At 38.2% G+C, this 56689-nt stretch overlaps 1 protein-coding gene across 3 annotated transcripts; it reads right to left on the reverse strand.

The window, feature by feature from the left end:
• Positions 1-716: 716 nt before the first annotated feature.
• SPPL2A (signal peptide peptidase like 2A) lies at positions 717-54216 on the reverse strand. Of its 3 annotated transcripts, XM_040226508.1 has the most exons (16): positions 53943-54179; positions 34467-34582; positions 33974-34156; positions 32963-33052; positions 32292-32425; positions 27896-28047; positions 23881-23977; positions 23345-23446; positions 21377-21458; positions 20768-20842; positions 16986-17042; positions 16739-16792; positions 16190-16292; positions 12176-12250; positions 10587-10747; positions 717-1024 (listed from the first exon to the last, which is right to left on the reverse strand). In XM_040226508.1, the coding sequence occupies exons 2-16, from the start codon at positions 34515-34517 to the stop codon at positions 950-952; spliced, it is 1491 nt and encodes a 496-aa protein (XP_040082442.1). In that variant the 5' UTR covers positions 34518-34582; positions 53943-54179; the 3' UTR covers positions 717-949. The 3 variants fall into 3 exon arrangements, with proteins under 3 accessions (XP_040082442.1, XP_040082441.1, XP_040082443.1); XM_040226507.1 differs by lacking the exon at positions 16739-16792 and having other exon boundaries at positions 34467-34586; positions 53943-54216; XM_040226509.1 differs by lacking the exon at positions 16739-16792.
• Between the last annotated feature and the right edge of the window lie 2473 nt (positions 54217-56689).

Genomic DNA, 56689 nt, shown 5'->3' on the forward strand with positions numbered 1-56689 from the left:
AAATTTTAAAAAGCTAACAGTGGTCTCCTATGGGGAAAGGAGTAGGAATTAGGGGAGGGAAGGTAGAGGAAGGGATTACTAGAGATGTTAATACTCAAACAATGAGTCATACGTATTAATATATAATTTGCTAAGAAAAATAGTTTTTATAACATATTAAGTCTTAATCTTAACATTAGCAGATCCAAACTTCAGAGATCAGAAATACCATAGTGGAATTACAGGTTAGTTTAGAAATTAAGCTACATCTTCAAGGAAACAGAAGACCACGGAAAAATGTGGATTTCAATTTTTGTTTCCTTTCAAATGACTAGTTTTATATGTCTCTCTATAAATGGAAAAATATTCTAATATAACACATATGCAATCTGAAGTAATTTAGGTTCTCAAGTTTAAAAAAGGATTGGGATTTTTTAAAATTCAGGCTATAAAAATACACTTTTATCTATATTCCTAAATCATATATTTCTAACCTCTGCAGTGATAAAAGGTTCAAAATTCCACTACTGAACTGCCTTCTTGAATGATCTTAAACAGTTAGTTCTATAGAGCATAAACTCTGCATAATTCTTTACAGTAAAATCTGCTCAGAAACTCACTTTGACAAATACTTTTATCTATCATTAGAGTTGAAAGAAACAGACTTCAGTAAGACAGATACAGGGGTAGGTGAAGAGTTTTTTTTTATAAAAATATACTATATATAATAGATCCTGAAAATTACACAGACCATATGCTTTTATTTAATCTGAAGGCACAACTTTAACATAGTTAAAAGCAATTGTATTTTAATTATTTATCATGTAATTGTCAGTACCAGCTCTTACAGATACATATTTGCAAGCATATCATTGAAGTTTCTTTCAGATTGTCAAATTCAAAAGTCAATTTAAAAAGCCAAACTCTATTTGTAGAAAATCAATCGACACATTATTGCATGTCCATGATATTATTGTTGGATGATCTGTTCACCAGCAGTCCCAGGGTTTTCTTCATTTGTTGCATAGTCCAGATGGTCCATCATCTAGGCATAAATAAAAGATGTTAGGAAACGTAAATTTTCAACTTGCCCCCAGTCACTAATTTGGCAAAAGGATTACAAGTTTTTTTTTTTTTTTAAAGACACAGAGTGTTCCACTGAACCAAGCACTCCTTTTGGAGCAATGTACTGTTTCCTCAGCCACATTCCTCAGGACATGCTCAGGGTGACAGCTCCTTTAGGAAGCCTAATCATTGGACTCAGGGCCAATCTGATAAGTGCTTGGATCTTCCAAGTGCCTGGATCTGGATCTTCCACTACTTCCATCTCCCAATATGAATATCGTCCTGTGTGGCAGTGGAGTCTCCACCACAAGGAGTTTCCACTTAGGAAACTATTTCAAGCAGTGTCCACTCCTGGAGGTGGAAAACTAAAACTGGTTCCCGTTGATGCCTTGAATATTGACCTTAGGATAATTTAAAAATAACGTGAAATTTTTAAAAGACTGTATGAAAAAAATTTCTACTAAGAATAAAGAAATTAAAAGTACTTAAAGGTCAAATGATATCTAAAAACAAAATCAATACATTTGCTATAGACTATTTTAGCAGAATTACCAGTTAAAACTTTTCTCAAATGATCACTTCAAATCTTCTCATATTCTCATAAAAACCTTATCATATTTGGGAATAAAGAAAGAAACTGCTTAAATATTTTCAGTGTTTTTACTCTGTTCTTCATATAAAACTACCTAAAAATAGAAAAAAAAAATACTTCATGTCTTTCTGAAGACTGTCAAAGATTTTTAGATCAGTGATTAAATTTAAATACTGGATTTAGAAAAGGCAGAGGAACCAGACAGAGATCAAATTGCCAACATTTGCTGGATCATCGAAAAAGCAAGCAAGTTCCAGAAAAACATCTACTTCTGCTTTATTGACTATGCCAAAGCCTTTGATTGTGTGGATCATATTAAACTGTGGGAGAGTCTTAAAGAGATGGGAATACCAGACCATCTGACCTGCCTCTTGAGAAATCCGTATGCAGGTCAAGAAGCAACAGTTAGAACTGGACACGGAATAAAAGACTGGTTCCAAACAGGGAAAGGAGTATGTCAAGGCTGTATATTGTCACCCTGCTTACTTAACCTATAAGCAGAGTATCATGAGATGCCAGGCTGGATGAAGCACAAGCTAGAATCAAGATTGCTGGGAGAAATATCAATAACCTCAGATATGCAGATGATACCACCCCTTATGGCAGAAAGCGAAGAACAACTAAAGAGTCTCTTGATGAAAGTGAAAGAGGAGAGTGAAAAAGTTGGCTTAAAACTCAACATTCAGAAAACTAAGATCATGACATCCAATCCCATCACTTCATAGCAAATAGATGGAGAAACAATGAAAACAGTGACAGATTTTATTTTCTTGGGCTCCAAAATCACTGCAGATGGTGACTGCAGTCGTAAAATTAAAAGACACTTGCTCCCTGTAAGAAAAGCTATGACCAACCTAGACAGCATATTAAAAACCAGAGACATTACTTTGCCGACAAATGTCCGTCTGGTCAAAGCTATGGTTTTTCCAGTAGTCATGTATGGATGTGAGGGTTGGACTATAAAGAAAGCTGAGCGCCGAAGAATTGATGCTTTTGAACTGTGGTGGTGGAGAAGACGCTTGAGAGTCCCCTGGACTGCAAGGAGATCCAACCAGTCAATCCTAAGGGAAATCAGCCCTGAATATTCATCAAAAGGACTGATGCTGAAACTGAAACTCCAATACTCTGGCCACCTGATACAAAGAACTCACTCATTGGAAAAGACCCTGATGCTAGGAAAGATTGAAGGCGGGAGGAGAAGGGGACAACAATGGATGAGATGGCTGGATGGCATCACCGACTCAATGGACATGAGTTTGAGTAAGCTCTGGGAGTTGGTGATGGACAGGGAAGCCTGGTGTGCTGCAGTCTATGGGGTTGCAAAGAGTTGGACACGACTGAGCAACTGAACTGAACTGATGCACTTTTTCCCTTCTCCTTCATCAAGAAGTAGAAGACAAGCAAGGTAACTATTCCTAATTTTAAAATCTGAGTCTAAAAGCTTTACTGTTTTTTAGAAGAGGAAGCAGAGAAAAGAATAATTCCAAATGGGGTCTCTGGAACTTGCCAGACAAAGAAGAATACAAACATGAGCTGAAGCTTTCAGTTGACAACTGTCTCAAGTGATGGAGTCAGCTTATACAACCCAAACCTGCTTATATTCCATGAGTCATTTCAAGCCCCTAAACAATCAGTTTTGTGGTCCTCTATTTGCCAAAGATATCCCTAAGATTATAGTAGTTGTATATTCATAGCACTTATGGAGTAAGGGATCAAATCCCAAACCAAGATAGGTAATAGAAAAGATGAAGTTGTTGAAGAGCTGATTTTAGTTACAATTTAAATGAGAGAGGAAAAGGAGAAGCATATAAGATATATTTAGGCCCCTTTTTTCTAGCAATTTAGATACTCTGGGTGTAAGAGGCTGGAGCTGTGGGGACAGAGAACTGAAGAATGGATGGTGGGGAAACACTTTCTTTTCCAAGACCTGCTGATCCTGATAACTGTCACCTAATGAAATAGTCTATACATAAGTTATATGCTTCTTCTTTCCTAATCCTTTGATACCTCATTGGCACTGTAATCTAATTCCTAAATAAAGAGATATATTTTAAAAAAACTTGTAAAACCAACTTACTGAGAGGTAATATCTCTACTCTGCATTTATTTTTCATCACTGACTTTTCAATAAAAACAGTACAGAAACAGAGAAGTGCAAACTTGAAACAGGTTTTTAAAAACACAACAAAAATTAATATAGGTAATAAAATTAACTGGCAAAATTCACGTAAATTGTTTTGTCATAATTAATTATTTTTCATAGTAAATAAGCAAGCTCAAGTTAGAAAGATGTCCTCTGAAATTGGGTCAGCTAACCCAGCATTTACTGATAGCTCTGACCCAATCTCCTGAAACAGTCTAATAAAAGTGCTCATGTTGCTGCAGTAACTGGAGAGTGGCTGATATTACAGCAGAGCTGTTTTAAGTATCTCTGTATTTTGATTTGTCAGTTACAGCTTGTGACTTCTAAAAATAATTAGAAGCACTAGTGACATTTAGCAGACACAAACCCACTGTTTACTGAATATTAACAAACTGAAAACTTACTTCCCACCCATTGGAGGTTGCTGACTCCACTGATTTAGGATTAGAAGCAAAAAAAAATTCTCCCCTAAAAAATTTCTATTAATTGTTCTATGGGCCAGAATAATTATGCCATGGCTTCAAGTTTCTCTCTAGAGAAAAAACACCTTAACTTTCTCTACACTCACTAGAAAATAAATGAAACTGAATACTGTAGCTCTTGAAGCAATCCAGAAAAAAAAGCTCATAAAAAATACAGGGTAAGTATATTTTAGCTATAGGAAAGAATATAAAATTAAGATACCCAAAGTAGTATTATATTAGTGAAATCCTACAGAAAAACATTACTTCTCTTAATCAGATAAATTCATGGAAGGGTTGAAAGACTTTAAGTAAAATACTAAAGTATTTCTATAAAGTCTCTAAGTTTCAGCAATGAAAGAGGTATAATTTGTCCTTTGAAAACAACATAAAAAGCTCATCAGGGCTACCCATGAATTAAAAATTTCCAGTGGAAGTCCTGCTTTCTGCTACTCTCACACTCAACTCTAATATCAGGGATTAGAATGTACCAAATGATAGCAGCATAAACAAATGTGCCATCACCTGAGATTCTGATTTTAATTTATATTACTTGCTTTACATTTGATTCTTTCAAACAGCAGCCAAAACTTTTGGCACTTGCAAAATGGTTATATATAAAGACTGTAGAGATATATAAGTCTCAGTTCAGTTCAGTCGCTCAGTAGTGTCCGACTCTTTGCGACCCCATGAATTGCAGCATGCCAGGCCTCCCTGTCCATCACCAACTCCCGGAGTTCACTCAAACTCATGTCCATTGAGTCGGTGATGCCATCCAGCCATCTCATCCTCTGTCATCCCCTTCTCTCCTGCCCCCAATCCCTCCCAGCATCAGAGTCTTTTCCAATGAGTCAACCCTTTGCATGAAGTGGCCAAAATACTGGAGTTTCAGCTTTAGCATCATTCCTTCCAAAGAACTCCAGGACTGATTTCCTTTAGAATGGACTGGTTGGATCTCCTTGCAGTCCAAGGGACTCTCAAGAGTCTTCTCCAACACCACAGTTCAAAACCATCAATTCTTCGGCACTCAGCCTTCTTCACAGTCCAACTCTCACAACCATACATGACCACTGGAAAAACCACAGCCTTGACTAGATGGACCTTTGTTGGCAAAGTAATGTCTCTGCTTTTGAATATGCTATCTAGGTTGGTCATAACTTTCCTTCCAAGGAGTAAGCGTCTTTTAATTTCATGACTGCAGTCACCATCTGCAGTGATTCTGGAGCCCAAAAAAATAAAGTCTGACACTGTTTCCACTGTTTCCCCATCTATTTCCCATGAAGTGATGGGACCAGATGCCATGATCTTTGTTTTCTGAATGTTGAGCTTTAAGCCAACTTTTTGACTCTCCTCTTTCACTGTCATCAAGAGGCTTTTTAATTCCTCTTCACTTTCTGCCAAAAAGGTACTGTCTAGTTTAGTATTTTAAAAGTGCCATACTTTTATAATACCTTATAACAATTCTGGTAATTTTTTGAAGGCTGCTAAAAGACAATCCAGAAATTTATACACACACACAAAAGTGATTAAAAAGGTCAATGGATTAAGGACTGAACAGTCTAATTGCTTTGCATGAATAATATCAATAAACATAGACTAAGAACTTACAGTGTATAAAACAGTGTTATCAGCACTGTGGGTTCCTAACACCCAGGAGCTAAATGGTGAGGGTGTGTGTGCTCAGTCATGTCTGACTCTTGTGACCCTATGGACTGTAGCACACTAGGCTCCTCTGTCCATGGGATTTTCCAGGCAAGAATACTGGAATTGGTTGCCATTTCCTACTCCAGGAAATCTTCCCGACCCAGGGATTGAACTCACGTCTCATGTCGTCATTAGCAGGCAGTTTCTTTACCACTAGTGCTACCTGGGGAGGCATTCCTTCATAAATATCTACACTACAAGGCAGATGTTAATAAATATTTAACATCAAAGTCTAAAGAAAGTATGGGGAAAGGTGAACCTAATTTCAAATGGAGAACTCTTGGGTATCTGCTTAGAGATGGCAGATTTTGAGCTGGGAGTTATATAAGAGATATTCTGGAAACAGACAATGGAGGTAGGAGAGAAGAGTAAACTGTTAGCCCAAGAGATGAACCAGTAACTTCCTGAGAGTTGTCTTCAGGTCTGACCCTCAGGTTTCTCCTACACCAAGTTCAGACATAGCCTCCCTTTATTTTACCAGACTTGTTGAGGTTCCCTGTTCTTCCATAGCCTCTGCCAGCCTTATCTGATTTCAACATCCACTTGCCTTTCAAAGCCTTGGGCTAATTTATCTCTTTAGATTAGATTCTCCTATCTGCCTGTAGATCCAACCTCACTTGATGAATGAGGGAGGAGTCTTTAGAGACTAACTTGTCAGAACTGATGCCAAAGTCTATAATAATACTGTCTCCTACAAATAACAATATTCAAGCTAAATTAACTTGGACCTTAAAGGTTAGACAAAAGGAATGAGAGATTTTTTTTTTTTCACATTAACAGAAGGCATTACATTCTATAACTTTTATAAATGCTGTGTGTGTGTGGTGTCTGACTCTTTATGACTTTATAGACAGTGGCCCACCAGGTTCCTCTGTCCATGGAATTCTCCAGGCAAGAATACTGGAGTGGGCAGCCATTCCCTCCTTCACATGACCTTCCCGACCCAAGGACCGAACCCGGGTCTCCTGCATTGCAGGCAGATTCTTTACCACCTGAGCCATGAGGGAAGCCCTAGTTGTAGGGAAAAACAGACAGTCTCCTGGCAGCAGTTTACAATATTCTGCAGCTAGCTCACCTAAAAGTTCAGCCAATGTCCATTCTTAATATTTTAAAATTTAGTGCACTGTGGGAAAATGACCATTTTAACAAAATCTTTTCTCTGAGGCTTATGATAGCCTTTCACAAATAAGTTAAGAAAGCAGATTTAACAAAGATCCAAAGTTTTAATATTCAAAACGGGAAAATGGAAATCAGCTAATGAAGTGAAAGATGATCACCAAAGCAACAAGTTAAACCAAAACAAAAAAACTCAATTCATACAAATAATACTAGCAAATACATTTACAGTGCTAATGATGTGCTACTGTGCTAAGCAGTTTGCATTTGTTACAACAACCCTGTGAGGTAGGCTGATTCCCATCCCATTGAAGGAAACTGAGGCACTGAGAAGTTAAGTAACTTGCCTAATGTCACATTACTAATAATTAACAAAACTTCAAACTTAGGTGGTCTGGCACCAGACTCCATGCTGTTACTATGTGGTATTTGCATTCTGAATGTCTTACCTAATGAAATTATCATGTGTGTGCGTGTGTGTGTGTGTTAGTCACTCAGTCGTGTCCATCTCTTTGGGACCTCGTGGACTGTAGCCCACCAGGCTCCTCTGTCCATGTGATTCTCCAGGCAAGAATACTAGAGTGGGATGCTATTTCCTTCTCCAGTGAAATTATGATACCACCCTACAAGTGAGAAGTGTATAACCGAAACTGTCCTAACTTTTCAGACTCTTTAAAATGGATTTTCCTACAATCAGTTATCTTAGTTAGTTTCACTTTACAGTGAAGGCCCTGGAGTCCACCCTTCCGGGGTGTTTACTACGGCTTTGGGTCTAGCTCCAATGATCTTAAACTTTACAGTAGCTGCTATGAAGGAGAATCATGATTTCAAAGTCACGATTTTTAAGAGTAAAATTCAGATGGTCCAGGGCAGAGCATTTATTCATAGGGAATATAAATGTATCCCTTGGTTGAAGTCCATTCTTATCTAGCATCTCCTTTCTCCTCAGTAAACAGCATAGAAAGAGAAAGGAGGAAAGGTGCTTATAATAAACCACCGCACCCTTAAAGCTGTACTAAAGGAGAAAGAAGAATTTACAAGTAAAAATGAAATACTGGTGATGAAAATAACAGCAAACATACTTAATTCCATATGCAGCACCATGTGCTCTCACTAGCTGTCCCAAATTTAAATTCTAACTTAAAAAAGACTTAATGCCAACCCGAAACAAAGTTTCCCTGTGTTGCTCATCCTCCTCCTCCTGATTTACCTCATGATCAGTTAATAAGATAAGTGCTGCTAAAAGTAGAAATCTCTTGGTCACAGTTCCGTCCTGAGTCTTTTCTTCTCCCTCCATATTCTCACTCACTCATAGAGTTTGCTAGTAACACTCCCAAATTTCTGTCTCTAGTTAGGCCTATCTCCTGCATATCAGGAGATGTTTATTCAACTGCTGATTTCTCTTTTCCTGGTAGTCCCCTAGGTATTTTGAAATTTCCAACACTGAATTCATCATCTTATCTCAAATCTGTTGCCCTTCTTAATCTCAGTGAATGGTATCCCTATCCACCCACTCAGTTACACAAGCCAAAAACCTTGGATTCTACTTTCTTCTCTTCTCCCTAACTGAATCTATCACTAGGTCACATTTATTGTGCTTCTAAATTTCTCCTGACTTTGTTCACTTCTCTCAGTCTCAGTACCATGCTAATTCTGACTACTACAGCTTTTCACTGTAACAGCTACCTCAAGTTTTGCCTTCTTTCAATCCATTTTCTAGATTTCTTAAAACTCTTAAATGTCTCCAAAGTTCTTAGGAGAGAGTCCAAGCTCTTTAATGTGGCTTATAAGTCCATACAGCCTCTTTCCCTTGCTTGCTTCTCCAGTTTTCATTTCCTGCACTCCCCTATTCTTACTCAATAGGAATGGCCAGTCTGTCATAAGGTTCCTAAATCTGTCAAAGCTCTTCCCTCTGAGCCTTTGAAGTCATGGTTCTTTCAACATGGAACACAAGGCTCAGTCTTAAAGTTTCAACATAAACGTAACATTCTTTTAAGAAGTCATCCTTGCCCACATCACCTTTGACTGTCTCAAAACCATAAGCACTGGTGTCCCCTTTCTAGTCTTCAAGGCACCCTGCCATAACTGATTCATTCATCACACTTTATTGTTAGTGACTCTATCTGTATCCTCCAAGAGACTCTAACTTTCAAGAGGCCATGAGAGTAGGCTTGTCTCTAACTTGTTCATCTTTTATCATCAGCACCTAAAATAGTATCTGGCTCATAGAACTGCTCAATAAACATTTGCTAAATGAAGAAACAGATAACTATTTTTAAAAAAATGATGACAAAGAGCACCTCTTAGGATATGACTTTCAAAACCAGTATTAGAGTTTGTGCTGTAGGACGTACTTTTACTTTGAAAAAAATCTATAAAACATTCCATATGAGTGTCATCTTCACGAAAGTTACAAGCTACCTTAGTAGTTGAGTCAAGGACCTTGTGGCCATAAACTAATTCTATGTGTATAAATACAAGTTGAGAAACTGGAATTGGGAGGTAGGAAGGGCAGGTATTCTATTTTAATCTCAAAGAAATTACAAGACTTACCCCAAAGAATTCTAGGCTGGTGCTTTTTTCAATTATGTTAATAGTAGTCTAACTTAATGTGCGAATCACCTCTTGTTAAATAAAGATGACACTAGAGCCAACCACAAGATGGATATGAACTTTAAACTGTTTATCTACTAACAGAATTACGACTATCTACCCAAAATATCTTTAGTTTTGTTCATGCGATCACTGAAACAAAAGCATGAGAGTGGATAGTGGAACACAGTTTGCTGTAATAGGGCAGAGCAGAGTTAACTGCCTCATGAAGGAATCAATGCCATGACCCTGACCTCAACAGGCTAGAGTTTCCCAACTCTCTTTAATTTCAATGCAAACAAACAAACTTTACAGGAATACCGATAACATTTAGGAAAAGAACAAAGGGCTTTAACTTCAATGAAGAAACAACTCAAACATGATAGATTCTGCTATCTGGATATTCTCTGTTGTAGGAATTTTACAGAAAAGGCAGTCTTGATCCATTTAAACCTGAAATGAGTGCCCACTTCCATTTGGTTAGGCCCAATTAGATGCTGGAGAGAGTATATACTTTTTATCTGCAAAACCTGAGGACTCTTACTATAAATAGCTAGTGGTGTCAGCATCAAAATTTAGTACTTAAATATGGCTCTTATCTTCCATGAAGTCGACTTTTGTGTGGATTCTGAAAACTCATGCTGAAATGCTGTTTTGATTTTCCCTGATGCCCTCCCACGCTTCTTGGTACTTTTATCTCGAGTCACCAGCATTTTGGCATCAGATTGCAGTGAGGATGAGAAGTGATGATGCAGCAGGTGACAAGTAAGGGGGCAGTGGTGGAAAGAAACTTAGGACATTCTGATAAATTCAAGGCAACTTTTAGGCATGTAAAAGCTTTGAGAATAAATACATAAAGCTTTGATATATACAAGCAGTTCCCAACCGAAGTTAGGCAATGTTATAACGTGGTAACCAAGATATAAGCACATACCTGATAGCTGCTACCTTTCCAGAACTTTTTCATTTCCTTACGTCTCCAGGCAAGAAGTGAGGCAGTAATAAGTGTGCAAGGTACTAAATAGAGGAGAGCAGGTTGCCCCTTTTTCATCAGCACCAGAACAACAAATGTAAGAATCATGCCAATGGCATAGGCTGCAAGACAAGTATCAGTCATTTTTATGCTATCAAAGGTGGATTTTAATTCCCTCACTGAAGTACTGGTTTTCAAATATTTCTCAGAATGTTTCTGCCCTATGACTTCTTTTCATAATTTCATTATTTTCCTAGAGAGTAGTCAGGAGAGACATTCTACAGAGCTTTTGAAAAATGTGGAAACTGTTTAGTATTTCCACTATAATTAATCATTAATAACATAATTAATCCTTAATCACTGATAAAGATAATGATTCAAGAAAGTCTCAGTTATCTGCCACTATTAAGGATGTTAAATTGTTCCACATTTTAGATAACTAAAATCTGTGCCTACAGGTACCAACGGTTGTTTTAAAAAATCTTTCTGATATTGATTATATACTTCCTGGTCATCATCAACAATTGCATATCAAACTTCATTTTATCTTTTATTAATGACTCTGGGTCTCATTATGAACACCGGATCTCAGAAAACTGGAACTAGTAGGGCTTTTACGGACAAGGCAGTCCACCTTCTTGTTTTATAGATGCTGCAATGGAGGACCAATGAAGTGAGTTGCCCAAAGTTACAATAGAGGAATAGTAAAGTGAAGTGAGGCAATGGAGGACCAGTGAGGTTAAGTGAGTTGTCCTAATTTACAGTCTTTTCTGTCTTTTCACTGAATGTTTCTTTATTCTATCACACTGACTAGTGCTGCATGTTAACATGTTAATGCCTTTAGGGAGTATCATACTTAATGGCCTCAGACTGTTTTTATTATTTCTTTATAATTTCCCCCCTTTCTTCATCCTTTCACTCATTTAGATGTTCTTTCTTGCTGTCAGAGTAACCACTTCTAGAAAAACCCTTTTCTAACTGTTGATGTACACTTTTAATTTATAAGATTTAATTCCATTGTGGAATTAAAAACCTTTTTAGAACAGTATCTAAATTGCTCTGGTGCAGGCCATTTACCTAAGAATAAAGAATTTTGGTGTATGGATTTTGAGATATATATTTGATATGTTCAGAAGTAGAAAAGTATTTTTTGGCTTATTGCTGTTCTTGTCTGTTTTCAAGAAAAGAAGTAAGACAAGTAACAACTACCTCTGCTGTCCAAGGTATTATTGTGCCCATAAGTTTATTTATATTAATATGCAAATATTATACAGTACTTTTTAAAAACTTAGTATTATACTAGTATCAACTACCTATGTGCCATAGGCTCTAGTAAGCTTTTTATGTGTAGAATCTTCTTTCATATACAATTTCCTTTTTGATCCTCAAAAACCTTGCGATATAGGTAGTAAACTATAATTATCTCTTTTTGATGGAAAAAGCATCTTATTAATTAATAGTGAAGAATTAGAATCCAGGACTCCTTACTTTTAGACCTTTTCCTACAGATGATACAACTCAATATAACAAAAGAAAAAACAAAAATTTACCAATTGTGGAGGAAACATAGTATATAGAAGAGCCAATCTCAACATCAAATCTTCTACAGTATGCAATCAACAGGCCTAAAAAAAATTTCACATTACATTCTTAAAATAACAATAGCAATAAAAATTCAGTTGTTAACTATGGTAAAAGTACATGTTGCGTTGTATTTAACATTCATTTTTGCATCATTAGAACATTAAAGTACCTCAAATTCCAGACAAAATTTTATATGCTGATTTCTTAAACTTAATACCATATATTACACATTTTCCTAAGCCATTCAGTTCAGTTTAGTTGCTCAGTCGTGTCCGACTCTTTGTGACCCCATGAATCGCAGCATGCCAGGCCTCCCTGTCCATCACCATCTCCCGGAGTTCACTCAGACTCACGACCATCAAGTCCATGATGCATAATTTTTATTAGCTAGCACATTGTTTTTACCAATTCTATGCTATGTGCTTTTAATAGCACATGGTGTGGGACTGGTAAAAAGAGGGGTAAGTTTAAAGATATTCAAGAACTTTAAGGTTACTTAATAGAAAGCATTCCCTACTTTATCAATTACATGAAAGGAGACTCACTGGCCTAAGAGAGCTGCTACACTGGACTTTGCCATCCAGTTCACATAGCAACAATATTTGTTTCTCTATCTAGCTTTACTATGTCAATGACAGGGCTTTTTCAGAAGAGCCAGTACTCTTTACCTAGGCACAGCCCATTAGAACACAAGGAGACAGTAGGAAAAGTGAGAAAGGACACACTACCAGCTGACTGAGGAACATTATTAATTACTTCTATATTATGCTGCTGCTGCTGCTAAGTCGCTTCAGTTGTGTCCAGCTCTGTGAGACCCCAGAGACAGCAGCCCACCAGGCTCCCCCATCCCTGAGATTCTCCAGGCAAGAACATTGGAGTGGGTTGCCATTTCCTTCTCCAGTGCATGAAAGTGAAAAGTGAAAGTGAAGTCACTCAGTCGTGTCCAACTCTTAGCGACCCCATAGACTGCAGCCCACCAGGCTCCTCCATCCATGGGATTTTCCAGGCAAGTGTACTGGAGTGGGGTGCCACTGCCAGAATGCAAAAGTAGGAAGTCAAGAAACACCTGGAGTAACAGGCAAATTTGGCCTTGGAGTACAGAATGAAGCAGGGCAAAGACTATTAATAGAGTTCTGCCAAGAGAACACACTGGTCATAGCAAACACCTTTTTCCAGCAACAGAAGAGAAGACTCTACACATGGACATCACCAGATGGTCAACACTGAAATCAGACTGATTATATTCTTTGCAGCCAAAGATGGAGAAGCTCTATAAAGTTAGCAAAAATAAGAGCGGGAGCTGACTGTGGCTCAGATGATGAACTCCTCATTGCCAAATTCAGACTGAAATTGAAGAAAGTGGAGAAAACCACTAGACCATTCAGGTATGACCTAAATCAAATCCCTTATGACTGTACAGTGGAAGTGAGAAATAGATTTAAGGCACTAGATATGATAGACAGAGTGCCTCATGAACTATGGACGGAGGTTCGTGACATTGTTCAGGAGACAGGGATCAAGACCATCCCCAAGAAAAACAAATGCAAAAAAGCAAAATGGTTGTCTGAGGAGACCTTACAAATAGCTGTAAAAAGAAGGGACATGAAAAGCAAACGAGATAAGGAAAGATATACCCATTTGAATGCAGAGTTCTAAAGAATAGCAAGGAGAGATAAGAAAGCCTTCCTCAGCGATCAATGCAAAGAAATAGAAGAAATCAACAGAATGGGAAAGACTAGAGATCTCTTCAAGAAAATCAGAGCTACCAAGGGAACGTTTCATGCAAAGATGGGCACAATAAAGGACACAAATGGTAGGGACCTAACAGAAGCAGAAGATATTAAGAAGAGGTGGCAAGAATACACAGAAGAATTGTACATAAAAGATCTTCACGACCCAGATAATCACGATGGTGTGATCATTCACCTAGAGCCAGACATCCTGAAATGTGAAGTCAAGTGGGCCTTAGGAAGCATCACTACGAACAAAGCTAGTGGAGGTGATGGAATTCCAGTTGAGCTATTTCAAATTCTGAAAGACAATGCTGTGAAAGTACTGTACTCAATATGCCAGCAAATTTGGAAAACAGCAGTGGCCACAGGACTGGAAAAGGTCAGTTTTCATTCCAATCCCAAAGAAAGGCAATGCCAAAGAATGCTCAAACTAACGAACAACTGCACTCATCTCACACAATAGTAAAGTAATGCTCAAAATTCTCCAAGCCAGGCTTCAGCAGTACATAAACCATGAACTTCCAGATGTTCAAGCTGGTTTTAGAAAAGGCAGACGAACCAGAGATCAAATTGCCAACATCTGCTGGATCATCAAAAACTCAAGAGAGTTCTAGAAAAACATCTATTTCTGCTTTATTGACTATGCCAAAGCCTTTGACTGTGGGGATCACAATAAACTGTGGAAAATTCTGAAAGAAATAGGCATACCAGACCACCTGACCTGCCTCCTGAGAAACCAGTATGCAGGTCAGGAAGCAACAGTTAGAACTGGACATGGAACAACAGACTGGTTCCAAATAGGAAAAGCAGTATGTCAAGGCTGTATATTGTCACCCTGCTTATTTAACTTATATGCACAGTACATTATGAGAAACGCTGGGCTAGATGAAGCACAAGATGGAATCAAGATCTCCGGGAGAAATATCAATCACCTCAGATATGCAGATGACACCACCCTTATGGCAGAAAGTGAAGAAGAACTAAAGAGCCTCTTGATGAAAGTGAAAGAGGAGAGTGAAAAAGTTGGCTTAAAGCACAACATTCAGAAAATGAAGATCATGGCATCTGGTCCCATCACTTCATGGCAAATAGATGGGGAAACAGTGGACACAGTGGCTGACTTTATTTTTCTTGGCTCCAAAATCACTGCAGACGGTGACTGCAGCCATGAAATTAAAAGACACTTGCTCCTTGGAAGGAAGTTATGACCAACCTAGACAGCATATTAAAAAGTAGAGACATTACTTGCCAACAAAGGTCTGTCTAGTCAAGGATATGGTTTGTTCAATGGTCATGTATGGATGTGAGAGTTGGACTATTTAAGAAGGCTGAGCTCTGAAGAATTGATGGTTTTGAACTGTGGTGTTGGAGAAGACTCTTGAGAGTCCCTTGGATTGCAAGGAGATCCAACCAGTCCATTCTAAAGGAAATCAATCCTGGGTGTTCGTTGGAGGGACTGACGCTGAAGCTGAAACTCCAATACTTTGGCCACCTGATGAGAAGAGTTGACTCATTTGAAGAGACCCTGATGCTGGGAAGGATTGAGGGCAGGAGGAGAAGGGGATGACAGAGAATGAGATGGTTGCATGGCATCACCGACTTGATGAACATAGGTTTGGGTGGACTCCAGGAATTGATAATGGACAAGGAGGCCTTGGCGAGCTGTAGTTCATGGGGTCGCAAAGAGTCGGACATGACTGAGTGATGGACTGAACTGAATACTATGTTATTCCTGGGCTGGGATTAAGTTTATTCTATAGGCCAAACTGCAGTAACTGTCAGAGCAGACATTCTAGTAGAAGGCAATCAAGTCCACCACACACTGTATTTTTTTTTGGTATTATAGTGCCCTACACGACATTGCTTAGTTCAAATAACTTAGTTTGAACAAATAACTATTGTTTTAAAACATAAGTAACAGAAATTATAATATATTTGGCATTATTAAACTCAACTTTTAATGGGGATTTATTATATACTTTCATGGGGAAGAGGTCAAATTGATCCTAGTTACTTCTTCTAAGGCATTTTTTGAGCCATGGGAGATATACTTTGGTTGTTACTATTTGGGCTTTATCTTCTACCCATCAGAACACTTTTTCTCCATTCCTGTCACTGATCCCAGCTCTAGCATTAGCCAGAAATAAAGATCAGGTAACTTTTAACATCTGATATATGATACTGCACATCTGACAATTTTAAATCATCAGTCTATTTTCACTCAAATTGTTACAAACAATTGCTTACCTGGTACAATGATGTCTCCAAAACCCAATATTGAAACTGGCATGAGACAGACACTCATTACTGAGAAATAGGCCAGTTTGGGTACCCTGATGACTACTGGTAACTGTAATTACAAAACAAAAGAGAGAGAGAGACCACCAATAAACCTCTTAGGAATCTTTACCCACATCTTCAGAAAGGAAAGGATTGATGTTAGAATAACTTAATGTTTAAAATTAACATTTTAGAAATATGAGGGGAAAAAAGCTTGAAATCAGAGAACATAAATTAATCATATATATACTCTGAATGTATAGAAAGCTTGAAAGACATAGATATGTAGTTATGGAAAAACAAAACCCAACACACATGTAGGGTTAAGAGGATTAATCCAGTATCCCCATATCTAACGTTTTTTCTTTCCTTTTTTACCAAAATTAGAGGACTCAGGCCTTGAAAGAGATTTTTTTTTTTTTTTTAACAATCTGGGTTTTTTTCCCCCAAAGAAGAGTCTTGTCTGAGAGGGTATGATTTAAAGTCCAATGAACATATCTGAAATACAATCCTTACTTTCTCATGGGGAGCTGATGGTTGAGCAGTGGCTTCCACCAAGTTTCCATCATTCTAGGATGAAACCCAAGTCAATAGGTATTTAATAATTTAGAATAACTAACAAAAGGGCTATATTTTGTGAGAAACAAAGCTTTACAATACCTTAACATGCACTACATGACCAATGAATTACACAGGAAGGCAAAATTATTAACTGGACACACAAATACACTGGCAGCCATCTGTACTTAACTGCCACCCCTACCTTTTCATTATTTCCAAAAGGTCCAGCTGCAAGTTCAACCATGATACTCTCACCATTCTAAAAGCAAGAAAGGTAAAAGAAACTGTTCAATCACTTAAAGTGAACAACCTCCTAGTATTCACAACCTAGGGCTTCCCAGGTGGCACTAGTGGTAAAGAGCCTGACTGCCAATGCAGCTGACTCGAGAGACACAGGTTTGATCCCTGGGTCAGGAAGATCCCCTGGAGAAGGAAATGGCAACCCGGTCCAGTATTCTTGCCTGGGAAATCCCATGGACAGAGGAGCCTGGTGGGCCCCAATCCTGGGGTCGAAAACAGTCGGACACACACGCACGTTCATGATCTACTGCCACAGCTATGGCCTACTGTAGGTTGATGGAAAGTCATCTGAAGACTGATTTTTTCCTAAAATGGTCTCTGTAGATGGCAAAAATTGGAGTTACCTAAAACAAATTTCACCTAGCACACTATCCACTTTATTAGAGCTCAACAAATAATAGAAACTTACAGATAAACCACACAAAAATTATTCAACTGAAGGTTTGAGCACTGATTTATACTGACAACTAATATCTAGCATTTCTTCTATGGGCTACACACTTTAGGTCCTTTTACTTATATTATGCCATATACTATGTGTCATTAATCATTTTTAGCAATAACAACGAACAGAGACAGAAGAAATATTGAAATTTTTTATATACAGATTTGTAATAAATCAATGACTTTATTTAAATATATATTTAACCTTCTGTCTACTCACCACAATAACAATGAAGCCAAACTTGAAAAGATCAAGCCCTAAAGAACTTGAGAACATTTCTCTATCCTGACTCTTGTCCAATTTCAGCTCTGCCTGCTCTTAATGCACCAATCAAAACATTAACCTTAGCAGAATTTTTCCCTTGCGCATGTCTAAGGTCTTTTTATGTGGGCTGTGTGAGAAATCATTAAAAAGTTATTTCCTGGACAGTAAAGTCTGCTGGGGAGAGGGGAAACATTTAGATGTAGCAAGCTAAGACTGCATGAGCACCCACCTTACACTTAAAATAATGCCCCAAACAGGTCATGGGAAGATAAATAAATGCTGAATTTTTAGGAGAATTTGATTGATTAGCTATACTATTCTCCATGTGGGTGGGGAGCATAGAATAAATTACTTGAGTTTATTTTTAAGAGGATTTCACTGATACCTGAGTTGAGTAGAAAAAAGAATAAATTCCTTGGCTACAGAAATCTTTTTCTCATGTTAAGCTTTGGGTTACAGAGGGGTTAAATCACAGAAGTTTATGAAAATAAATTATTAAATACAGTTGCTTACAGGAAACTCACATGATGTGATTCAATTTCCAGATAAAGAGTTTATTTTGGTTCATTTTCAAATTGTTATTTAAAACATTTAATTGAAGACCATTACTGACATCCTCTCATACATTCAAAGATATCTACCTGAGAAACTACTATTTGCAAGACACTATATGAAGTATGGTGTGATAGAAAAAAGTATGGTGATAGAAAAAAAAAGACAGGCTCTTACTACCTGTACTCCTATGGCTACCCATCCTGCCAACTCATTAAAAATCTACTAATACCAGGGTCAAGAAGTTATTTAGAATGCCTAAGATTTAATTCTTGAAATTTTCAGTGAAAACAACAAAAATCAGAAATCATGTATCTGATTTTCATATTGATTTGCCTGACAAACCAGACTGAGAAGACAGTGTTAAGGTAAATCTACAAGAGTGAACTCCAAAGAGCACGTCAATCTTTTCCATTGGATTAGATGACTAGAAGTCACATTTCCAGTCAGTGGGATCAAAGATGGAAAAAAAAGAAGAAAAATTCTCTAACCACAGAAGAAAGAAGACTCAAAGACATCTTTACTATTACCATATATACTTTTAAAATCCTGACATTTTTATGTGTACAGAATGGACATAGTTTGCTGGCAGACAAGTTTGGCATTTATAAAGTGACACTAGTGTTAAAACATAATGGAAAATTTACTTTTAGAAAAGAGTTTAGTTATAGCTTTTATGTTCACTGTGCAATATAAGTGTCATATGGTATGAAAGTGTTAATCACTTAGTCGTGTCCAACTCTTTGCAACGCAATGAACTGTAACCCGTCAGGCTCCTCTCGCCCATGGAATTCTCCAGGCAAGAATACTGGAGTGGGTTGCCATTTCCTTCTCTAGGGGATCTTCCCAACCCAGGAATCAAACCTTGGGCTCCTGCAACTGCAGGCAGATTCTTTACCGTGTGAGCCACCAGGGAAGCCTAAATGGGTAGTCATATGGTATGACCACCCATTATTAACCTATGGGAATGGTTTTGTAAAGAGAGTGCTTTACTTTTGTTATGAGTTCTATGATGGAGTGACTTATAGAAACATTTTTAAACCAAATAAATTGACACAAGCTAGAACAAGTTTAGACCGAACTTCAAAATATGCTTTAGTAAATTAACAGCTTTTGCTATAATTCCTAATACTAGTTCTATGCTTTTTTAGGTTACCATTGCAAATTAAGTCAATGAGCCAGATAGCTCACCATTAAAGCATGGAAAGGTACTAGTATTTGGGGACAGTTAACTACACTTGTTACCTAGTTGCAATTTTAGCTCCCCAATGGGGTATATGTTTGTCTTATGCCATCATAGCCAGTACCAGAAATGCAGATATTTCACAGATAGCAGAGGTTAAAGAATAAAGAACTACTAGGGGAAAAATAGTCATTATAAAATACTAAATATATGAAAGTGACAAAGGATAAAAAAATGATATAAAGTTAGAAAGTGAGACTCAAAATGGGAAAAGTAGAAGAATTAAGCAATAATTAGTAATATATTCATGAGATAAGAATAGGGACAAGGTAGAAGAATTAAGCAATAATTAATAACACATTCATGAGATAGGAATAGGGACAAGGTAGAAAAACTGGGCCAATAATGAAGGACTACCACACTTACCCAACACCTCTCCCTTATTCTAAGGACAGCACCATGATTTTATTGAGGAGCTAGTGGTATAGCTGGGAACAGATGGCCTAGGAGTTTCAAGTTGCTACAATTCTAACCTCATGGAAAAAGCCAGTCTGAGACAATGAAAAGGTGGACAGAAGCAGGAAGGAAGAGTATGTGCCCTTGGGTCTAGTTTCTCCTGAGGACAGGCCCTCCCTGGCCTTTGCACATATTCTGAATAGATGGGACCTCTTTCATATAGAAAAGTTAGGTTGGATTTTTTGCAGAAGCAACCGAAAGAATTCTACTGATGGAAACAGAGGATAGATTGCTAGCAATACTCCCTCACTCAAATGATTAGGAAACTGAGGGCTAAGTGACTAGCAGCTCAGGGTTATAAAGTTACAGATCTACACTTTAGGTCTCTAGACTTCCAGCGTTGGGCTCTTTCTTACTCTCATGCTAGGGTTACAGAAATGAAAGAAGCAATGACATCTTTTCATTCTTTTTTGCTGTCTGTATTATCTACAGCAAATATTTATTGTTTTATAATAGGAAGAAAAGTTACTTTAAAAAGTGTAGGAAGAAAATTTATAGACATTCTCATGTTTACATCCATCAGGAAGCATTTTTTTTTTTTTTTTAAGCAAAATGGTGTAAAGCCTTAAAAATATCCTCTATTAAAAGGCCAATTTCAATGACAATTCTCTTAAGAGAATTAGAACCCAGTCAATGGTAAACATCTGGAAAATCAATACTCTAAGAGCATATTTAAGATTCTAATCATTTAGTATGTCTCCTATGCATTAAAAAAATATCATACCTTTGTGATGAATGGTGTTATGAAAACAAAAAATACATCATAGAGGAGGAGAAGGCCTAGAAGTATCACACATGACTGTTGAAGAAAGAAACAAATTTAAAGGTCAAACTTCTCAAATTTAAATTAAGAGATATTATTTTGCAAATACAAATAAACATGTAACATACATTTAAACACTATTTTTAAGGCATTTAATGTTTATTACTATTTGTAGTTTTATTCTATAAATCACATTAAAATTTTATCTGCTTCAACCCACTCTTTTAAAAAAGAATCACTGAAGCAAAGAAATGTTCTTCCTTATTTTAGTCTTGTACAGATTATATTAATTTGGCATACTATGTGAATGATTAAAAATATTTTATGTAGAAAATCAGTGGTTTCCTGGGTTGGGGATTAGGACTAATTGATAAAGGGCATGATAGAGCTTTTGATGAGGTAAGAAATATTTTATAATCGATTGGATAGTGGTTACAAAGTTACATATTTGTAAAGTTTTGATAATCTGTACACTTAAAATAGGTGCATTTAATTATATGTAAATTATACCTTAATAAAGTTGTTTTAAAAAGAAAACAATACTTTAGCTAGCAAAGTAGTCTACTTTACCTTGAAGTTGGGTAACTTCAGTGTTTTAATTAAATTCAGACAGAAAGCAATCCCCAAGATATCCTGTAAAATCCAAGCCCACCTAAAATCAAAAGAAATTCCTCTATTGTTTTACTCAGTTATTTTTAAGCGGAATGTTTCAAAAGAAAAATATCATTAAAGCAATACTGTTCAATTGCTATGATTTGACCATGAAGTAGCTGTTATAACAACAGAAAAACCTCTGACAGTCTCCATATTTTATTGTTCTAGTAGAATAGTCAAGGCTGTATATTGTCACCCTGCTTTTTTAACTTATATGCAGAGTACATCATGAGAAACACTGGGCTGGAGGAAGCACAAGCTGGAATCCTCCAGCACAAGCGGGAATCAAGATTGCCGGGAAAAATATCAATAACCTCAGATATGCAGATGACACCACCCTTATGGCAGAAAGTGAAGAAGAAATAAAGAGCCTCTTGATGAAAGTGAAAGAGGAGAGTAAAAAAGTTGGCTTAAAGCTCAACATTCAGAAAACTAACATCATGGCATCCGGTCCCATCACTTCCTGGCAGATAGATGGGGAAACAGCGGAAACAGTGGCTGACTTTAATTTTTCTGGGCTCCAAAATCACTGCAGATGGTGACTGCAGCAATGAAATTAAAAGATGCTTGCTCCTTGGAAGGAAAGTTATGACCAGCCTAGACAGCATATTAAAAAGCAGAGACATTACTTTGCCGACTAGTCAAAGCTATTATTTTTCTCAGTAGTCAAGTATGGATGTGAGAGTTGGACCATAAAGAAAGCTGAGGGCTGAAGAATTGATGTTTTTGAACTGTGGTGTTGGAGAAGACTCTTGAGAGTCCCTTGGATTGCAAGGTTGGACTGCAACTCCAATCAGTCCGTCCTAAAGGAGATCAGCCCTGGGTATTCATTGGAAGGACTGATGTTGAAGCTGAAACTCCAATACTTTGGCCACCTGATTGTGAAGAGCTGACTCATTGGAAAAGACCCTGATGCTGGGAAAGATTGAGGGCAGGAGGAAAAGGGGACGACAGAGGATGAGACGGTTGGATGGCATCATCGATTCGGTGGATGTGGGTTTGGGTGGACTCTGGGAGTTGGTTATGGACAGGGAGGCCTGGTGTGCTGCTGTTCATGCGGTCGCAAAGAGTCGGACACAACTGAGCAACTGAACTGAGAATAACGAGTACTACTGCACTAAGAAAAAGTTGAAAGCCTGCTTCAGAAGAAAGTATATCAGACAAAAGTGCATATTTATCCTTAATCTTTGAATTTTACATGTCTCTTTTTAGAAAGATAGCTCATAACAAAGGATATGATGTTAATATACTTCCAGATAGCTAAAGCATAAAGGAAATGAGAGCTATACATCAAACTCTACCAGAAACTGACAACTAGCATGAATAATTATCAACTGATTATCATACTTAGAGCTGCCTACAATTGTATCAACTCTCCTCCCAAATTTTGGGCCATTAAATCCCTTGGGGTTTTAATAATTTTATTAATAAACTGTTAAAATTATTTTCTGGTTTTCTTCCTGCAAATAGAAACCTATGTATTTTCTTATATTTCTTTCTTTCTCACATGAAAGGTAGCATATGCTAGATATTCTTGCATATTTGGCCTATTTCAGTTAAAAATAAATCCTGGAAATCACTGCATATCAATTCACAGAAATCTTCATTTTTGACAGCTGCATTGCACTTCACTATGTGGCTACACCATAAATAAGTGTATTTTTGGAGACTATTTCAGTTTAGATGTTTAAAGCCTAGTTTATATTTCCTTCTCTAGACAACCTCAAATCCATTAGCACAAGATTTCTTTATTCAAGTATTTAGCATGTTTCAAGACTAGGGTGTTCTGGGGGAAAAAAATCCATAACGAACAATTATCAAGGCTAGATGTGAAACAACCTATCCTTAGTCTAACCTAAAAGGAAATACAATGAGTATTCATACCTATCTTCATTTCGAAACACAGCCCAAACAACAGCTACTGCTATGCACAGTCCAGAGAGAAAAATAAGTCTCACTTCAATGCTCTTGCCACGACAGGTAATCCTAAAAGACAGTTTGAAATACATTAATTTACCCTAAAAATGAAATACAGTGTTCACTTAATGTAACAAATGAATGTCTGCCACAGTGAGAAGAAAGTTTTTGAAACCTCAATTTTAAAGCCTTGACTTTAATTTCTATGAATGACACATAATAAAATATTCACCAGTTCAACAGAACTGTGTTGATGAAAATGCCTATATCTGTGCTGTCCAATACCACAGCCATTAGCCACATGTGGTTATTTAGCACTTGAAACGTGGCTAATGGGACTGGGCAAGTGAATTTTTAATTTTATTTAATTTTAATTATTTTTAATTAAAATAGCAACATGTATATTAGACTTCACAGGTTTACAAAAAAAGGTCCTATTTTTCCTCGTATTGTTTTAAATTACAAAAACCAGTATTATGGGCTTCCTCACAAGAGATACATACGTGCATTGTCCACATTGTATCTTACGAACTAGTGCAGCAAGACAGTTGTACAGACTCATCGCTGATGCTATGCAGAAAATTGCTATCATAACATAAACTAGAAAAAAAGACACCAAATTATATGAGAATAGAGGAAACACGATAAGGAAACATGGTAAGAAAACTTTTATACAATTAATATTCTTTAGCTTTCTTATTGGATCATAATACTTTCAATTCAGTGACCATATCATAATCTGAATTGGTTACTAAACTGAACACACTTAGATCTTGAGCTTTAAGGATGGTATTTCATTTGTTGTTTCAGTTCCACTACATACTACTAGGATTTCTTTACGGGCTGAGGCTGGCTCTGCAATTTGTTTTCTTTTTTTAAAAAATTTTACTATTACAGTTGATTTACAATACTGTATTAGTTTCAGGTGTACAGCTTCAGATTCTTTTCCATTATAGGCTATTACAAGATAATAAATATTGTTCCCTGTGCTATATAATACTCATTGTTTATAATAGATAGTGGGATATATGTTAATCCTATACTGCTACTTTATCCCTTTCCCCTTTAATTGTAAATTTCTTTTATATGTCTGTCTTTCTAATTTGTAAATAAACTGATCTGTATTATTTTTTAGATTCCACATACATGATATCATATTATATTTGTCTTTCTGTCTCAGTTAACTTAGCATAATAATCTTTAGGTTCACCCACGTTACTGCAAATAGCATTATTTCATTGTTTTTTAATGACTGAGTAATATTCCATTATATATATATCTCATACCTTCTTTACCCATTCAGCTACTGTTGGGCATTTAGGTTACTTCCATAATTTGGCTATTGTAAATAGCACCACAATGAACATAGAAGTAGAAAGTATTAGCTGCTCAGTCGTGTCCAACTCTTTGTGACCCTGTGGACTGTAGCCCACCAGCCTACTCCGTCCATGGAATTCTCCAGGCAAGAATACTGGAGTGGGTTGCCAATTCCTACTCCAGGGAATTTTCCCAACTCAGGGATTGAACCTGGGTCTCCTGCAACACAGGCAGATTCTTTACTGTCTGAGCTGCCAGGGAAGCTCCTAATGAACATAAGGATGCATATATGTTCTATTTAGTTTTTTGTTTTCTGAGAATAAATACACAGAAGTGGAATTGCTGGATCATATGTTAGCTCCATTTTTAGTTTTTAAGGAACCTCCATACTGTTTTCCATAGTGGCCACCCCAATCTATATTCCCATCAACAGTGACAGGAGAGTTCCCTTTTCTCCACACCCTCTCAAAAATATTATTTGTAGACTTTTTGAAGTTGGCCATTCTGACAGGTATGAGATGAAATCTCATGTAGTTTTGATCTGCATTTCTCTAATAATCAGTGATGCTGAGCATCTTCTCATGTGCCTATAGGCCATTTGTATATTGTCTTTGGAGAAATGTCTATTTAGGTCTTCTGCCCTTTTTCTGATTGGGTTGTTTGATATTGAATTATATGAGCCATTTGTGTATTTTAGATACTAACCCCTGCTGGTTGCATCTTTTGCAAATATTTTCTCCCAGTTCATACACTGTCTTTCAGTTTTGTTTATGGTTTCCTTTGCTATGTAAAAGCTTTGAGTTTTATTAGGTCCCATTTGTTTATTTTTGCTTTTATTTCTTTTGCCTTCAGAGACTGACCTAAAAAAACATTGCTAGGATTTATGTTAGTAGCTATGCATTTTATCATTCAATGATTCAAAGTCACATGTTCGTTAAAGATGTCTATGAAGTGAGTTGGAGACATTTGTATTTAAATGGAAGAATTAATAAACCACTTAAAATACTTTTTGTTTATTTTTTTAGTGGAAATGTTTTACTTTTCAAAAATTTATTTATTTTAATTGAAGGACAATTATTTTACAATATTGTGGTGGCTTTTGCCATACATCAACATGAATCGGCCATAGGTATACATGTGTCCCTAAAATATTTTTAAAAAGCTTAAAGACGAGAACTTCCACCTACTTTAGACATTAATCATGATGTCTATATTTTCCTATGGGGAATTCATCTCTAATAACTTTACATGTGGTAAAACCAAATCCACTTAAACAGACCTCATTGTCTGGATATGATATTAATGTATTAAAATTCACAAATGTTTTTCTATATTAGCTATGCTTGGTTGAAAATTACTTAAAATTAAAAACATTTGATCTTGCTGTTGTTAAAAACAGGAAGAAATTATCATGCTCTAAAAGTATTACTTTGTGAGATTTCTCGAAATTTTACAATGGAAATACACATTTTAACTGAATTTTGAAAATTCCACTAGATTTCAGAAAACTATAACTTTGTTTTGTATGTCAGAAAAGACAGCAAACTAGAGACAGTAAATAAGGGGCAGTAAATTAACCACTTTCTAATTGGTGATCTTGGACAAATTATTTTTTCATTGGCTTATTATTTGTTATTATTGCATATATATGACAATCTAAGTAGTAAGATTGACAATCAAAGATTGCCAAGTTTGTTTAGTCATCCACCAAAGGTCTCCAAACCAAGATTTTAAACTCTAGTGGAAGTCATGCTGTGGAAGCCATACCAGAGTTTTAGTGTCCTACTATACCTAAGAAAATGATTTGGCATGAGAGAGCATTTGGCAAATATAACTATCTTTAGTTATTTTCTTGAACATGACTTAACATAAGACGGCATGGAGAATCTTAGCAATTTAATACATTGAACAGATTAAGAAATGGCATCAATTTTAGCCATAAGGAACCATTTGAAAGTGTATTAAATTTCACAATATCACACAAAATTGTCAGAGTCATAAGTAGACCCCATGTCATGGGATAACCATGAGGTTTAATGATCTTCCTCCTCCTACACTGAACATTACAGTTACAAACAGGGTCAATGTTTAAATAGTGATGAGTTTAAGGAAATCCCTTACCAAAAACTAAAACATGCTTTTAGGGTAAAGTAGAGAAATCTCTTTGTTCTATCAAAGACCACTAAATATATCAATTGAGGGTCAGACACACAATTGAAGGCTGAGAATTTAAAACAGAAAAATTAGCTGTGCAATGACAACATAATATAAATACCACACTGGTATCCACTCTCCCAACCACATATCGAAATGAGTGATATTCCAAGAATAATTTTTCTAATTGGAAATATATATAAGTATAGTTTTAAAACTGCTACCATAGGAGAGGAGAAATTGAAAACTAAGGTGAAACTAACCTGAGGCCTCAGTTTTCTACTCCAGAAACTTATACTATTATTCTCTAAATAAACATTTTGTAGCTGGTGGTGGTTTTCATAAAGGGTTTTTGCTAATTCTCATTAGGCACACTCTCTTTTTCCCTGTGCTCCCTTCTCCTTCTGCTACGTGTTGGCCACAAATGGCAAATTTCCATCTTATCAGAACACTAAGTAGAGTGTTCAGGGGATGGGCAAACCATGACCCCTTCCTTCCTCAAGGAAAAAGTATCATTTACTCTCTAGACTAAAAGCAAGCACCTGTGTGTTTTTAGATGTAGTATGATCTTAAATGTTCACACAAGTAAAACAAAATTTAAGCAATACTATATTTTGCTTTGCAAACTGAAAAAAAGGACCAATCACACTTTAGGAGTAAGTAGAAGCAATAAATTCATAATTTGAATAATCTTCTATTAGATTTCATGTAACTGTAGCTACCAAGAAATCCTTAGTCTGCTGCTTAGATACCAGTCTATTATGCTTTATCTGCAAAGAGGAAAACTTAGGGACCATAGCAATTCTTTCAGGTTGTCCATGAAGAAGTGTTCTTATTTTGAGTCACAGTATATTTTAAATCAGAATTTTTTTTTTTAATCCCAGAGTAACAGGGACTTAACATTTTTGACAGTTTAAAAAGTTAATATCACTTTTTAATTATTCACTTAAGTTTTCCAGTTGAATGCCTTAAAGGAAAAGATAAATCTGGCAAAGTAAATGAAAAGATTGTATGCTAAAAAGTAGCAAATATAAAATGATTTCTTACCCAACCATTTGTAGAAGAAGTAAAGTAAGACCATCATAATACAGCAGATGACCACAAATATTATAACTGTTAGAGGACTAAAAGTAAAGTATTCTTCCTTCTTTTTCCTCATTTCTCTGTCTTCAGTGTTTGTCATTGCCTTCATGTTTTCCCTGCATAAACACACACAGAAACTTCAGCAACCTCTGCCAAGTACAGTTATTTTTAAAATCTATCTGTAATACTAACTTAAAGTTGTTTCTGATTACAAAGTTAATATACTTAAAAAGTTATACACCATGAAAAAATACTTAAATCTAGAAGTAAAACTCTCTATAATTCTACCCTTCAGAGTTGGTGTGTTATGAAACTATTTTTTTCTGGAGACAAAACTGCTGAAACAGAAGATATTACATAGAAAATTAATGTTTTTGGTGATGTTTATATTATCTAATTTGGAAACTACACTGATGTAATGTTTCAAATAAAAACCAATTCTTTTTATACACTTAATATTACCAACTTGCAGATAGTAAACTACTTTTAAAATTAAGCTTCTCTTCAAAAAAAAAATAAATAAAATTAAATTAAATTAAGCTTCTCTTCAATGTAAAACACTAACATTCTATCAGTCAGCTCAGTATTTACTGTAAGTCTGTTTGGTGCTCATCAACATATTATGAAGGATTCAAAAGAAGTTCAAGACATAGCTTTGTCCTACCTTGATTCAAGGTAGCAAAATATAGTTTCTAATTCTCCCAATACCCCTTCTGGGGTCACACAACTAGAGAAAGGCAGACACAGGAGCTGAAGAGGAAAGGGTCACAAGCTTCTTCTATTGAGCAGTCAGTTTCTGTTCTGTCACCTTGTCTCTTCCCAGTTATACAGAAGCCACTAACGTATTTTTCCGGCACCAGTCCCTTCAACTCTGGTTTACTAAAATGGTATTCCCGATCGCTCCTTGGCCTTTTGGCTAAGATCAAGTGTAAAATGGTGTTCTGCTTCTTTTTCATATATCCTGACCCTTTTCACCAGGTCTGTGCTAAATATAAACTTTAGGTTAAAAAAAAAAAAGATTTATTTCTATCAACTGGTACATTTGCTAAACTGCTTATTTATCAACATGCCACTTTCTCATCAGAAAACTGCGTATCAGGATGGTTACTATTCCACGCATCTGTGACTCTAGGGAGGCTGCCTGGTAAAGGAGCAGGGAGAAGGTCTGAGGAGGAAAACACAATACTTCCCTGAAACTGTAGAGCCAGATGACAGGGTATTAACAGAGTTTCAACAAAAGTGGTACTTGAGTGGGAAAACATGCCCACCTTTGGATAAATTCATTGCAAACATTTATTTAAGGACATTTCTATCACAGAACCCATATAAGGCACAATAACCAAAAAGTTATATATTCATATTCAATTTATACCAGGTAATTTATTGAAGGAAAATATATTCTAGGTTTATATCATGTTAAAATAATACAACTCTTCTTTTTTTAAAAATCTGTATTCAAATCAGGTCAAGAGCCACAGGCAATAGGAAGCTAAGCTTTCTTTCCTGCCATCTTGAGTTTATGATGAGGACCAGTTATATGCATGCATGCTCAGTTGCTCAGTTGTGTCTGACTTCTTTGAGACCCCATGGGCTGTAGTCTGCCAGGCTCCTCCATCCCTGGGATTTTCCAGGTAAGAATACTGGAGTAGGCTGCCATTTTCTTCTTCACCAGTTATATGAGGGCTCAGTATAACAGGAGTTTAACTCTCTACTGAAAAGTCTTTATATGGAATCTAAGCATTTTTCCTTTTTTGCATAAAGTACATCTTTCATTTGGCAGGTTAATTCTGGGTTATGAGGTCCTGTTCTGGTAAACTTTTCCTTTCCTAAGCCATATTCTCTTTTCCTTTCTCTTTCAGTCTAACTCTCTTTACTTGCTAATTGCTCCTGCGTTCTTTTTTAAAATGAAGATATAGAAGACATATAACATTAACATTAATTTCAGGTGTACTACACAATGATTTAATAACTGTATATATTGCAAAATGATTACCACAATAAGTTTAGTTCACACCCATCAGCACATAGTTAAAAAGATTTGTTTTTCTTGTGATGAGAACTTTTAAGAGCTACTTTATTCGCAACGTTCAAATATGCAGGAGAGAGTCATTCGCTTCGGCCACTGTGCTGTGCGTCACCAGGACTTATTTATCTTATGACTGGAAGTCCGCACCTTTTGAGCACCTTCACCCATTCTTCCCGCCCTCCACCTCCCCACCTCTGGTAACCACCAATCTGTTCTCTGCATCTATGAATTCATTTTTTAAAAGATTCCACACATAAATGAGATGTTCTGGTATTTATCTTTGTCTGACTTATTTCACTTAGCATTAAGTAATACCCTCAAAATCCAGCCATGCTGTTGTAAATGGTCCTTATATCAATAACTCTACTTTTTATGAAACTTATTCCATTTTACCATTGAGCAATACTCTTTCTCTATACTGTCACTCCCACCTACAACATACACATTTCATTTTTTCTATCTTTATCCTACTTTCTGGGCTTCCCTTGTAGCTCAGTTGGTAAAGAATCTGCCTACCATAAAGGAGACCTGGGTTCAATTTCTTGGTCGGGAAGATCTCCTGGAGAAGGAAATGGCAACCCACTCCAGTATTCTTGCCTGGAGAATCCTATGGACAGAGGAGCCTGGCAGGCTATAGTCCATGGGGTCACAAGAGTCGGACACGACTTAGCGACTAAACCACCACCACCACATCCTACTTTTAGAATTGGTCACTTCAATTTCAAAATCCTTAACTCTGCAGGTAAAAGATATCTCTTCTCCCAACCTAGTTACTGAAGGCAAAACATTGTTTGTTTTTGTCCATCATCATGTTTTATGATTAAGTCAACTTGTATGTACTGCTCTCCCACCTCCTATTTTCTTGAGGAAGAGCCTGTCCTGACAGGTACATTAAGCTTGCCTTGCTAACTCAAAGTCCATGGACCAGTTTGTTAAAAAATACAGAATCTCAGCATTCACCCCAAGCCTATGAAATCTGAATTTTTAAAAATTTTAATGGACATGGGTTTGGGTGGACTCCGGGAGTTGGTGATAGACAGGGAGGACTGGCGTGCTGCAGTTCATGGGATCACAGAGAGTTGGACATGACTGAGCGACTGAACTGAACTGAATGAGATCTCATAACAGTTTGTATTCACATTACATCTTGAGCAGCACTACTCTAGAAAAGAAACAATTTACATAACAATGTAAGTACAGTGATAATCTATATTAAATGGAAAAACATTTTCAATGAATCAGTAGCTTTTCAGAAATTATAACATTTTACCATACGATCTAGAAAATGATTTTGGAGATCTTCCATACTAGGCTTTATAAAGATTAATAGTGAAAAATATAATGCTTACTTATGTGAAGACATGTGACTAAAACATGCTGAAATGTGTTTTCCAAATATGTAAAATATTTTAAGCTCAATACTCTAGGAATCTATGCTTGTTAGATTTCTCTTACTGTAAGTCAATCAAATTTTAGTATTTTGAGAAATTACAAATAAGCTTATTAGCTTTGCTGCTGCTGCTGCTGCTAAGTCGCTTCAGTCGTGTCCGACTCTGAGTCGTGACCCCGTAACGGCAGCCCACCAGGCTCCCCCGTCCCTGGGATTCTCCAGGCAAGAACACTGGAGTGGGTTGCCATTAGCTGGCATCAAATAAGCCCTTTTTAGTGGAATCTATAGATCAATTCACAAGGTGAACATATTGTCCTTTATGCACAAAATAATGTGCTCTGAGCATAATTTTTTACTCAGAGTTATGAAAATGAATTGATTCTTCTAAACTACACTGCCTGCTTTAATCTACAGCAAAAGGTACATAACTGTAAGAACACTGGGTTTAGGTTTTTATTAAATAGACAAATCTAAATTTCATGTACCTTTGAAATTTCTATATTTAAATTAAAATATGGACATGCTTAATTAATATCCAATTTCTAAAGCACTGAATAGAATGGTGAGGTCACACTGTAATGATTCAACTCAGGAGGAGCTGAAAAACTTCCCACCCTGTTTATTTTCTTCCAATCTAAGCGAATAGGTACATTAGAATGCTAACTATCTCCACCTTTTCTGGGTGAGGTAATAAAACATTTTCATTTAAGAGCCTTTGGTGAAATTTCGATGTTTCCTTGCCAGAAGAACAAGAGGAACCTACAACTCCCTTCTTCTCAGTGAAAAGTTGAAGATCTCTGTGAGGACAAACCTACAATCTAACGTTGTCAGCACTGTCTTCTGCGAACATGTAGAACTTTAAGTGTTGTTACATGAGAAAATGATTAAACACAATAATTTTTTAACCATTTATCTTAAAAACAATGAAGTTTAATTAAGCTTACAATTCAATTAGCCCGCTCCAGTATCCTCCTAATGCCACAGTGAATACAGCAATTACAAAAATAACCACCATAGTATAGTCAAAGTTAGGCCACGATGGAGAATACATTTTCACAATAATGTTATCTCCGAGAGTCTGAAATGCAAAATAACAGTTAATACACTGGAACTCATTTTCTTTTTACTATAGAGTATGGCAGCAATATTCCAATTTCATTCTGGAATGGACAGGATATATAAGACAGTCAAGAATAACAGAACTATTTTGAAAACAATATAGTCTCGTCAAAATTATGAGGCGCTGCTTTATTAAAAGCAAAAGTGTGGTGTTTCATACATTGACATTTTGTTCAAGGATTTAAGATTAAGAAAAATGATATAATACAAAGATTTTAAAAAGGTCGAAACAAAGAAATGTTTCTTTCTTTCTTTTTTTTTTTTTTTAAGAAATGTTTCAAACATCAAGACTCTGAATGTTTCAAAATGTTTCTCAAACATCAAGACTCTGAAACACCATGTGCTAAATGGGGAGGGGCTGAATAAGATTCGAATAAGACTAGCAAGTTTCATCTTACTAGCAAATGGAACATATATAATAATTTAAATATCAGTGGTTTAAAGTACAAAATTGTACTATTTATAAACTTTATCTAACAGATAATTATTAATTTACCTGCTTCATATCTTTAAAGTCTTTGTAGTTTATAAAAGCAATCAGTATTTTCACATCAAGAAATTCAGATTTGTTCCCTGAGGGAGGAAACTAAAAGAAAAAAAACATTATGAAAACGTATGAACTACTAGTGTATTTACAGAATAAAGTACACATTATTCATTAACTACAAATATCTTTTTTAAGTTATAAAACAATGTTTCATGTGTTCTTTCTTAATATTATAATATTAAAAAGGATTCAAACTGGAATCTTTTTAGCATAAGTTTAAATTGATATTTTATACACACACACACACGTTCCTAACATATCTTGTCTATTTTAGGAGTGGAAAAGAAACAAAATTTTCCAATTAAACACCTATTATAACCAGAATGTTTAGTAATACTACCATCAGATTATTCAAAACTCAGCCCCTATAGCACAGGGAACCCAACTTAATGTTATGTGGCAGCTTGAATGAGAGGGGAATTTGGGAGAGAATGGATACATGTATATGTATGGCTGAGACCCCCATCAATCAATCCTAAAGGAATCAGTCCTGAATATTCATTGGCAAGACTGATGCTGAAGCTGAAACTCCAATACTTTGGCCACCTGATGCGAAGAACCGACTCACTGGAAAAGACCCTGATGCTGGGAAAGATTTAGGGCAGGAGGAAAAGGGGACGACAGAGGATGAGACGGTTGGATGGCATCACCAACTCGATGGACATGGGTTTGAGTAGGCTCTGGGAGTTGGTGATGGACAGGGAAGCCTGGTGAACTGCCATCCATGGGGTCGCAAAGAGTCGGACACAACTGAGAGACTGAACTGAACTGAGACCCTTCACTGTTCAGAATCTACCACAACATTGTTTGTTAATCGGCTACATCCCAATAAAAAACAAAAAGTTTAAAACAAAACCCCCAAAACACTCAGCCCCAAACCACACACAAAGAATATAATTCACTTCCTGTAATATTTGATATCAAGAACTCAAAAGAAGTTATTATAGTTTAATAACTTACTAGGACACTGTTATTGGCAACCAACAAAGCTTCAGCACCTCCTGTTTGTGCAATTTTGGCTTTTTCAAGAAAATGGCAGGTTCCCCACTGTACCACAACTGCTTTGTTCTTTATTCCATCAGGAGGAATATCAGAAATGTTGCAGAGTGGTGTGGTAGTCAGATTCATCAAACTAGTGGAAGTCTGGAAAGAAGAAATGTCTTTAATAATATATATATCATATTTCACCCTAAAGGCATTCAAAGAGAGTATCAACATTGGTTTAACAAAAAGTTCTTTTAAATTAGAAACATTTGATGACAATCAGGCTTTGAGGTAGGTATTTTTTAATTTTCTAACTTGTTTTTCTCATAAAGAGAAAAATACTACTAAAGCAAAAGCAATAAATATTAATCATAATGTTATAATTAGGTTACACACTGAAACATTATAACCACTCATTCTCACCATTCAATATTTTGTTATAAATAAACAGGAACTGTGATTTACTTACTGCATTTTCTAGGGTACTTGGAAGAGATGTCCAGTGCGGGTTATACAGCATGCAGTAGTCCTTAGACGGTGAAGGCGTGCCATTTCCAGAGGCGTGGAGGATTGCTTCTTGAGCAGCTGTCTAGGACACAAACAGTAATTTTCACAGTGGCAATGATTCAGCTTGCCAAGAACTAAGGATTTTAATAAAGCTATTTATATACAGGTTTGAACACACTTCCTTAAGGGGCAAGGTCCTCCAATGAACTTCTCTGAGGAAACAGTAAAACTGTACACGGTTGCTCAGAAAACGTTCTTGAAGGAAGTCACTTTTTTAATGGCCCACGTTATAAGGGCCATATCCCAGGGAGGAATCTTGTTATGATGTTATAACTACGATACTCCCTTCACATCCTGAAACTTTACTTCCCAATCTCTTATGAGTTATTATTTTATTATTCATATTCTATAAAAGACAATGCACCTGAAATCCTTTAACCTATTTTACCTTCCATATTCTATGAGTTACTAGGGAAAAAAATTTTTTTTCCTTTTATTTTTGGCTGTGCTAGGTCTTTGTCACTGGGCAGGCTCTTCTGTAGTGGCAAGCTGGAGCTACTCTCTAGTTGCAGTGTGCAGGCTTCTCATTCAGTGGCTCCTCTTGTGACAGAGCACGGGCTTGAGGGACACAGGCTTGAGTAGTTGCCACGTGTGGCTCAGTAGTTGCGGCACAGAGGCTTAGTTACTCTGTGGCATGTGGGATCTTCCACGTGTCTCCTGTATTGCAGGGTAAACTTCTAAGTGCTATCTTTGGAAATGAACCAGAGAAACTAGAAATCTCAAGTTTTCAAGACCCTGCAAAAAATCTATTCAAAAAGACCAATCTAGAGTTTAAAGTGCAAAAAGAAGATCTAGAAGAATGTTCTTTCCTTGTGCCTCATCTCCCACTACCAAGAAAGAAGAGAGACAAGAGGTAATAAGTGACTAAAAAGAAAAACCATAGTACACGGGGGTAGGGGGTGGGAGTGGAGCCTATGATATGAAGAAACAGCCCAAGATAACTAGAATGCTACTCTGCATCACAATTCCCTTTAAACTTGGATCAATCCAGATTCTTCCTCTCTCCTTTGAGAAAGTCTTACGCTACAACCAAAGCGAGAAAAAAGATTGTTTGGCAGTTAAAGATGGTGTACTACCAAGCCTCTGCCGCTAAAGCACACACCGACATTTGACCATTTTTGATCTATTAATTTTGTAAATTTGTAATTTCAGTAATTACATAGAAGTCAATCTGAATATATAAGAAGTACTGAAATGCTCTAATCCATGTTCTCCTACCTAAAATCTCTTGTGAACATTTGGGATTTGAGGGCTTTCTGGCATACTTGGGACTTCATTAGCTTATGGATCTAAGAAAGTGTAGGGAATTCTTCAAACATGCCATCAGATTACATAAAATGTTACATAATGAAATTATTTCTGGAAAAAAGAAATGCAGTTTTCGTTCAGCTACATACTTGGTATCTATGAATGGATTCTGACAGCAGAGGTGGACAGAGCTGTTAAATTATTACTGAATCTATTGTTTGGGATTGTTTGATGTTCAAGTTATGCCCAATTTGGTCAGTTTCCAAATATAGCCTCTTCCACCTTGTTCTTTGTATCCTTTCAACAAGACCCCATTAGTCTTTGAGGACTTCCTTGTTTCTAGGCTGAATTTATCCTTTACTTGTCACAGATCAGAACCAGTAATTCTCCTAAGCTCCTTTTAGAAAGGACTATATTTAAAACAGGATTTGGTTTTAACCTAAAGCAAATGAAAAAGGAAAAATAAAAGAAGCTAAAGGCAAAGGAGAAAAAGAAAGATACACCCATCTGAATGCAGAGTTCCGAAGAATACCAAGGAGAGATAAGAAAGCCTTCCTCAGTGAACAATGTGAAGAAATAGAGGAAAACAATTGAATGGGAAAGACTAGAGATCTCTTCAAGAAAATCAGAGATACCAAGGGAACATTTCATGCAAGTTCAGTTCAGTTCAGTTGCTCAGTCATTTCCGACTCTTTGCTTCCCTATCCATCACCAACTCCTGGAGCTTACTCAAACTCATGTCTATCGAGTCGGTGATGCCATCCAACCATCTTACCCTCTGTCATCCCCTTCTCCTGCTTCAATCTTTCTCAGCATCAGGGTCAATAAAGGACAGAAATGGTACAGACCTAACAGAAACAGAAGATATTAGGAGGAGGTGGCAAGAATACACAGAAGAACTGTACAAAAAGACCTTCATGACACAGATAATCACGATGGTGTGGTCACCTACCTAGAGCCAGACATCCTGGAATGTGAAGTCAAGTGGGCCTTAGAAAGCATCACTGCAAACAAAGCTAGTGGAGGTGATGGAATTCCAGTTGAGCTATTTCAAATCCTGAAAGATGATGCTGTGAAAGTGCTGCACTCAATATGCCAGCAAATTTGGAAAAACTCAGCAGTGGCCACAGGACTGGAAAAGGTCAGTTTTCATTCCAATCCCAAAGAAAGGCAATAATGCCAAAGAATGTTCAAACTACCTGCACAAATGCACTCATCTCACAAGATATCAAAGTAATGCTTAAAATTCTCCAAGGTAGGCTTCAACAGTACATGAACTGAGAACTTCCAGATGTTCAAGCTAGATTTAGAAAAGGCAGAGGAACGAGAGATCAAATGCCAACATCTGTTGTATCATCAAAAAAGCAAGAGAGTTCCAAAAAAACATCTACTTCTGCTTTATTGACTACATCAAAGCCTATGACTGTGTGGATCACAACAAACTGTGGAAAATTCTTAAAGAGATGTGAATGCTAGACCACCTGACCTGCCTCCTGAGAAATCTGTATGAAGGTCAAGAAGCAACAGAACCAGACATGGAACAATGGACTGGTTCCAAATAAGGAAAGGAGTATGTCAAGGCTGTATACTGTCACCCTGCTTATTTAACTTATATGCAGAGTACATCATATGAAATGCCAGGCTGGATGAAGCACAAGCAGGAATCAAGATTGCAGGGAGAAACATCAATAACTTCAGATATGCAGATGACACTACCCTAATGGCAGAAAGCAAAGAGGAACTGAAAAGCCTCTTGATGAAAGTAAAAGAGGAGAGTGAAAAAGTTGGCTTAAAACTCAACACTCAGAAACTAAGATCATGGCATCTAGTCCCATCATTTCATGGCAAATAGATGGGGAAACAATGGAAACCGTGACAGACTATTTTCTTGGGCTCCAAAATCACTGCAGGCGGTGACTGCAGCCATGAAATTAAAAGACGCTTACTCCTTGGAAGAAAAGTTATGACCAACCTAGACAGCTTATTAAAAAGCAGAGACATTACTTTGCTGACTAGTCAAAGCTATTATTTTTCTCAGTAGTCATGTATGGATGTGAGAGTTGGACCATAAAGAAAGCTGAGGGCTGAAGAATTGATGTTTTTGAACTGTGGTGTTGGAGAAGACTCTTGAGAGTCCCTGGGACTGCAAGGAGATCCAACCAGTCAATCCTAAAGGAGATCAGTCCTGAATATTCACGGGAAGGACTGATGCTGAAACTGAAACTCCAATACTTTGGCCACCTGATGTGAAGAACTGACTGAATGAAAAAGACCCTGATGCTGGGAAAGACTGAGGGCAGAAGGAGACGACAGAGGATAAAATGGTTGGATGGCATCACCAATTCAATGGCCATGAGTCTGAGCAAGCTCCAAGAGTTGGTGATGGACAGGGAAGCCTGGCATGCTGCAGTCCATGGGGTGGCAATGAGTTGGACATGACTAAGGGAATGAACTGACTGACTTGGTTTTAACTGTGTCTAAGGCTGCTGAAGTGGTATAACCTTTACAACAGACAACTGTCAATATCAATCAAACTTTTTTTATTGGAGTATAGTTGCTTTACAATGTTGTTTAGTTTCTGCATTACAACAAAGTGAATCAGCTACATGTGCATATGTATTCCCTCTCTTGAGCCTTCCTCCCACTCCCCAATCAAATGTTTTTAATATATATAATTCTGATTCATATCCTACAGTTGTATTATTATTACACAATGCACAAGATTGTAGAAAGATAAATGTACAGGGATATTCACTGCAATATTATCTGTTATAGCAAAAACAAAAAAACAACATATTCTACAGATAAGGATCCATTACATTATGGTATATACTGTACACAGCTTCAAAAAGAAAGAACTTGATCTACTTGTAGAAATACATATCCATAGTGAGAAAAGCCAATTCCAGAAAGATATTTACAATGTTTCCTATTTTCATAAAAATAAAGGTCCCTATACGTACCTGTACATTTATGTAAACTTAAAGAATGACAGAGAGAGAAACACACCAGCCTGTTTAAAAAACAAAAGAAGAGGAAAGCAAAAGCAAAGATGAAGATATAAAAAGACTGGAAAGAGAAAATTTAAAAAGGAAAACACAATCAAAGAAAACATAAAGGTATGAAATCCCTCTCTTGCTATCCTGCCCACAGTCACCCCTTATGGGCTTTTATGTCTTTCCAGATACTATCTATGAATATTTAAGATAGATAGAAAGATAGACAGATCTCAAATATATACCTTGTTTGTTTTACACATATGGGATCTTACTATATATACTACTGTGTAGCTTTTCTAAAATTTATCTTACTGAAGTATAACTGATTTACAACACTGAGTTAATTTCTACTGTAAAGTGATTCAGTTCTACATATATACATTTTTTATTATGATTTATTAGAGGATATTGCATATAGTTCCCTGTGCTATACAAGAAGACTTTGTTGTCTATCCTATACATAGTAGTTTGCATCTGCTAATTACAAACTCCCAGTCCTTTCCTACTCAACACCCCTTCTGCTATGCAAGTCTATTCTCTATGTCTGAGTCTGTTTCTGTGTCATAGATAAATTCATTTTGGTCATATTTTAGATTCCACATGTAAGTGATATCATATCGTATCTGTCTTTCTCTTTTTGACTTACTTAGTATAATCTCTAGGTCCACCCATGTTGACACAAATGGCATTGTTCCACTCTATCATGGCTGAGTAGTATTCTGTTGTTTAAATGTACCACATCTTCTTTATCCATTCATCTGTGAATGAACATTTAGGCTGCTTCCATGTCTTGGCTACTGTAAATAGTGCTACTATGAATACTGGGTTGTATGTATCTTTTTGAATCATAGTTTTCTCTGGATATATGCCCAGGAGTGGGATTGCAGGATCATATAGCAACTCTATTTTTAGTTTTTTTGAGGAGCCTCCATGCTGTTTTCCATAGTGGTTGCACCAATTTACATTCCTAACGACAGCGTAGGAGGGTTCCCCTTTCTCCACACCCCCTCCAGTATTTGTTATTTGTAGACTTTTTAATGATGATCATACTGACTGTGGTAAAGGGGTACCTCACTGTAGTTTTGATTGGCAGTTCTCTAAGACAACGTTGAGTGTCTTTTCATGTGATTGTATGTTAGCCCACATGTATTCTTTGGAGAAATGTTTATTTAGCTCTTCTGGCCATTTTTCAATTGGGTTGTTTGTTTTAATGTTTCTGAGCTGCATGAGCTATTTATGTATTTTGGAAATTAAACCTCTGCAGGTCACTTCAGTTGCAAATACTTTTTCCCAGTCCATAGGTTCATTTTTTTCATTTTGTTTATGGTTTCCTTTGCTGTACAGAAGTTTGTAAGTTTGTCAGATCCCGTTTGTCTATTTTTGCTTTTATTTCTAGTGCCCTGGAAGACTGACCAAAGAAAACATTGGTATAGCTTATGTCAGAGAATGTTTTGTCTTATGTGCTCTTCATAAGAGTATTAAAGTGTCATGTCTTATATTTAAGTCTTTAAGCCATAAAATTTAAAATTTATATGTCAGAGTTTCCATATGGATACATATACACTATTTCCTTTTACAAAAAATATGGTATTGTATATATGTATGTAAAAATATGTATGACATTCAGCATTACTTTTATAATTACAAAGGCTAAGGGATTTTTTAAAAAGCTTAAAAGTATAACAAAATACAAAGATGTCCAACTATGAGTAACATTTATTGCTACAGAGGGACTACAATCTTCCTATGATGGTAGAAAACTACTATTGACATAGCAAAACTCACTGATATGGGAATTACTAAGGCAAACACAAATTTTAGTGGAAGATTAGTATAAGAGAAGAAAGGATACCCACACATAATTGTAGAATAGTTAGTACTGGTTATGGAACATGCAGTAAATTTCTTAAACAAGCTAATATACCCAAATAATTTAAGCATTTCCACTACATTTTAACAGCTCAGTAAAATTTTGAAAATTCAGTTTCTCAGCAATAGAGTCCATGTGTTTTTGGAAGTATAGGTCTGGGATAGAATGGCAGTTCACCATTTACTGGCTATGCTACAAGTCATTTAACCTGTTCTGGGTGTCATCGTTAGGTTGTTGGGCAGGGGGGCGGTGGCGGTACATGGCTTGAGGGATCTTAGTTCCCCAACCAGGGACTGAACATGGGCCCTGGCAGTGAAAGCACCAAGTCCTGACCACTGGACGGCCAGGGAATTCCCTCTTCAGCTTTGATATGACAAAAATGTCCATATCTCACAGAGCTGTCACAATGATTAAGTCAGATCGTGCAATTGCTAACACATATTAAGCTCATAATAAATGGTAACTGTTATTATTAATAATATATCTAGCACCTTGCCATGTACTTGTACCATGCAGGAGAAATACAAGATGATTAGCAGTTACTTAGGGCTTGGTAGAAGGTGAAAATGGGATAGCTACAGAATATGAAGTTTCTTTCTTTTTTCCTTTTTTTAAAATGGACTTTATTTTTCAGATCACCTTTAGGGTCACAGCAAAACTGAGCAGGAAGTATGGTATTCCTACATCTTTCCTTACCACACAAACTCATAGCCTTCCTCCAACCTCTGTTATTAACATTTGTTACCATCTGTGAATCTACACTGAAAATCTGTTACCACCCAAAGTCCAAGGTTTACATTTACAGTCTCCCCTGGTGTTTTATGTTCTATTGGTTTTGATAAATATATAATGACATGTATCCAGCACTGCAGTATCACATGGAAAAAGAAATAGTTTCACTGTCCTAAAAATGCTCTGTCCTCTACCTTTTTGGTTTCTTTTTGAGGTGATATCAATGTTTTAATATTGACTGTAGTAATGGTTTTTCATAGTAAAGCTATAGTTTTTCTAAGTAGTCATGTATGGATGTGAGAGTTGAACTATAAAAAGCTTTGCGCTAAAGAATTAATGCTTTTGAACTGTGGTGTTGGAGAAGACTCTTGAGAGCCCCTGGGACTGCAAGGAAATCCAACCAGTCCATTCTAAAGGAAATCAATCCTGAACATTTATCGGAAGGACTGATGCTGAAGCTGAAACTCCAATACTTTGGCCACCTGATACGAAGAACTGACTCACTGGAAAAGACCCTGATGCTGGGAAAGACTGAAGGTGGGAGGAGAAGGAGATGACAGGATGAGATGGTTGGATGGCATCACCAACATGATGGACATTAGTTTGAGTAAGCTCCGGGAGTTGGTGATGGACAGGGAAGCCTGGTGTGCTGCCATGGAGTCACAGAGTTGGACACGACTGGGCAACTGAACTGAACTGAACTGGTGTTTTATATTCTATGAAGTAAAGTCAAGTGAAGTGAAGTCGCTCAGTCATGTCCGACTCTTTGCGACCCTGTGGACTGTAGCCTACCAGGCTCCTCCATGCATGGGATTCTCCAGGCAAGAATACTGGAGTGGGTTGCCATTTCCTTCTCCAGGGGAATCGTCCCGACCCAGGGATCGAACTCAGGTCCCCCCCATTGCAGGCAGATGTTTTAACCTCTGAGCCACCAGGGAAGCCCTTATATTCTGTAAGTTTTGACAAATATATAATGACATGCATCCACCATTACAGTATCACATGGAAAAAAAAATAGTTTCACTATCTTAAAAATCCTCTGCTGTACCTATTTGGTTTCTTTTTGAGGTGATGTCAATGCTTTAACATTGACTGTAGTAATGGTTGCACCTATCTGTAAATATATTAAAAGCCACTGAATTGTTCTCTTTAAGTGGGTGAATTTTATGGTATATAAATTATATCTCAATAAAGCTGCCCCCTCCCCCAAAGAAACACTAAATAAGCAATTATAGTCTTGTTGGGAAAATTAAAAACAAACCTGCAACAGATAATCACAAACAGAATATGATTAAAGACAGAGTCTCTAGTAAAAGCTTTAGTAGTTCCTGGGCTGTTGGAAGGGCTTCACTGGTGGCTTAAATGGTAAAGAATCCACCTGTAATGCAGGAGACTTAGGTTCAGTTCCTGGGTCGGGAAGATCTCCTGGAGAAGGGAATGGTTACCCACTCCAGTATTCTTGCCTGGAGAATTTCCATGAGAGGAACCTGGTGGGCTGTAGCCCATGGTGTTGCAGAGTCAGACACAACGGAGCGACTAACACTTTCACTTTTCACTTCAGGGTACTGGAAATGCAAATTCTTGGACCCTATTCCAGATCTATTCAATCAGAAACACTGAGAAGTTTATTTTTAATAAGCCCTTATGGAAATGTTGACGCTTGTTAAAGTTTGAGTACCACAGCTGTATGGAGAAGGAAATGGCAACCCACTCCACTATTCTTGCCTGGACAGAGGAGCCTGGTGGGTTACACAGTCCAGAGGGTTGCAAAAAGAGTCAAAGATATGACTTAGTGACCAAACAACAACAATCACAAAACCAAAGCTATGTGGATGGTGCTTCTCAAGACTTAATGTACAAATTATTTAATTATCATATTAAAATACAGATTCTGATTCAGTGGGTCTGGGTGGAATCTGAGATTCTGCATTTCTAACAAGCACCCAGGTGATCCTGCTCCTGCTCTATGGACTCAACCTTGAGCAGCAAAAGCGATAAGGGAGTAAGAGCGCAGTCACCCCTCAGTAACTGAGGGAGATTGGTTCCAGGACAGATAACGAAATCCAGGTATGTTCATATCCCACAGATTTGCTTCCACACAAATTCAGCCAACTGTAGATCACAAGTATAGTATACATATTGAAAAAAATCCAAGTATAAGCAGACACACACATTTCAAAACCACGTAGTTCAAGGGCCAACTGGCAGAAACCACATCACTGTGGGCCAAATACATTGGGAAGCATAGAGGCCTGAAATGCAGTGTCCCTTCAAACATTACAAATATCAAATCAGGCGAGATCTGTGGTCCACTCATGCTAGTACTAGGTCACCTGAGAAAGACCCTATGGTGGAAGGATACCTTCCTTTACATCTTGCCAGTTAGAGACATGCTTCAAAACATCTGAATTTTCCTTTGTAATCAACTGTGGGCTGGTCTTCTGTAACTTTATGCAACTCTTTAAAAAATGTTTATATTTTCAACCAGTAATGAAAATATCCTCTTAGTAAAAAGTTTATAGAGTCAAGAGCTTGAAGGGATTTAGGGTAACAAAATCTAGTCCCTTTATTTCATAGCTCAAACAGGTCCAAAATGATCAAAATCAAGCGGTCTTGGGGGCCAAATTAGAACAGAGCTCTCTAAAACCCAGACCAGCCATCTTTCAACTCTGCTGTCCTTCAAGTTCCTTTATGCAGGTAGATCACCCTTCAGTATTAATACTGGCCACATATATCTCCGCATTAGCTGTTAACTCCCTTTCTGCCATGATACTGGGAATGGGTCTCCTACCACTACTCAAATTTCTCTAATACCCAATTAGTTCCTCCCACACCCTAAATATCCCAAACTCAAACTTATCTTTTCCTTGCTGCTGTTGTTCAGTTGCCCGGTCATGCATGACTCTGTGACCCCACAGACTGCAGTACGTCAGGTCTCCCTGTCCCTTGCCATCTCCCAAAGCTTGCCCAAGTTTATGTCCACTGCATCAATAATACTATACGGCCATCTCATCCTCTGATGCCCTCTTCTCTTTCTGCCCTCAATCTTTCCCAGCGTTATAGTCTTTTCCAATGAGTCAGTTCTTCGCATCAGGTAGCCAAAGTATTGAAGCTTCAGCTTCAGCATCAGTCCTTCCAATGACTATTCAGGGTTGATCCCTTATGATTGACTGGTTTCATCTCCTTGCTGTCAGGGAACTTTCAGGAGTCTTCTCCAGCATCATAGTTTCAAGGTATCAATTTTTTGGTGCTCTGCTTTTTTTACAGTCCAGCTCTCCTTACACTCTTCCAAGTAGCCCCACTTCTGGGACTCTAGAGTTTGATGGAATTCCTTTCCCTCTGACAAGTGCTCCTAACCCCACACCTTCCATCTTAATGACAGTTCCTACAACCTTTAGTAGTGGAGTCAAGTGTTCTTCATGGCCATTGAATCATCAATCTCACATCCACGTCTTTATATTCCACATCCTGCTTGAGCTCATGTGCAAGGGAAGCAAGTTTACTAGACCACAGTGTGAACCAGTAAAGCAGTACTTCCTGTTTTTCTGATTCAAATTTATCTCACATAAAACTTCATGGGATGTCTACTGTTCATGAACATTGCCAAATTAACTTTATCCAGATCACTTGACTTCAATCATATTCCATATCACCTTCTTTTCAAAAGAACGTTTAATTCTTTATTTTTAGTTGGTTGCACTGGGTCTTTGTTGCTGCTTGTGGGTTTTCTCCAGTGAGTGGGGGCTACTCTTCATTGCAGTGCTCGGGCTTCTCACTGCAGTGGCTTCATCTGTTGTGGAGCATAGGCTCTAGGGGGCGTGAGCTCAGTAGTTATGGCTTGCAGGGTTTACAGCACTGGCTCAGTAGTTGTGGTGCACAGGCTCAGCTGCTCCATGGCATGTGGGATCTTTCTGGGCTAGGGATCGAACCCATGTCTCCTGCATTGGCAGGTGGATTCTTAACCACTAGACCACCAGGGAAGACCAAGTCTACCTTAATGTTATAGTTGCCTATTTTGACCATTTTTCTCCTAAATAACTTTTGGTATGACCAGTGTCAAATGATTACCGAAAGTCTAAAAAAATAACCCAACTGTAATGGAGTACACTATACTCACATCTTGCAGGTACACTATCTCCCCATTTTCCCAGACCACTCAGACCTTAAACAAAAGGACATATAAAAAGAGCTGTACTTCATCTGTGTATTTACACTGAGTTGGTCTTGCACTGACCTTCATGTCCCTATCTCTTGAGGCTACATCCATGCTTTATACTCCAATCTCTTGGTAGTCCCAAGCACAGGCATTTGTATTCCTGGCCTCTGTTCACAGGTCTCCTGATGCTGACTCACCAGCCCAATATTAATCTAGGAAACAGGCCCTTCTATTCCTGTCCAAGCTAACAGCACAGTTCAAGGATTCTTCTTTGACTGCATTTCACAGATTTGGTTTGCCTTCTATCTTTCTCCTTCAAAAGGTATCTAGCAGCATTGGACCTACTTTCCAAATTTAAGTCTTTACACGTTCCTTTCAAAATAACAATTCTCTAGCTAAAAATTTATCTAACATACACACCACCATGAATCCATGCCACCTTTTCAGTTTGCCAATTGGTCCATTTTCACTTGATCAAGATCAAGCTCTGAAAAATACAGTGTTAACTTTTACTCTTGTATATATTTAATTCCCTTAAAAAGCCTATCAACAAAGCCAGTGGAGGTAATGGAATTCCAGCTGAGCTATTTCAAATCCTAAAAGATGATACTGTTAAAAGTGCTGTACTCAACATGCCAGCAAATTTGGAAAACTCAGCAGTGGCCACAGGACTGGAAAAGGTCAGTTTTCATTTCAATCCCAAAGAAGGGCAAGTCACAAAATATTCAAACTACTGCAAAAAATGCACTCATTTCACATGCTAGCAAGGTAATGCTCAAAATCCTTCAAGGTAGGCTTCAACGGTAAGTGAACCGAGAACTTCTAGATATACAAGCTGGATTTAGAAAAGGCAGAGGAACCAGAGATCAAATTTCCAACATCCACTGGATCATAGAAAAAGCAAGGGAATTCCAGAAAAACATCTGCTTCAATGACTATGATAAAGCCTTTGACTCTGTGGATCACAAAAAACTGGAAAATCCTTCAAGAAATGGGAATACCAGACCACTTTATCTGCATCCTGAGAAACCTGTATGCAGGTTGAGAAGCAACAGTTTAGGACCAGGTATGGAACAACGGACTGGTTCTAAATTAGGAAAGGAGTACGTCAAGGCTGTACTCCTTGTCTTGGCCTGCTCCTAAGACCTGCTGGATCAGAATTTGATTTTAATAGAACATTAAATTCAGGAAGCACTAATCTGTAATAAAGGATAAGAAATTGCTGCCCAGATTAGAGCATAATCTCTAGGCAAAGAGAATCACGCTTGACTAATCTGATTGTCACCCTGCCTATTTAACTTATATGTAAAATACATCATGTGAAATGCCGGGCTGGATGAAGCACACGTTGAAATCATTGCTGGGAGAAATATCATCAGATATGCAGATGGTACCACTCTAATGGCAGAAAGCAAAGAGAAACTAAAGAGCCTCTTGATGAGAGTTAAAGAGCAGAGTGAAAAAGCTGGCTTAAAACTCAACATTCAGAAAATGAAGATCACGGCATCCAGTCCCATCACTTCACAGCAAGTAGATGGGGAAAAATTGGAAACAGTGACAGCTTTTATTTTCTTGGGCTCCAAAATCAATGGGGATCAATGGGGACAGAGACTGCAGCCAAGAAATTAAAGACACTTGTTCTTTGGAAGAAAAGCTATGACAAACAAAGACAGCATATTAAAAAGCAAAGATGTCACTTTGCAAAGTTCCATATAGTCAAAGCTATGGTTTTTCCAGTAGTCATGCACAGATGTCGAGAGTTGGATCATAAGGAAGGCTAAGTGCTAAAGAACTGATGCTTTTGAACTGTGGTGCTGGAGAAGATTCTTGACAGTCTCTTGGACAGTAAGGAGATCTAAACAGTCAATCCTAAAGGAAATAAACCCTGAATATTCATTGGAAGGACTGATGCTGAAGCTGAAGCTCCAATATTTTGGCTACCTGATGCGAAGAGCAGACTCTTTAGAAAAGATCCTTTTACTGAGAAAGATTAAAGGAAAGAGGAGAAGGGGACAACAAAGAACGAGATGGGTTGATGGCATCACTGACTCAGTAGACATGAATTTGAGCACACTCTGGAAGATAACGAAGGACAGGGAAGCCTGGCATGCTGCAGTTCATGGGGTCACAAAGTGTCGGACACGATTTAGAGACTGAACAATAACAACAAAAAGCCTTAACAGATTAGTTAAGCATGATTCTTTTTGCCTAGAGATTATGCTGTAATATGGGCAGCAATTTCTTATCCTTTATTACAGATCAGTGCTTCCTGAATTTAATGTTCTATTAAAATCAAATTCTGATCCAGCAGGTCTTAGGAGGAGGCCATGATTATGCATTTCTAACAAGCTTCCAAGTGATGCTCTGATGTTGTCTATAGAGTACGTATATCTACAGATCTCATCACGTACAGCAGTGAAACTCACCAGGTTTCCAGATGTTACTGAGGTCCTCCCAGGAATTTTCTTAAGAGGTCAAAGTCTCACTATAACCGCAGTACGCTGGGAGAGTCAACGCTCATGTTCTGGAGAGCAGTTCCACCACTGCATCCACAAGTTCACTCAAAAATCTTATGCATGTGTATCACTGGGTCCCAGCTCCCCCCCCCACCTCCACAGTCTGTCAATCAAACCCGTTTCACATTATTTGTATTGCTATCCATTAGACATACTTAATCCTCTGGTTTGAAAGAACAATGTGTGAATGTGACTAACTCTCACATTAACTCCCCCTGCAACCTTTCTTCATAAAATCTACAAATTAAATTATTTCTCTAATTTTAGATACTGCATAGGAGCACTAGAGGTTTGGAGCAACTTTTGCTAACAGAATTTATTTAAAATGAGAACTAGCAATTAAAAAAAAAACTTTATTTCTAAACCAAAAGATTAAAAGTTACAATGTAATCACTGAATGTTAAATGCTCAGGAGTAATAGTCATCCACACATTACCCTTATATCAGAGCAATGTAGAAGGTATCATTTTCTTTACAAACTTCTTTCTCTTTACACAGATTATGAGTTTCAGGTCAATAGCAATACAGTAAGAGTTGAAATGACCTCTATAGGAAAGGCAGAATTGAGGTTTTGTGTCCAAATGATAGATGTTCCAAAGTCAGATCTAAGTAATTTTCTAACTCACTATTATGCCTCTTTCCTCCCTAATAAATTCTATCAAGACAATCTTATGTTCTTTCTACTACTTCCAGGATTCAAGGTTTATGGAAATAATGCACTGAAACTGAGTAGACCAAGATCCTCAGAGATGATGTGAAATCTTAATTACTTAATCAGCAGCTCAATGGAAGCTTGGGCACCCAACAGAGATTTACAGAGAATCAGAAGAGTCTGTGTGCCACCATGGGAAAGCAGATTCCCAGAATCATTCCATAGACTTGGAGAATCTGGGGACATGTAACAGGCTAAGATGTACTAGGGGGCAGGGAAGTAACAAGGTAACCATTTCCTCCATTCAATACTCTGCAGTCTATGAGGTGCTATGGGAGACAGCAGAGGATCAGTCAGGTAAAATTTCTCCTTCATGGGGCTTATATCCTATTTGTTACCTAGATCCAGACTTCTCCTTGGTTTTCCTTAAGTAATCTTACTACTTAACTATTATAGAATTTGTGATTTATACTAGAATTCATAAACTCAAATGCCTAAAAGGCCAGCCATAAATCAAATTGATTTAAGTCCACAGGACATGGTAATGTTTGGCAATTTCTGGCCTAAAGGTAATCACTTTTTTTTTTTTTTTACTTAGTATTTTGGGGTACGTGTCCATACCTGAAGGCTTTATGGTCTAGATTTCTATAAACAGATTCAACTGCAGGTAAATTTTTAATAAAATTTAAATGTAATCATAAAAAATGATTACACACATAATAAACAGGACTCCTCCTATCTTTAGACTTTTTTTTGAAAATAAATTCACAAATTTATCCAAGCAGTCCTGTGATCTATTTTTGATAAATAAACAAACAAAACAAAAAACAACTTAGTGGAAAAATCTAAAAAGATATCTAGAAAGCCCGGGTTCTAGTCCTCTTTTTGGTGACCTTCTATATGGTCTAGGACAAACTGTTATCTTCCAGAAACTCCTCTCAGGATTATTTTGAGATGCTAAGGAGATGTATATGTAGGTGCTATATTCTGGAAATGCGGGGACTGCGAGCTTCCTGGTGTCTTTTCTCATAAGGGCACCAACTCCATCACAAGAAACCCACTCTCTCATCTAAACCTAATTATCTTGCAAAGGCCAAATCTCCAAATACTATCAACATTGGGTGTTGGTGCTTCAACATATGAATTTTGGGAGGACACAATTCAGTTCACTACAGCAGCTAAGCATGTCTCTGATAGGTTGGGTAGGAGAACACAACTACTTTCCTCAGGAAGTTGACAGAGAAGGGATTAAAGAAGATTCTTTGAGTTGGTATAGTATATCAAAGGAAGGAAGATTACAGCAAGAGAGTTTTCTGCTAGAGATCCTGATGATCACTTCAGGAAGGAGATAGATGGGCCCCAGCTGAATAGTTTCTCCCATGGACAGAAACTCCATAAAATCATGATGACTGAGGAGGCTGGGACCTACCTAGATAAGAGTTAAAGATCCCATATTCCACTTTCTCAAAGTCAAGGAGACTTCTGTGACTACACATGTACAGAAAGGCTCTTCTCTTTGGAGGTCAAAAAGGGAGGGGCCACTACCCCATTTTAAGTGATGTCAACTACCCATAGGCCTCTTTGCTAGAATCCAGCTTGGCTAAGAGATGCACATGGACACATGGGAGGACCCTGAGATATACCAGATACAGACTCAGAACCAGGAAAAGCAAGATAATTAGCCAAAGGAAACCCAAAAGAAATGCCCCATAAAAGTGTCTCAAACCCACCACGAGGGCATGACTCTCTGAGCCCACCCATATGTCCACGTACCCTTTTCCTCCTAGTAAACACTTCACTTGTTTCACCACTTTCCATTTCTATGTGGAAATTCATTTGTACACAGCTGACAGGACAGGGCCTTGCCACTGGCCACTGGCTCTGGTGGCCTAGTGGGGGCTCTCTCTCGTGCTGGTCTAGCAGCAGCACTCTCTGCTGGCCAACCTCCATCTCTGGCCAGGAATGGAGAGCCTGCCTCAAGTCACTGCAGGCTGAGACCACCCAAGATCAACACGACACTTCAAATTATTTGAAGTAATGAAAACATGAACAGAACTTTTATAAAACACTATGAGAAAGACTTGGGATTCTTCAGAGAACTTTGAAACAATTTTAGAAAACAGATCCAGGCTACATTTCACTCATTCTCTTTGAAACAGAACTTTGAGACAGTCGGGGCTAGTGGTAGAAGTTGGACTGAGGAAAAACAAATGAAATATGGAATTATGGCAAAGACAAGAGAGAAGCAACTACTTGCCAGGCACTCTTTTCATGTCTAGACTCAAATGTTTAACGGGTTTAGAAGTCATTAAAACAGCCAGACGTGCTGTAGCTTGAGCAAGACACACAGTAAGGTCATTCAGATGTTAAAGGGCTTTTCCAACACTAAACCGTCTGCCTCTTCTACAAAGATATGACACTTTCTGGAGATTAAGTGCTGCTTCTAGAAGAGGATGATGACCCTGTTCTAACATGACCAGGAGAAAAGAGGCCCCATTGGGCCAGCTTAAAAGCCCAGAAAGAAGAAATGAAATGATTAAGCTGGCATCATTCATTCAAATGAACTCAAGAAAGGCCACCAGAGCTGTAAAAGTAGGGAAGAGTAGTAAACAAAGGCGTCAGGGAGAAAATGGTTAAAATAACAACAGTAACAATAAAAGTTAAAGTAGAGAAGAAAAGGAACTAGGTATCCAGCAAACAGAAGAGAGAGCTCCCTGCTGAGAAAAAGGATGTGAGATTTATTTGAGTTCCTCAGAAAAGGAAAGGAACAAGAGATCATTTCAGGAAACTAAAGGAAGAAAGAGTGAAGAAGTAAACAAATCCACTGAGAAATCAATAAGAAACAGAAAATCAATACTACTAGTTGGCACTAAAACAGATCTTTTCAACTTAAAAACATATTGTCAAGTTTATTACAGTTACCAGCACAGCTCCTTGCATATAAGAGGTGTACACTATTTGTGGAGTGAAAGAATGTTATGAAGTCCCCATAACAACCCTGCAACCAGGGAGTACTGAACTCAAAGATTAATATACTGAAATATGACAAAATACATACATGTAATATGAAAAGAATAACATCTAGAATATGGGAGAGACAAACTAGCTACAATTTAGAACTGGGACAAACTTTTAGACTTGTGAAGCACTTGAAATTAAATGAAGTTTGTTTACATTTTTCCTGTGAGAGGCATTCGAGCTTTTAATAAGAATTTCAATGTGAATTTGGTAAGAATTTTAGGGGGGGTGGGTTCAGGATGCGGGCAACACCTGTATACCTGTGGCTGATTCATGTTGATGTATGGCAAAAACCATCACAATATTGTAATTATTCTACTAAAATTAATTTAAAAAGAATTTCAGTGTGAGTTTATGAGCAACTGATGTACTTATTATTAAATTATTAATTTGCATTCATAAAGGATAGGTGGAAATTTATACACATGTATATATTCTTACAATTAGCTTAAGAAGTTCAAATAAAAATGAGTGCAAAACCACTAAAAAATGTCATACCTAAGTTATAGTTTTATGTGTATATACACACTATTTGAATTAACCTTTGGACACGTCTAATTACAAAGTAAAGAACATCTCAAAGATTCAGACCAACACTACTACTTTGTTATTCTCTTTATATTCTACTCCCCACATGCCATTCCTACCAATTTTTAGATACATCCCCTCATTCATGTTCCTAATACCCTCTAGCAGTTATGAAAACACCAAGGACACTTCGGGCTCTAAATCTGGTTTTTCAATAAATGTTAAAGACACTTTCACACTGAATACATTCACTAGTAGTAATTCTTTAAACTGGAGAGTAAGCAAAATACACTATTTCAGAAAAGTTACACATTCTAATGGAAAGAACTAGACAGGCATACACCACAGAAATTCTATAAAAAGCTCATAAAAGCTTCCAACTTGAAACTCCCTGCGGGAAATCTATAAGAAACAAAAACTGAAACAGACAACCCCGGTGCCCTGCCCAACCACTTACTGGAGCTCCAACTACTTGGTGTTTAATTTTAAGACACTATAACATTTCTCTAAGTATGAAAACAAACTTGAGGACACATATTTGTTATTGTTACTTAACTGGCTCTCCTTGCCTTTAAACTAGGCAGAGAACTGAAAACCACTAAAATAATTACTCCGGTGTGTTCCTTAAAAAATTATTTTGAATCATTATATTACCAAAAAACCCCAGAATGAAATCAAAGGAACCCTAAGAACAAGCAGAAACACTGGAGGTGGGGGCGGGGGGATCTGTTTTAAGAGCAACTAAACTAAAGCCCGGAGAAGGCGATGGCAGCCCACTCCAGTGCTCTTGCCTGGAAAATCCCAAGGACAGAAGAGCCTGGTGGGCTGCAGTCCATGGGGTCGCAAAGAGTCAGACACGACTGAGCGACTTCACTTTTACTTTTCACTTTCATGCACTGGAGAAGGAAATGGCAACCCACTCCAGTGTTCTTGCCTGGAGAGTCCCAGGGACGGGGGAGCCTGGTGGGCTGCCGTCTACAGGGTCGCAGAGTCGGACACGACTGAAGTGACTTAGCAGCAACAGCAGCAAACTAAAGCGCAGTTTTTGAACCGCTAAACTTACTCAGGGATCAAGTATATTATTTTTCCTTCTTTCAGAGTTAGGGCTTGAGGCGGGGCGGGGTGTGTGTGTGTGTGAAGGTTAAACAGCTGTAAGAAAGGCTGGACAATAAAATCAGAGGTCAATTAAAAATAGCCTGGAACGGTGAAAACCTACAGAGAAGCATCAAGGTCAAAATAGTATTAGGGGTTGGGCAGATAGCTTTCTCTGGGATAAGTACTGGGAGATCTCAAACGACGCGAATGGGGGCTAGAAGGAGAGCGAGTAGCGAGTAAGTCAGGGGCTGCTGCTAAGTCGCGTCAGTCGTGTCCGACTCTGTGCGACCCCATGGACGGCAGCCCACCAGGCTCCCCCGTCCCTGGGATTCTCCAGGCAAGAATGCTGGAGTGGGTTGCCATTGAGTCAGGGGAAGAAAGAAAAAAACCCCGGCAGGCCGCGTAGGAGACGGAGAAGGGAGGCCGACCCGGAGCAGGACGGGGTAGGGGGAAGTTTGGAGGAGGAGGAGGAAGAGGAGGGCGAGGGCGAGGGGGAGGGGGAAGGGAAGGGAAGGGGCCCGGCCCCGCCCCGGGGAGGCCCGAGAACCCTCCCGCCCCGCTTACCAGAGGGAGCAGGAAACCCCAGAGCAGGGCGGCCGCGGCAGGGGGCAGCGGCGACTGCCGACCCATCGAACTGACGGGGAGGCGCCGGGCGGCGCGTCGAGGCTCAGGGGGCAGGCTCCGGATCCCGTCGCGGCGCTGCCTCGGTGGCCGGGCTGGACAGAGTCGGATCGCGGACCTTGAGTGGGGCCGCCGCGGCTGCTGGAGCCGCCGCTGCAGCGCCGACTTCCTCTTCCGGCCCCGCCCGGAGGACGCGGAAACCCCCACGGGCCATGTGGAGTCCCGGGCGGCGCGCGCCTCCCGCCAGGCTCTCGGAGCTTCCCGACGCTGGCGGGCACAGGCGGCGTGGCTGGGCGTGTCTCTATCCAGCTGCCTGACCTGAACTGTCCCCAAGTCCGGGCAGGCGAAGGGACTTTTTCAAGGCCTTCTTCCTTGAATCCGCGGCGCGTCTGTTCTCTTCCCCAGTAACTATCCAGGTGTTCGAGTCAGAATCCTACATGCTCTGAGTCTTAATTCATCGGCTCTTCAGCAGTCCTACGAACTCTCATGCTGTGTCCCAAGTCGGGTCAGTTCAGTTCAGTTCAGTCGCTCAGTCGTGTCCGACTCTTTGCGACCCTGTGAATCACAGCACGCCAGGCCTCCCTGTCCATCACCAACTCCTGAGTTCACTCAAACTCATGTCCATCGAGTCGGTGATGCCATCCAGCCATCTCATCCTCTGTCGTCCCCTTCTCCTGCTCCCAATCCCTCCCAGCATCAGGGTCTTTTTCAATGAGTCAACTCTTTGCATGAGGTAGCCAACGTATTGGAGTTTCAGCTTCAGCATCAGTCCTTCCAATGAACACCCAGGACTGATCTCCTTTAGAATGGACTGGTTGGATCTCCTTGCAGTCCAAGGGACTCTCAAGAGTCTTCTCCAACACCACAGTTCAAAAGTATCAATTCTTTGGCGCTCAGCCTTCTTCACAGTCCAACTCTCATATCCATACATGACCACTGGAAAAACCATAGCCTTGACTAGACGGACCTTTGTTGGCAAAGTAATATCTCTGCTTTCCAACATGCTATCTAGGTTGGTCATAACTTTCCTTCCAAGGAGTGTCTTTTAATTTCATGGCTGCAATCAAATCAGGTCACCTTCTCCCAAATCACTGTGATCTAGGCCACTGATATTTCTCTCCTCCAAACTGGTTTCAGTTTCCACTCCCCACAGACCATTATCCACCCAGATGTCCTGGAGAGATCTTTTTGAAAATGTAAATGAGATCATGTTACTCCTAACCACACTTGGAGCAAAATAAAAACTCTACTCTGGGCAACGTTTATGTAACATCATCCCTGCCTTCTTCTGTGACCCCATCTTCATGATTTTTCCCATGCTTGGTTTAAGCCACGTGGGCCCCCTTTATTTCTTCTGGTCTTTGTACTGGTAGTTCTCCCAGCTGGAATGCTCTTCTCTCTGAATACGCAGCACTCTGGCATTCACTTAGCAGCTTAAATGTCATTTTCTCAGAGGGAACGCCTTGACATAATCTAAAGTAACCTCCCAGTCACTGTCATATCGCATGATTTATTTAAATTCTCTGCATAGCACTTTTCACTCTTGCATTCTCTTATTTATCTCTTCATTTATTTATGATTGATTCCCATTTGATAGAAAGGAGTATCTTTGATTTGTTCACTCCTCTATCCATTACAACATTTGGCATAAAGTTGGTCCTCAGATGTTTGTTGGATGAATATTCAATACCAAACACTGTATACAATGCTGTCCCTGCCATCCCACAGCTCAGGGTTTAGGGAAGGACAGATGTGTGAGCAAATAGTTCAAAGTGAGTAATGACTCTTTTGTTTGCACAAGATGCTATGGGAGTATCAAAGGAACACTTAAAGGGGTGCCAGGAAAAATTTCAACTTAAGCTGAGTCTAGAAGACTGAGTTAATTTTAGCCAGGCAATGGGTATGGGAAGGGGGAGACTTCCAGGAAGAGTGAACCATTAGTGTCAAAGCCAAAGGTGACATTGGAGGAACTGCAAAACTCAGGCTTGGCTGAAGTTATGGGTGATGATAGATGAAGTGAGAGTAGAAGGCAGACGCCAAATCACAAATAGATGGGAGAATCCTGCTTGGAATTTTAGGCTTCAGCTAGTTGGTGGTGAAAAGTGCAGTGATGGACAATTTCTGTTTAAAAGCTCACTGTGGTGGTAGACAGAGTGGCAGATGGATGGAAACAGGGCAATAGTAGAAGCCAGGAGAACTCTTAGACAACAGAGAAGCCTGGCAGGCTTTAGTGTATGGGGTCACATAGTCGGACGCGACTTAGCAACTAAACCAACACCACCACCACCGCCAGTAACCTAATCCAGGCAGGGGTAGTGAGGGCCTGAACTGAGACAGAGTGGCAGAAGAAATGGAAAGGAGAGGGAGGTGGTGGATCCAAAGACTCGAGGCAGGATTTGGTGTAACTGAGGGGACATGGGAGATGAGGAGAGGGATGGTTCTCAGGACCCTGCCCTGGGTCTTTTATTGAGATGATCATCACAAGAGATGGAAGAGACTGAGGATGGGAGAGGAGGAAGAAATAATTTTGAACTTGAGTTTGAAATGTTTGTAGGACATTCTATTGCAAATATCTGTAGGTTAATGGCTAAGTCTGAGACTTAGTGGCACAGTGAGGCCAGAACTCAGGTCTCCTGTCTGTCAATCTGAGTCTCTTCACATTTTCTAGCTGCCTAGGGCAAGTCAGATTT

The sequence above is a fragment of the Oryx dammah genome, unplaced genomic scaffold (genome assembly GCF_014754425.2).
Source record: "Oryx dammah isolate SB20612 unplaced genomic scaffold, SCBI_Odam_1.1 HiC_scaffold_26, whole genome shotgun sequence".
NCBI lineage: Eukaryota > Metazoa > Chordata > Mammalia > Artiodactyla > Bovidae > Oryx > Oryx dammah.

What these genes read in the sequence shown, in the direction of transcription:
- SPPL2A (XM_040226507.1), bottom strand. Translation starts at nt 54,008, where the DNA reads ATGGGTCGGCAGTCGCCGCTGCCCCCTGCCGCGGCCGCCCTGCTCTGG. An exon ending in CAAGTACCCTAGAAAATGCA is followed by an intron (nt 34,157 to 34,466) that starts GTAAGTAAATCA and finishes TCTTCTTTCCAG; the next exon opens with ACTTCCACTAGTTTGATGAA. An exon ending in TGGAGCGGGCTAATTGAATT is followed by an intron (nt 28,048 to 32,291) that starts GTAAGCTTAATT and finishes GTGTTTATGCAG; the next exon opens with GGAAAACATGAAGGCAATGA.